Source organism: Zingiber officinale, chromosome 1B (assembly GCF_018446385.1).
Source record: "Zingiber officinale cultivar Zhangliang chromosome 1B, Zo_v1.1, whole genome shotgun sequence".
In the NCBI taxonomy this organism is placed as follows: Eukaryota; Viridiplantae; Streptophyta; class Magnoliopsida; order Zingiberales; family Zingiberaceae; genus Zingiber; species Zingiber officinale.
This window is the reverse complement of record NC_055986.1, coordinates 51,097,048-51,169,136: the sequence shown is the minus strand read 5'-3', so window position 1 is coordinate 51,169,136 and position 72,089 is coordinate 51,097,048. Positions and strand designations below refer to the sequence as shown.

Genomic DNA, 72,089 nt, shown 5'->3' with positions numbered 1-72,089 from the left:
ATGTAGGCCGCTCTTGATGGTCCCCCCATTAGCCAGGGAAGATTAGAAGCCCCTCCAGCTATGACCAATGCGAGGATCTACTCACTCACCAGAGAGGACGTAGCAAATGATTCGACAGTTGTTACAGGTCAGATTAGTATTTTACAGCAAAGTGCAACTGTCTTATTCGATACTGGGGCAACCCATTCTTATATATCCAGGGCATTCGCCAAAAAGTTAGCAATACCTCCAGAGGTACTCCGTGGTCAGTTTTTGATGACACTACCTTCAGGAGAAATTATGACATCCACACACTGGCTCAGAGCAGTGCCAGTCATTATAGCAGACAGAGAGCTCTTTTGTGATCTGATAGTGCTAGACATGACTGATTACAACGTCATATTTGGAATGGACTTCCTAATCAGATACGGTGCCTCTATCGAGTGCCGTAAACAGAAAGTCGTATTCCAACCTGAAGCAGAAGTGCAATTCGAGTACATCGGAGAACCAAAGAGAAAAGCGAAGAAATTTCTCTCAGCTTTGAAGGCACAGAAATTGTTAGATTCAGGATGTACGAGATTTTTAGCGCATGTAGTCAATGCCAGTCAGGACAAGGACCAACAGCTAGCAGAGGTCCGAGTCGTATGTGACTACCCAGCAGTCTTCCCTGAAGAGTTACCAGGCCTAGCACCAGACAGGGAGATTGAATTCGAGATAGAACTCGTTCCCGGCACAAATCCTATCTCCAAAGCACCTTACCGCATGGCTCTAGTAGAACTGAAGGAACTTCATGAGCAATTACAGGAGCTGCTTGACAAGGACTTCATACGTCCTAGTCACTCACCATGGGGAGCGCCTGTACTGTTCGTGAAGAAGAAGGATGGGAGCATGCGCCTGTGCATAGACTACCGGGCACTGAACCAAGTCACCATCAAGAACAGGTATCCTCTTCCCAGAATAGATGACCTGTTCGATCAGCTAAAGGGAGTAGCAGTGTTCTCTAAGATAGACCTCAGATCAGGTTATCATCAGGTGAAAGTTAAGGAAGGGGATATACCCAAGACCGCATTCAGGACTAGATACGGACACTACGAGTTCGTAGTCATGCCCTTTGGCGTGACAAATGCTCCAGCTACTTTCATGGACCTCATGAACAGAGTATTCAGGGACTACCTAGATAGATTTGTTATTGTGTTTATCGATGACATTCTTATCTATTCAGGAACTCAGGAAGAACACGCAGAGCACCTGAGAATAATATTGCAGACCCTTCAGCAGAACCAGCTGTATGCCAAGTTCACGAAATGTGAATTTTGGTTAGATCAGGTAGCCTTCCTGGGTCACATCATCTCAAAGGATGGTATCATGGTAGACCCCAGCAAAATAGAAGCCGTGAGTAACTGGAAAAGACCCAAGAACGCCAACGAGATCAGGAGTTTTCTGGGATTAGCAGGTTATTACAGAAAGTTTGTAGAGGGTTTCTCCAGAATAGCCTCCTCACTGACAGCTCTCACCAGGAAGAACAGAAAATTTCAGTGGACAGAGGACTGTGAGAACAGATTAACCAGTGCTCCCATTTTGACTCTACCAGAAAACACAGACAGCTTCGATATTTATAGTGATGCCTCTAAGTTGGGACTAGGAGCAGTACTGATGCAAAATGGCAAGGTGATCGCTTATGCCTCCAGACAACTCAAGGATTATGAGAGGAACTACCCTACTCATGACCTCGAGCTTGCAGCAGTGGTGTTCGCTCTCAAAATTTGGAGACATTACTTGTATGGAGCTCAGTGCAGAGTGTATACAGACCATCAGAGTCTGAAGTACTTCTTCACTCAGAAAGATCTGAATATGCGACAGCGTAGATGGCTAGAACTGGTCAAAGACTACGACATAGACATCCTCTACCACCCAGGAAAAGCTAATAAGGTAGCAGACGCACTTAGCAGAAACTCTGATGCTACCTTACTATCCCTAGCAACCATGTCACCGCCCCTATAGAAAGAGATCACAGATTTTGGTCTCGAACTTATAGTGGGACAGCTCTCTACTATGACATTAGCATCTAACCTGCTTGGTGACATTCAGACAGCTCAGGAACAGGATCCTGAAATTCAGAAAACCAAGCAAGGGTTAGCAGAATCAGAAAGTAGAGAATTCAGAGTGTCCGATAGTGGGGTATTATACTTCGGTGATAGACTCTGTGTTCCAAATCAGGAGGAACTAAAGAGGAAGATTTTAGATGAGGTTCACAGGACTCCTTATGCGATGCATCCAGGTTTCACTAAGATGTACCAGGACTTGAAGAAACGTTTTTGGTGGCCTGGGATGAAAAGAGACATCGCTAGATATGTTAGCACCTGTCTGACCTGTCAGAGGGTCAAGGAAGAACATCAGAGACCAGGAGGAGTTCTGCAGCCTATTCAGATTCCAGAATGGAAATGGGAAGTTATCTCCATGGATTTCATAGTGGGCTTACCCAGAACCACGAATGGTTTCGATGCCATCTGGGTAATAGTTGACAGGTTAACTAAATCAGCCCACTTCTTAGCTATCAGGATATCCTACTCCATGGAACAGTTAGCTCAGTTATATCTCAAGGAGATCGTCAGACTACATGGAGTCCCACGGACCATTATTTCAGACAGAGACAGTCGATTCACGTCACACTTCTGGGAGTATGTACAGTCAGCATTAGGCACTAAGTTGAAATTTAGCACAGCCTTCCATCCTCAGACAGATGGTCAGACGGAGCGAGTAAATCAGGTACTCGAAGATATGCTCCGTGCATGTGCCCTAGACTTCAAGGGAAGTTGGTGTAAATATCTGAGTTTAGCAGAATTTACATACAACAATAGCTATCAGGCCACTATCGACATGGCACCTTACGAGGCTCTCTATGGGCGGAGGTGTAGATCTCCAATCTGCTGGTATGAGAGTGGTGAATAGAAAGAACTAGAACTTTAGACAGATCTAGTAGCAGATACCACAGCAGCTATACAGCAGATCCGCCAGAGGATAGAGATAGCTCAGAGCCGCCAGAAAAGCTATGCTGATACACGGCGCAGGCCATTAGAGTTTTCAGTTGGGGATTCAGTGTTCCTCAGAGTGGCTCCCATAAAGGGAGTAATGTGTTTTGGGAAGAAGGGCAAACGAAGTCCCAGATATGTGGGACCATACCTTATCACTAGAAGGTTTGGCAAGGTAGCATATGAGCTAGAGCTACCACAGGAGATGTCAGCCATCCATAATGTATTTCACGTCTCTATACTGAAGAAGCATATCCCAGATGCCACCAAGGTGATTGAGCCCTAGTCGGTACCAGTCTGCGAAGACCTCAGCTATGATAGTCGGCCTATTCAGATAATAGACCGAGCAGTTAAGAAATTGCGGAACAAGGAGGTACCATTAGTAAAAGTCATTTGGCAAAATCACACAGCAGAAGAGGCAACCTGGGAGACAGAAGCTAGTATGAGACAGAAGTACCCAGAGTTATTCTAAGTTTGAGGACGAACTTTTTATAAGGTATGGGGGATTGTAACGCCCGAAAATTCCTGAAATACTTTTATAAATATCCTAGTAATTTTCTGGAATTTTAGAATATTTTTACAGAATTTTTAGGGTACCAGAAGTAGCAAAAATAAATAGAATCGTAAAACAGCCTACGCGGGAATTGAACCCGAGACCTATTGGGTCCTACGACTTATGGTGGACTCTAGTAACCAAGTGAACCCATCAGGGCCGTGCTGAAAGGAAAGGGGAACAATTATATTTATATGTGAGTTGGGCCGAATTACCCACTTAATATAAATAGGGATTTTAAGTAAGGAGTTATTATTTTGATCGGGATTCTTTCTCCTCAAACCCTCACACATCCGCCGACCCTCTCCCTCACCCTCTCGGCGCCCAAGTCCAAGGAACCTAGGGTTCCGTCCAAAAGGCCATAGGAGTACCTTCCGGCGATAACTCCGACACGAGGACGCTCCACTCCGCAAGAGGAACGCATAGACGCGAGAAGATCGTCGAAAGGATCATCTTCTCCGGAAATCTAACGATTAGAATCGTAAGAAAATTAGAGCAGAAGGTAAGAAACCCCTCACCTGCAGTATAAGTAGCTAGTCGTATGTTTGTATGCATTGTTTTAGACGTATGCAGATTTTTAGTGATAAGGTGCGAATTAGTGCACACCAAGCGTTTGATTAAACGCTCAGCTCAGTGAAATGCCACCATATGCATTTTAATAGCTTAGATAAATGCAATAGAAGCATCTTTACAGCTTAATTAGTCTTGCTATAGCTTTTATGGACTAGACGTCCAATGGGTGGGCTCCCACAGTTGCCCCAGGTTCAGATAACCTAGTTTTGGGTTTAGACAACCTAGTAAAAGCAAGACAAGAGTTATTAGCTTATGTTCAGTATTTTACTTTTCAGTGGCACTGTACTGGATTAGATATCCATTGGGTTAGGCTCCCATAGTCGTCCCTAGGTTTAGATAACCTAGTAACCCTACTAAATTCGGGACTTGCAAACCCGGGTCTAGTTAGGGATGCGCGCATAGCAAGTACAGTTGTCGGGCCCAAATAGCAGCATGATTATTATTTTAATCTATTATTAAAATAGTTTTCAAAACCTCATAATTAGTAATGTGAATTCAGTACAGCTCTAGTATTAGTTAGAATTTGCTCAGTTCAGTTTGTTTGTGTCAGTTTAGTCTTCTAATGATACAATGTGATAGCTTATAGTAACACTTGTTACCTGGACTAGTTTGCTTGTATGCCATGCCATGCTCTTACATGTTCCATGTTCATATGTTTCAAATAGCATGTTTTAAAAACATAAATTGCATCGTATGCATGTTTTGTGAGGTAGATGGTTTCTTACTAAGCGAAAGCTTACAGATTTTCTTTTCCTTATACTGCAGATAAAGGTAAAGGAAATATGGACTAGAGGAGGCTGGAGGTCAATGCAAGGAAGATGTGTGTGGATGGAACCTGGAATAAAAGACCTTGGATGAACTAGAACATTTAAGAACTTAGTTTTCTTATCATGTTATTCTTTGTTATTTAGTTATCTAAATACATGAAATTATAGAAAATCCGCTTAGCTTGTTAGTAACCATGTTTAGAATGTTAGTTGTTTGCTATTAGAATGTTTTCCAGTTATTTTAGATCTCGTGTATGTGAGTTTGGCACGAAACAGTGCTGAAATCAGAGTTTGCTGCGAAATCAGAAACCCCAATCGATCAGTGGATCGATTAGGGGGCCCTCAATCGATCAGTGGATCGATTGGGAGCCTGGTTCCGTGAACAGTAAGCTTCTGGATCGATCAGCTGATCGATCCAGTCGCATTCTGTCGTGAACAGTAAGATCCTGGATCGATCGTTTGATTGATCGAGCAAAACGCTCCCGCGAACAGAGAGCTCTGGAATCGATCAATGGATCGATTGGCCAGTCTGGATCGATCCAGAATATTAACCCGAGCACAGTAGCCATCGGAATCGATCCACGGATCGATTCAACAGCTTGCAATCGATTGAGTTTAACCTGGATCGATTGGGAAGCTAGGTTTCGACCAAGAGACCTTGTAGTTCAGCTCCTTGACCACAGGGGATGCAGGATATGCCATGTATACCTTAGATTGCATCTCTTAGTACATGTAGAGCCAAGAACTTGTATTAGCTTAGCAAGGTTCCAAATTGGTACAGTTTTCCGCATCTAGACTTAGTAATGTTCATGGAGATAGCTTAGCACAGCATAATGTGACGGTCCGACCTTACAGCCTAGCCAGTAGAAGGCGGGTCGTTACAACAGTCAACTCAATTCTTTGATAGAACATGATCAATGGGGATGTTTTTCCTTGAAGATGTTCTAGGGAAGAGATAGAACTGATTTTAAAGTTGTAAACAATAAGGAAAGTATGTAAACTTATATGTAAAGATGAAGATAGTAGCGATTTAAGTGTAATTATGAGATTTGCTCTTTTCTTTTTAGTTCGGCAGTAGCATGCTTGAGGTAGCTGTGAGTTTGTGTTCCCTTTTTCCATTGTTTAGCAGTGATCGTTGGTGTTTAAGGCTTAAAACAATGAAGCTTTGGCGTTCTTATGATATCTGGAATTTTGTTTTCCTTGCCATGAATCACAAAGGAAGGAAGTAAATGGTATAGAATAAGCATGTGATTTGGATTTCTTCAAGCCTGGTAGATAGAATTTGAATTTTTGATTGATTAGCATTTTAGATTTTGATTTATTCTAGCATTGCAGTTTTTTTTTGAGTTGTCTAGCATTTCAGATCTTGAATTGTTTAGCATTCAGCTTTGACCCATTGGTCGAGTAGTATAGTTCAGTTTCAGAATTTCTTTTTGTTGAATCTGAGCATGAGGTCTAGATATGCTTCTTTACTACATTCATTCAAGTATACAGATTTGAGGTTTAGATATGCTACTTTCATTCAAGTAAACAGATCTGAGGTTTAGATATGCTACTTTCATTCAAGTATACAGATTTGAGGTTCTTTATTCTAGCATGAGGTTTAGATATGTTTTCTTGTCACACTCATTCTAGAATATAGATTTGAGTTCTAATGTGAGGTTTAGATTTGTTTCCTTGCTACCCTTTATTCCAGCAAGCTTCACATATGTTTAGAGTCAACTAGTTGAGTTCTTTTAATTCGAAGCATGCAGTATAGGTTTTAAATCCAACAAGTTTTAGATTTAGTTTAAGCTTGTATGATATGCAGACTTTCGTAAGTATTGCTTGCAGATTTTGATAAGTGTTGCATGTAGAACTCCAATCTTAGAACAGATTTTTGTTAAGCTTAATATGCAGAATTTTATTAGCATAGTAGGCAGATTTTTTGTTTAAGCATTTCAAAGTTAGAATTTGCTTAAACATTTCAGTTTCTTTTTAAAGAAGCATTCTTTTAGAAGTATTAACAAGTATAAGAAAGATAAAGAAAATAAAGAAAAAGGTCAAGGCCTTAAGTAGATCCCAAAGTCAAGACTTTAGGGATTTTGGCACACAAAGTGCTTATTAAAATGCCAATGCATTTAAAGAAGAAGTAATTTAGATAATAAGATATTTTACTTTGAAGAGGCTAGTACCCGACTTCCAAGGTTGTCGTTAAACAAATCCAGGTGTCCAATTCCAAGGTCTTGGCCCTGGTAGACAAAGGTCTGCTCTTTTAGGATTGGTGGCTCGCTACCCCAACCTATTAGGGAACGCGCATAAGATGGTACTACGCCTGAGCCCAAGAGAAGTTGATTACTATTTTGAAGTATTATAAGTATAAGCTTTTGAATAAGTAAAATAAGTTTCACATAAGTATAAAAGTATTAAAGTATAAGTTTTAAACAAGTGGAATAAAAGAATAAGTTTAGAACAAATGAAATAAGTTTCATTTTGTTTTAAATCAGCAAGTTTAGTTTTCTTTTATTCTAGCATGTTATTTAGATTAGCTTACTGTTCTTTGCTATTAGAAGAGCATGAGTAGCTTTACATGTTTAGTCTGTCAGCCTGTTTGATTCCTTTACTATTGGATGAACATGAGTAGTCTTCAGTAAGCATTCAGTTAGTTCATGTTATAGATATATGTACATGCATATCGAGATTTTTGTGAGTTAGATAGCGATTACTAAGCATTTTGCTTATAGATTGCATTTCCTCTTACTGCAGATAAAGGAAAGGAAAAGATTTAGCAAAGGAAGGCGACAAGGTGGCGCGAATGGTGTGTGATGCCAGGACTATGGAAGATACTTGGGACGTTATTAAGTTTTCCGTGTTTTAGTGGACTGCAAACATTTGAGATTGTACTTTATAGTTCATGTCATTTGAGATTATATTTTATACTCCATGTCATTTGAGTTCATCCTTGTTTTAGATTGCATGTTGAGATGAGTTTTGTTTAATAAGTAGTTATTTTGGTGGTTGACACTTATTTAACTGCGTGAGAGTTTGTTATATGTTCCAGCCACCTGTGGCTGATGTATACTATGTTTGTATCTCAGTTTATGGTCACCGGTACATGGGAGACTCTGCCGAAATTTTTTGATAAGGACTCCTCGTGGTTTCGATCATACCAGTTAAGTAGAGTCAGTAGTTAAGTAGCGTCCACCTCTAGAGAGTAGTAGGGAGGTTGGGTCGTTACACAGCATGAGATTCTAAACCCTTTTCATTTTTTAATGGAACTTAATTTAAGTATGTTTAGCAGTTATTGCATCTGTTTGAAATGCATGAGGGTATAATTGTTCCTTTTTATGAAAGTTAATTAAAGTGTTATGCATGAATGCCTATGAAGTATGTTATGAATGCCGAAATGTTATGGGGATGAATATGTGTACGTGTGGCGGCAATATAGGATTGGTGCCCCGGGATAAGCTCCGAGGAGGGTCTTTCCAAACATGAATGATGATGAAATGTGTGGGTAACCTTGTTAACATGATCTAGGACCTCACGAATGGGCTCTAATGATAGTTACCATATCTACGACATATTAATCTCCCAAGTAGGTTATGTATACTACTTTGTACAATCAAGTCCATGTCCTAGGTTTTACAGCTTCATCTCATGCACATTAGTATATGAATATGCTTGTTGGGTCTTAGGACTCACTATGTGGATTTTTTAGGTGAAGGAGACACAACTCAGGATATGATAAAAGGCATGAAAGCGGAGTAGTCGAGGAGGCGAGATGGATGCGTGACACACTATTCGGGGACCCTTATTAGCATGTCATGAAACCTGTCCTCTGTTATGTCATGCAGTTCATGAGTTATGGTTTATGCATTACTAAACTTGGTATAAGTTTCTAAATTTCATTTGAAGTAGTTATGTTAAGTTTTGAGGTTCATATGTAATGCAATGTTCCTGTTGTTTTTTTTCCTTTCAAGAGTTTTATGGTATACTATCTGATAGGTCATCCACATGAGATCAACATGTATTGTATATCCTATTATGAGTAGGGTGTTAGGGTTGTTTCAATATGTATTCGTCATTCTTGACTAGTTAACTATCTCTCCATGTATGGTCCACTTGGTCAACCAAGATAGTTAAAATTTGCGAATGAGTTCAAATTTGGATCAATAGGACCCTCATCATTTCTTTCCGCTCATCGCCTTTTGCTCTGAATATGAGACTGAATATAATATGATACAAAAGTTATTACTTCCTCCATAATGTATGCATTAACAATAGAAGCTTCAACTCATGGCTTATTTTTTACTTTTTTCTTCAAATAATATAGGAATATGATGGAAATAAAATAAATTGTATTAGATATCAATATATAATAAATTGTATGAATTTTTATGCATTAAGATTGTCGAAGTATAGAAGATGAAAATTTTACCTTTTAAATGGATACATCTTTTGAAAATAGATAGGTCTTCCAACTTTGACCTCGTATGGTTAATGAACCAAAAGATATTCCACGGAATTAAAAAATGAGGGTGGAAATATCCTTTCTAAATTTCCCAACATGATTGAAATGTCTCTCACTAACTTCTACATGTGTGAATGTCTCAAAACTATTGAGAAAATATCATATAAAAGAAATGCTTAACTTTGTAATGACACCCCATACAAAATTTGATAAGAGTTTCTTAAAAGCAATAGAAATGAGCCTTTGCATGATTATATAATAGTCATAACTTTTCAAACAAATTAATTTATATTCCTTCATATCGACACATCTCCAAAGATTAGAGACATATTCATCTAGAAATTTCAATGATTTCAACCATTCAAAAATAAAAAGTCTCTAATCCTTATTTAATGTATAAACTATCTTTGACTTTTGTCTCCTATTACTTTCATTGATACCAATAGTTGACTTTCTATAAAGGAGTCGCATATCTTTTCTTGCATTCAGATTATCTTTGATTTTTCCATTAATATCCAACACTGTGTTTATTAGATTATCTCAATATACATTACATCAAGATTATGATGAATCAAATGACTAAACTAATATGGTAAATTCTAAAATATATTATGTTTATTCAATTTATGTGTACTTCTATATTCATATGTTACACGATGTGACTCTTTAATAATAGATGGAAAATTAAACACTCTGAACCAAATCTATTCACCTATTATTCTCAATGGAGGAGTTATTCTTTCAATTATGTTTTTAGTGAATTCATCGTTATTTTTTTAAATTATGATTTAGCGGTAAAAATTATATATGACAATTTAAAATAACTCAACTTCTTTCCATGTTTCAACCTGATTGACTTTGATCCCTCTATAAATATTCGGCATCCTAAGATCCCAGTGGTACACTAACTTGATAGCATACCATAAGTTGAAAAGTCATTTATGGTCCAAAGAAGAGTGACCTTCATTACAAACATCAGATTAGTATGAACATCGTATGTAGAAAAACCTTCATCGCATAGTTGTTTCAGCTCGGCAATTAGTGGTTGTATATAAACATCTATTAACTTTCTTCGGATTTTACGAGTCAACCTCAACCAATGTTAGAAACCTATATGGTGTTTTCATGCACATCTCAAGTAGAAGTAGAAGATTATATGAAGTTAAGATAACTGGCCAATATGAGTAATTTCTTCCTGATTTACCAAATGGAGTAAATCCATCAGTACAGAGACCTAATCTAATGTCTTGAGTCACCTTTGTAAATTTTGGATATGTTCTATTAATATTTTTCCACGCCTCTACGTCTAATGGTTGGCATATTAGCTCGTCTTCTATTTGATGATTTGCATGAAAGATCATGTGTTCAACAATTTCCTTAGATGCATAAAGCCTTTATAACTTAGGAGGTAAAGGTAAATAAAATAACTAATTATATGATTTACATCTCTATTGACTCATTCTAGTAGTTTTGTACCTATCTTGATTATAGAATTTACAAACATCTGCATTTGCATCATCTCCCCAATATAGCATACAACCATCTCTACAAACATAAATTCTTTCTACCGAAAGACCAAATTCTTTCATAAGTTTTTTCATACCGTAAAAATCATTGGATAGTATGTGATCACGCGGAAATTCCTCTCCAATAAATTGAAAAAAATCATTAAAATAATCTTGTTACACACTATGTTCTGTCTTGACATTCAACAGTCTTGCAATTAGAGATAATTTAGTGTGACTGTCACAACTAACCCATAATGGTTCATCTACAACACTCAATACTTCCCGAAATTGGCAATATGTTTCATCAAGATGTTACTTCTATCTCCTCCAACGGTGATGTATAAGAATTATACATTTGTTCAACTATTGGAGGAAAACTAGAACATGCACCATGCATTTTAGGAATGAAATTCTAACACGTTGCATCAATGTAACGCCTGAAAATTCTCAAACTTGCATTAGAATTATTCTAAGATTTTTCTAGAATTTTTAGATATTTTTCCGGAATTTTCCGAGTAGCGGAAGTAGCAAAAATAATTAGAAGAATAAAAAGGCTTAAGCGGGAATCGAACCCGGGACCTCTCGGGTCCACTAAACCTTTAATTAGCCTTAGTAACCGGTGAACCCAGCAGGGCCGTGCTGAGAGAAAGGAGAATCAAATATATTTATAATTGAGTTGGGTCAAGATACCCACTTAATATAAATAGGAAACTTAAAGAGGGTTTGGTTTATTTTATTTTGGTTCGGCACATCCTTCTCCACCGAAACCCTCTCACGCCACCTCTCCCGTTTCCTCCTCCTTCTTTCGGCGCCACACCAAGGAAGACCTAGGGTTCTTTCTCTAGGGCCCCAAGGACACTTTCCGGCGACGATTTCGACACGAGGGCGCACTCCTTCGCGAGAGGAACGCATAGACGCGAGAAGTCTCTCGAAAGGGGCACCACCACCGGAATTTCAAGCGATTAGATTTGTAAGAAATTTAGCGCACAAGGTAAGAAACCCCTCACCTGCAGTATAATAGCTACCGTTTGATTTTCTGTGCATTAGTTTAGTTATATGCGTATGTTTTCGACACATAGGGTGTATTTAACCCTCCTCGCAGGTTTAGGGATTTAGTGAGTACCTTTAGATGGGTCGGACACGTCTTTTCTCCTTCAGTTGGAGATTTAGATGCTGTTGCGTGCCTAAAGGTAGTCTCCCTAATAGAGAAGGGAGTTAAAGCACACTAGGTGTTCGATTAAATAACCAGCTTAGAAAAAGAATGCAACTTAGGCATTTTTATTAGCACAGTTGAATGCATTAGAAGCAACTAAATTAGTAAATCGGTTTATTCTAGCTTATATGGGACTATGGTCCAATGGGTGGGCTCCCACAGTCGCCTCTAGGTTCAGATAACCTAGAAACAGCAATTTAGAACAGTTTAGCTATACTCAGTATTTTACTTTTCAGTTGGCACTGTACTGGATTAGATATCCATTGGGCTGGGCTCCCATAGTCGGTCCCTAGGTTTAGATAACCTAGTAGCTCTACTAAATTCGGGACTTGCAACCCCGGGTCTAGTTAGAGATGCGCGCATAGCACGTACAGTTGCCGGGCCCATCAGCAGCATGTTTAGTATTTTCACTTATTATATGTATATGGTTTTCAACCTTTTATAAAGTAGTTCATGAATTCAGTACAGTTCTAGCAGTAGCTCAGTATTAGCGTAGCTTAGTTCTTAGTATCAGCTTAGTTTTTCCTTGTGAATATGCCTGATGACCTTATGCTCAGCTTTAGATATGCCATGATTGTATGCTTCTATGTCATGCCATGCTTAGTTTATTCAGTATATCCAGCATATGTTTTAAACAGCATGATTTGAAATCATATTTGCATCGTTGCATATTTTTGTGAGGTAGATGGTTTCTTACTAAGCTTTTTAGCTTATAGATACTACTTTTCTTATACTGCAGATAAAGGTAAAGGAAAAGTGGACCAGTAGCGGAGGCTGGAGGTCAATGCAGATCAAGATGTGTGTGGCAGGAACTGGAATAAAAGATTCTAAGGGATTTTAGCAAGTTTTACTTAAGCATCAGAACTTTACAGTTTTTTGTTATTTGCACTCTAGTTGTTAATCACTATTAATTAGTTAGCTATGCACTCTATTATGCTTAGAACCCTTCTCTTATGATGTGAGAATGTTAGTTTCCATTGTTAGATTGTTTCCTAGCCTTGTTAGAATTGTTGTGTATGGTTTTGGCACGCCAAAGTGCTGAAATCAGAGTCCCCGGACGAAATCAGAACTCTGATCGGTCTCCAGACCGATCAGAGCCTGGGCAGTGCCACTGGATCGGTCAGCCGACCGATCCAGACAGATACAATATGCTACTATATCCTCCTGGATCAGTCAGCCGACCGATCCAGCACGATACAGTAGTGTTCTAGGAGAGCTTCAGGTGCCTGGATCGGTCAGCCGACCGATCCAGTTGGGAACAGAATGACCGCAGCTCCGATCGATCTGTGGATCGATCGGCAGGTCTGTGGGTAGTTGGGAAGTTTAGTTCTAGTCCCTAGTTCAGTTGGGATGTCCAGTTTCCCCTCCTTAGCATGTGTACACCAGCAAGGAAGGTCTTTAGACCTTTCTTACCAGTTGTATCCGTCCTTAGTAGAGTAAAATTTTAATTAGCCCAGTTTTCCGCACAGTATAGCTTAGCATAACTGTAGCGATCGGCCTTACAGCCAGTACCCAGAAGGCGGGTCGTTACAGAGTGGTATCAGAGCCGTGTTCCATACTTCCTACACACACATCAGCATTGACCTACTGCTTCCAAGTAAGAATACCTCTACTTTATTTATGCTCCTTGTTTTGTTATTACAGTTCATGTTTATATGCCTACTGCTTGTTAGTATGTGGTAGTTTTAAACATGATATCAGTAGTTATATAACTGTGATTACAATAGCTATGTTATGTTCTCTATGTCTTTAGAAATGGCACGAGAACGCCCAGCTAGAAGGGCGCTAGCTACTGAGCCCCAGCAAGAGGCAGGCAGTTCAGTGCCTCCTCCAGACCTTACAGCATTAGTGGCTCAGTTACAGCAGCAACTAGCTGAACAACAATAGGAAATAGCCACCTTAAAGGCTAATCAGCAGAGTACCCCCACAGTCACCCCGGAACCGAATTGGACGACTCTGGTAGTCTTAGAGGTTCCACCAGCTCAGCCTACAGCACCAGCACCAGCACCAGCAGCTGAGCCAAGAAAGGAAGCCTATCTGATCCAGTGGCAGCGAGTCAAGCCAGAGAACTTCTCAGGCACAAGTGAACCATGGGATGCACAAGCCTGGTTCAAAACACTGGAGAGCACGATGGAGCTTCTGGACTGGCCAGAACACGAGAAGGTGAAGTGTGCCTCCTTCTGTCTGACAGGAGACGCACGCATGTGGTGGGAAAGAATCTGAACGAAGCGGCCAGTGAACCAGATGTCATGGGCTGACTTCGAGAAAGAATTCTTCGAGGAGTTCTTTCACGTGCGGGTTACAAACCGCCACTACGACGAGTTCATAGAGTTTTGCCAGGGCAACCTTTCAGTTGAGGAAGCCGTGAAGAAATTCAACAGGTTGGCTCGTCTATGCCCAGAGCTAGTCAGCACAGAGAAGGAACGAATCCGGTTGATGCTCAAGATGCTGAGGCCAGAAATAGCAGTGAACGTGGCTGGTGGCATACATAGGCCACAAACCACAGAGGAGTTGGTGAGCAGTGCCTTGACCACAGAGCATTACCAGAACAGCATAAAGCAGCAGAAGCAGGTCTCCTCAGAGTTCAAAGGCCAAGGAAATCCTCACACTCAAAAACAGCAAGGCCACAGCTCCAACTGGAAAGGGAACTCCAATAGCAAGCGCAAATCAGGGAGTAACCCAAAAGGAGGACCATCTAGCAAGCGACCCAGTTATCCAAAGTGTGCTACTTGTGGGAAATTCCACCCAGGGGTTTGTCGCAAGGGCACACGAGGATGCTTTGAATGTGGACAAGAAGGGCACATGGCCAAGCAGTGCCCGAACAAGACCGGTCTTCCTCAGCCACAGCAGATTCAGAATGCAGGCCAGCCAGCTCAGTTATATCAGATGCAGGCCGCTCTAGAAGGTCCACTTATCAGCCAGGGCAGATTAGAAGCCCCTCCAGCTATGGCGAATGCGAGGATCTACTCACTCACCAGAGAGGACGTAGCCAATGCCTCGACAGTTGTCACAGGTCAGATTAGCATTTTTCAGTATAGTGCAACTGTTCTATTTGATACTGGGGCAACCCATTCATATATAGCCAGGATGTTCTCCGAAAAATTAGAAATACCCCCAGAGGTACTCAGTAGTCAGTTTTTGACGGAACTACCTTCAGGAGAGATCATGGCATCCACGCACTGGCTCAGAGCAGTGCCGGTCATCATAGCAGGCAGAGAGCTCTTTTGTGATCTGATAGTGCTAGAAATGACCGACTATGACGTTATCTTTGGAATGGACTTTTTGATCAGATACGGTGCTACCATAGAGTGTCGTAAACAGAAAGTCATCTTCCAACCTGAGGCGGCAGTGCAATTTGAATACAGCGGAGAACCAAAGAGAAAGGCCAAGAAGTTCCTCTCAGCTATGAAAGCACAGAAGCTACTGGATTCAGGATGTACAGGATTCCTAGCACATATAGTCAACGCCAGCCAGGACAAGAACCAACAGCTAGCAGAGGTTCGAGTCGTATGTGACTACCCAACAATCTTCCCTGAAGAGTTACCAGGCTTAGCACCAGACAGGGAGATTGACTTTGAGATAGAGCTCATTCCCGGTACAAATCCTATCTCCAAAGCGCCTTATCGCATGGCTCCAGCAGAACTGAAGGAACTTCAGGAGCAACTACAGGAGCTGCTTGACAAGGGCTTCATACGCCCTAGTCACTCACCATGGGGAGTGCCTGTACTGTTCGTGAAGAAGAAGGATGGAAGCATGCGGCTATGCATAGACTACAGAGCATTGAATCAGGTCACGATCAAGAACAGGTATCCTCTTCCCAGAATAGATGACCTGTTCGACCAGTTAAAGGGAGCAGCAGTGTTCTCTAAGATTGACCTCAGATCAGGATATCACCAAGTCAGAGTCAAGGAAGGTGATATACCGAAGACAGCATTTAGGACCAGATACGGACATTACGAGTTCGTAGTCATGCCCTTTGGCGTGACCAATGCTCCAGCTACATTCATGGATCTCATGAACAGAGTATTCAGGGAGTATTTAGATAAGTTTGTTATTGTGTTTATCGATGACATCCTTATCTACTCAGGAACTCAGGAAGAACATGCAGAGCACCTGAAGACAGTACTACAGACACTTCAGCAGAACCAGCTATACGCCAAGTTCACGAAATGTGAATTTTTTGTTAGATCAGGTGTCCTTCCTGGGTCACATCATCTCAAAGGATGCTATTAGTGTAGATCCCAGCAAGATAGAAGCAGTAAGTAACTGGAAGAGGTCCCCAGGGCGTAGCACAGATGGGGAGTGCATGGTTCTGTGGCTGAAAGGTCCAGGGGTCGATCCCCGGGGTTTCACTGCCTGGGGTTAACTTCTCCGCTATGCACTTTCCACCTGTGTACCTGCATTTACCTCACTCCATATCCGTGGGACCGGCTCTAGGGGGGCCGCTGATGTGGCGGTTCCACATTTTTTTTTTTTTTTTTAGTAAGTAACTGGAAGAGACCTAAGAACGCCAGCGAAATCAGGAGCTTTCTGGGATTAGCAGGATATTACAGAAAGTTTGTAGAGGACTTCTCCAGGATAGCCTCCCCACTAACAGCTCTTACCAGAAAGAACAGGAAATTTCAGTGGACAGAGGACTGTGAGAACAGCTTCAGCGAGCTAAAAAGGAGATTGACCAGTGCTCTTATTTTGGCTCTACCAGACAACACCAGCAGCTTTGACATCTATAGTGATGCCTCTAAGTTGGGACTAGGAGCAGTATTGATGCAAAATGGCAAGGTGATCACCTATGCCTCCAGACAACTCAAGGATTATGAGAAGAATTACCCTACTCATGACCTTGAGCTTGCAGCAGTAGTGTTTGCTCTCAAAATTTGGAGACATTACTTATATGGAGCTCAGTGCAGAGTGTATACAGATCATCAGAGTCTGAAGTACTTCTTCACTCAGAAGGATCTGAACATGCGACAGTGCAGATGGCTTGAGCTGGTCAAAGACTACGATATAGACATCCTCTACCATCCAGGGAAAGCCAATAAGGTAGCCGACGCACTTAGCAGAAAATCCAGTGCTACCTTATTATCTCTTACAGCCATGTCACCGCCCCTCCAGAAGGAGATCGTAGATTTCGGTCTAGAACTCATCGTTGGACAGCTCTCTACTATGACCTTAGAGTCTACCTTGCTTGGTGATGTTCAGTCAGCTCAGGAGCAGGACCCTGAAATTCAGAAAATCAAGCAAGGGCTAGCAGAATCAGAAAGTAGAGAATTCAGAGTGTCCGATAGCGGGGTGTTGTACTTTGGTGACAGACTCTGTGTTCCAGATCAAGAGGAGCTACGGAGACAGATTTTAGATGAGGCTCACAAAACTCCCTACGCGATGCATCCAGGTTCCTCCAAAATGTATCAAGACCTGAAGAACCATTTTTGGTGGCCCGGGATGAAGCGAGACATCGCCAGATATGTTAGCATCTGCCTCACCTATCAGAGGGTCAAGGCAGAACATCAGCGACTAGGAGGAGTTCTGCAGCCTATACAGATTCCAGAATGGAAGTGGGAGGATATCTCTATGGATTTCATAGTGGGACTGCCCAGGACCACGAATGGTTTTGACGCCATCTGGGTAATAGTCGACAGGTTAACTAAATCAGCCCACTTCTTAGCTATCAAGATATCCTACTCCATGGAGAAGCTAGCTCAGTTGTATCTCCAGGAGATCGTCAGACAACATGGAGTCCCACGAACCATCATTTCAGACAGGGAAAGCAAATTCACATCACACTTCTGGGAGTGTGTACAGTCAGCGTTGGGCACTAAGTTAAAGTTCAGCACAGCATTCCATCCTCAGACAGATGGTAAGACAGAGCGAGTAAATCAGGTACTCGAAGATATGCTCCGAGCATGTGCCCTAGATTTCAAAGGAAGTTGGTGCAAATATCTGAGTCTAGCAGAATTTGCATACAACAACAGCTATCATGCCACTATCGGCATGGCACCTTACGAGGCTCTCTATGGGCGGAGGCGTAGATCTCCAATCTGCTGGTATGAGAGTGGTGAACAGAAGGAACTAGAGCTTCAGACAGATCTAGTAGCACATACCACAGCAGCTATACAGCAGATCCGCCAGAGGATAGAGACAGCTCAGAGCCGCCAGAAAAGCTATGCTGATACACGGCGCAGACCTTTAGAGTTTTCAGTTGGGGATTCAGTGTTCATCAGAGTGGCTCCCATGAGGGGAGTAATGCATTTTGGGAAGAAGGGCAAGCTAAGTCCCAGATATGTGGGACCATATCTTATTAGCAGAAGAGTGGGCAAGGTAGCATATGAGCTAGAGCTACCCCAGGAAATGTCAACTGTCCACAACGTATTTCATGTCTCTTTGCTGAAGAAGCATACCCCAGATGCCACCCATGTGATTGAGCCCCAGTCGGTACAGATCCGCGAAGACCTCAGCTATGATAGTCGGCCTATTCAGATAATAGACCAAGTAGTTAAGAAATTACGGAACGAGGAAGTACCATTAGTCAAAGTCAATTGGCACAGTCACACAGCAGAAGAGGCAACTTGGGAGACAGAAGCCAGCATGAGACAGAAGTACCCAGAATTGTTCTAAGTTCGAGGACGAACTTTTTATAAGGTATGGGGGATTGTAACGCCCGAAAATTCTCAAACTTGCATTAGAATTATTCTAAGATTTTTCTGGAATTTTTAGATATTTTTCCGGAATTTTCCGAGTAGCGGAAGTAGCAAAAATAATTAGAAGAATAAAAAGGCTTAAGCGGGAATCGAACCCGGGACCTCTCGGGTCCGCTAAACCTTTAGTTAGCCTTAGTAACCGGTGAACCCAGTAGGGCCGTGCTGAGAGAAAGGAGAATCAAATATATTTATAATTGAGTTGGGCCAAGATACCCACTTAATATAAATAGGAAACTTAAAGAGGGTTTGGTTTATTTTATTTTGGTTCGGCACATCCTTCTCCACCGAAACCCTCTCACGCCACCTCTCCCATTTCCTCCTCCTTCTTTCGGCGCCACACCAAGGAAGACCTAGGGTTCTTTCTCTAGGGCCCCAAGGACACTTTCCGGCGATGATTTCGACACGAGGTCGCACTCCTTCGCGAGAGGAACGCATAGACGCGAGAAGTCTCTCGAAAGGTGCACCTCCACCGGAATTTCTAGCGATTAGATTTGTCAGAAATTTAGCGCACAAGGTAAGAAACCCCTCACCTGCAGTATAATAGCTACCGTTTGATTTTCTTTGCATTAGTTTAGTTATATGCGTATGTTTTCGACACATAGGGTGTATTTAACCCTCCTCGCAGGTTTAGGGATTTAGTTAGTACCTTTAGATGGGCCGGACACGTCTTTTCTCCTTCAGTTGGAGGTTAAGATACTGTTGGGTGCCTAAAGGTAGTCTCCCTAATAGAGAAGGGAGTTAAAACACACTAGGTGTTCGATTAAATAACCAGCTTAGAAAAAAGAATGCAACTTAGGCATTTTTATTAGCACAGTTGAATGCATTAGAAGCATCTAAATTAGTAAATCGGTTTATTCTAGCTTATATGGGACTACGGTCCAATGGGTGGGCTCCCACAGTCGCCTCTAGGTTCAGACAACCTAGCTCTAGGTTCAGACAACCTAGCTCTAGGTTCAGACAACCTAGCTCTAGGTTCAGATAACCTAGAAACAGCAATTTAGAACAGTTTAGCTATACTCAGTATTTTACTTTTCAGTTGGCACTGTACTGGATTAGATATCCATTGGGCTGGGCTCCCATAGTCGGTCCCTAGGTTTAGATAACCTAGTAGCTCTACTAAATTTGGGACTTGCAACCCCGGGTCTAGTTAGAGATGCGCGCATAGCACGTACAGTTGCCGGGCCCATCAGCAGCATGTTTAGTATTTTCACTTATTATATGTATATGGTTTTCAACCTTTTATAAAGTAGTTCGTGAATTCAGTATAGTTCTAGCAGTAGCTCAGTATTAGCGTAGCTTAGTTCTTAGTATCAGCTTAGTTTTTCCCTGTGAATATGCCTGATGACCTTATGCTCAGCTTTAGATATGTCATGATTGTATGCTTCTATGTCATGCCATGCTTAGTTTATTCAGTATATCCAGCATATGTTTTAAACAGCATGATTTGAAATCATATTTGCATCGTTGCATATTTTTGTGAGGTAGATGATTTCTTACTAAGCTTTTTAGCTTATAGATACTACTTTTCTTATACTGCAGATAAAGGTAAAGGAAAAGTGGACCAGTAGCGGAGGCTGGAGGTCAATGCAGATCAAGATGTGTGTGGCAGGAACTGGAATAAAAGATTCTAAGGGATTTTAGCAAGTTTTACTTAAGCATCAGAACTTTACAATTTTTTGTTATTTGCACTCTAGTTGTTAATCACTATGAATTAGTTAGCTATGCACTCTATTATGCTTAGAACCCTTCTCTTATAATGTGAGAATGTTAGTTTCCATTGTTAGAGTGTTTCCTAGCCTTGTTAGAATTGTTGTGTAAGGTTTTGGCACGCCAAAGTGCTGAAATCAGAGTCCCCGGATGAAATCAGAACTCTGATCGTTCTCCAGACCGATCAGAGCCTGGACAGTGCCACTGGATCGGTCAGCCGACCGATCCAGACAGATACAGTATGCTATTGTATCCTCCTGGATCGGTCAGCCGACCGATCCAGCACGATACAGTAGTGTTCCAGGAGAGCTTCAGGTGCATGGATCGGTCAGTCGACCGATCCAGACATACCTGGATCGGTCTGCCGACCGATCCAGCCACACCTTGATCGGTCAGCCGACCGATCCAGTTGGGAACAGAACTACCGCAGCTCCGATCGATCTGTGGATCGATCGGCAGGTCTGTGGGTAGTTGGGAAGTTTAGTTCTAGTCCCTAGTTCAGTTGGGATGTCCAGTTTCCCCTCCTTAGCATGTGTACACCAGCAAGGAAGGTCTTTAGACCTTTCTTACCAGTTGTATCCGTCCTTAGTAGAGTAAAATTTTAATTAGCCCAGTTTTCCGCAAAGTATAGCTCAGCATAACTGTAGCGATCGGCCTTACAGCCAGTACCCAGAAGGCGGGTCGTTACAATCAATTATCATCATCTAATATGGATTTAATTGTTCATAATAACTCTGATCCCCACTAACTAATACTTGTATATTTCATCTATAATTAATCCTCATCAAATATGAATGGTTCACTATAACATGTCCAATTATAATAATTCGTGGTAAAACCAAATTTACAAAAAATGTTCTGAAACTTTTTCACACTTTCTAAATGAACACCTTACCTTATTGCCATCAATATACTCAACATTACAATATGCAAAATTCAAAAATTGATTCAATCTAGTGATAAATTCATTATTTAAACCTCGACGGCTCTATTTTCAATTTATTACAACATTAATAAAAACTACATTACATAAAAAATTAGACATTACACTAATAGTCAATATGTACTTAGTTCACATACAAATGGAGAAAAAATATAACAAATAAAATCAGTAACATGAGATTTTTCGCTAATGCTATCATTATTAAAGTAACGGGTGTAGGTATACTTAACAAAGGTCAAGAAAGTCAAGTGTCTCTCCAAACACATCAAATATAGACATGCACAAATAATATTACAATAACAAAATAAAATAACTACTAATAGTCATGGGAAGAAGATGACATAAATAGTCGTGTTCAAATGAGACTATATAGACTCTGGGTAAAGATAAATCTCTTTATCTACATGTGCATTTAATCCAAGATCTTGAGCATAGAAACCAAAAAGGAACTGGAATAAAATCCATTTGTTTTGAAGAAACTTGAATGGTGTTTGACTAGAAAAGATCAACCTTCTGTTAGTTATAGTGGCAAGTGAAGTAGGAAAAGATAGTAAACTCAAATTTTACCCGTTTGAATGTTTGTCTCAACCAGACTCAAATTGCATGGGCTATTTAATGTTATAATTGATGTGGTTGCGGCAAGATGGTTTTGTTGAGCCTTTAAAAAATTTATGGCGACTGGATTGAGGAGGAATAGGCTGATCTGTAATAGAATTTATCAAATTAATTTCCTTTTTCCGAGTGCTATCCTATCAAATGTAAAGATCTGATCTCAATGAAATAATATATGTGATTTGTAATGTTTAACTATCAAATTGATTAATTTAATTTTATGCTGATCATTTTCATTCTTTATTGTTAGCAAAAAAGGAGGAAAAAATGGGAAAAGGTAGAGGTCAAGGAGATACTAGTCAAACTAGTCAACAATAGAAATACTATTTGTATAATTTGTTCAATGCACATTTAAATTTTATGTATGGAATGTCTCTAAGAACACTATGAGAACACTAAATTGGAAACTGATACAAGATTGTTGGCTTTTGTTTATCTGGGAACTATGTTTTGTATGATATCATCTTGCTCATTTTAGTTACATATTTGAGTGAAATGAAACAAGGTTTTGTTTGAATGATATGCCTAAAATCTCAAGAGTTTGTCTTTGTTAGACTACTAGCAGATTGTCATATACAATATAAGCTCTGGCCTTCTTAATCTTATAATTTGCTTCATTGTACTGATTTTCTTCTAAATTAGAAAACTTTAGACACTTATGGTAGTAGTATTGAATGGAAGGATGCTATTGTCTACAGCAAAGGTCGGCTGCGGTCGGCGGTTGCCAACAAAGGGCGGTTGCATCTTTCCCTGGCCAACGAAGGTCAGCTACCGGCCATGGCCAGCCAAGGCAATCCGCCGATGGCCAACCAAGGCAACCAATGGGCGGTTGCGGCCAACCAAGGCAACCTGCAGCTAGCAAGCCCTAGCAGGTAGCAGCCATGGCTAGCAGACCCCAATAGGCACTGATAGCGGCTAGTAGGTGCCGGTCTAGGCAACAACCCCAATAAGCGCCAATCGCAGTTGGCCCCCAGCAGGTGGCCAGCAGGCACCGACCATAGTTAGCCCTAGAAAAGGGCCAACCGCGGCCACGGTAGCTAGCAAGGAACAGCCAAGCCCAGTCGCGACTGGCCACCGTTGAGGAGAATAAAAGAAATATGATAAGGAGCTTACATTCTTCGTCGCCGTCTACTATGCCACCATCATCGTCATTAGGGATGGGTGATCGAAGAGAAGAGATGATGAAAAGAATTAGGGAACGAGATGGGATAAGGCCTTTTAGGCGATGAATATAAATTCGTCGTTAACCCCAAATTTGGGACGAAATTTAGATTTGTCGTAAAATTCAAAAAAGTAAAACAAATTTAAAAAAAAACAAATATTTAAATATTTTATTGAGTTTGTGTTGATGGTAGCACTTATTTTTTCTAATATGCAATGAATCCTAGATTCATCCCAGATTTAGTGACGAAACAATAGATTTGTCTCAGATTAGGCGACAAATGGATTCGTTGTCAAATCTAGGACGAATCTAGGATTCATCACAGATTGAAAAAAAAATAATAATAAAAATAAATGATTCTTAAACCCTAAATATTGATCTAGATATCTTTGAATGATATGAAACAGGTTCCTATGTATTCATCTTATTCTCTTAATTATATAAATGTTCTTATACATCATTTTGACTTAATATATTGAGTATAGTGATTTTTTAATTGGGTACATTTATGTTAAAAAAATTCACTGCTCAATATCTTGGATCCAATTGGTATTTAAGGGCAATTACATAATTAAGAAAACAAGCCAAATAACATCAAACTAGTTTCATGTAATTCAAGCTCTCTAGGTGCATCTGCTGGTTTACACACACACACATAACTCTTTTTAGTATTAAACTACATCTAATTCACTTAGCTATGAAAAAAATATATTAGGTCAAAATGATGTATGAAGGCATTTATATAGTCAGGAGAACAAGATGAATATATAGGACTTGTTTCATGTCATTCTGAGATCTCTATATGCATATTTAGAGATTCAGACTCATTTATCTTTATTTTTATTTTTTCCAATGTGGGATGAATCCTGGATTCATTTTAGATTTGACAATGAAAATGAATACATGGATTTGTCCCAAATTTTGGGATGAATTCATGGATTCGTTGCCAAATCTAGGATGAATCCATGGATATCCTAGATTGGGAAAAAAATAAAAATATATGAGTCTAAAATTCTAACTATGGATCTAGAGATCTAAGAATAATATGAAACAAATTTCTATATGTTCATCTTATTCTCTTGATCATATAAATACCCTCATATATCATTTTGGCTTAATATATTGAGTGTAATGATTTTTTTAATTCTTATTTGGAAAAATTAGATCACATTCCTGTTAAAAAAATTACTGTTCTTAATATATTAAGTCAAATTAATATTTGAGAGCAATTATATAATCAAGAGAATAAGATAAATACATAGGAACTAGCTAGTTCATGTAATTTTGAACTCTCTAGGTATATATGTTGGTTTCAAATATATATATATATATATATATATATATATATATAGAGAGAGAGAGAGAGAGAGAGAGAGAGAGAGAGAGAGAGTGAGTGAATTGATATGCTAAGTGATGCTTCGTGCGCGTCCGTGAGTGACATCTAACATGGGTGATTTGACGTGGTCAAAATCTAAATTTTTAATCTTTCTCTCTCATCTGCATGCAATAACTTTTCTCTCTTTCCTTCTTAAATTAAAATAAAATTTTATCTTCTCTCTCGTATTATTACATGCAACAATCATTGTGGTACTGAAGTTACAACGTTGTAGCAGCTACTATGCAGTAGCTGCTACAACTGTAACAATTACTATGTAGTAGCTGGTACAACTTAAAGTAGTTGCTATACAGTTGCTGCTACAACTTATTACAGTTACTATGCAGTAACTGCTACAACTGTGCAGTAGCTGCTATAACTTGTAATAATTACTATGCAGTAGCTGCTACAACTGTGCAGTAGCTGCTACAACTTGTAGCAGTTATTATGCAGTAGCTACTACAACTTATTATAGTTACTATGCAGTAGCTGTTACAACTGTGCAAAAGTTGCTCTAACTTGTAGCAGTTAGTATGCAGTAGCTACTATAATTATGCAATAGCTGCTACAACTTGTAGCAGTTAATATGCAGTAGCTGTTATAACTGTGCAGTAGCTGCTACATCTTGTAGCAGTTACTATCTAGTAACTGCTACAATTGTGTAGTTGCTACTACAACTTGTAGCAGTTACTATACAGTAGCTGCTACAACTGTGCAGTAGCTAATACAACGGTACTATAGCTACTACAATGGTATAATAGTTGTTATAACATAGTATCTACATAATAATTGCTACATGTTGTTGCAGCTACAACACAATAGCTGCTACAACGCAGTAGCTATACAATAACTACTACACATTGTAGCAGCTACTACATAGTACTTGCTACAACGTGTAGCAGTTATTGTATATTAGCTACTATAACATTGTAGGAACTATACCACTTTTAAATATCAGCACTACAGTGATTATTACATGCAATTATATGAGAGAGAAATATTGTTAATTTAAATTTAAGAGAAAAGAGAGAAATGTTGTTGCATGCAGATGAGAGAGATTAAAAAAATTGAGTTTTGGCTGCGTTAGATAGCCCACGTCAAATTTCCCTCACGGTCACACTATATATATATATATATATATATATATATATTTATATATATATAGTATTAAACTGCATCTAATTCACTTAGCTATGAAAAAAAATATATTAGGTCAAAATGATATATGAGGATAATTTTATAATCAGGTGAACAAGACAAACACAGAAATACGTGTTTCATGTCATTTCGAGATCTTTATGTCTATATTTAGAGTTTTGGATTCATTTATCTTTATGTTTATTTTTTTTCCAATTTTGGATGAATCTTGGATTCATCCTAATTTAGTAATGAATCCATAGGCAATGAATCAATGGATTCATATCCAAATCTAGGATCAATTCAGAATATGTCTCATATTGAAAAAAATAAAAATAAAAATAAATGAGTCTAAAATCCTAAATATGGACTTAGAGATCTCGAAATAATATGAAACCAATTCTAACGCATTTGTCTTATTCTCCTAATTATATATATGCTCTGATATATCATTTTGACTTAATATATTGAGTGCAGTAATTTTCTAATTTTATTTGAATTAAGTTAAAAATCACTACTCTTAATATATCATATTAAGTTAAATTGATATTTGAGAGAAATTATATAATCAGGAAAATAAGATGAACACATAGGAAATGATTTTATGTAATTCCAGACTGTGTGTGTGTGCGTGTTTAATCATTAACTCTATTTAGTATTAAACCTCATCTAATACACTTAGATATGAAAAAAAATATATATTAGGTCAAAATGATGTATGAGGATATTTATATAATCAGGAGAACAAGATGAAAAAATAAAAACTAATTTCATATCATTCTGGGATCTCTAAGTTCATATTTATGATTTTGAACTCATTTATTTTTATTTTTAATTTTTTCAATCTGGGAATATTGCTGGATTTGTCCCAAATTTGGCAACGAATCCATAGATTTATCCTATATTTGGCTATCTCAATTCCATAAATAGTGCAAGCTTCTGCAATGAATTTTTAATTCATCGTAGAGTTTGCAACGAATTTTTATTTCATCAGAGAGTTTGCAACAAATCACATTTTCATTGCAAAATTTGCAAGAATCTCAATATAGCACAAATTGGGTCACATTTGTGTTAAAAAATCATTTCTCTCAATATATTAGGTCAAATTGATGTTTGAGGGTAATAATAAAATCAGGAGAATAAGACGAATATATAATAACTAGTTTCGTATAATTTCAAGCTCTCTAGGTCTATATTCAAACTCTTTTTTTTTTAATTTTTTTTTCAATCTAGGACGAATCCTGAATTCATCCCAAATTTGGCAATGAATCCATGGATTTATCCTAGATTTGGCTACCTCAATTCTATAAATATAACAAGCTTCTGCGATGATTTTTTAGTTCATCTTGGAGTTTGCATCAAATCTCATTTTATTACGAAATTTGCAATGAATATTTTATTTGGCGTAAAGTTTGCAACGAATATCAAATTTCATTGCTATTTGGTAGTGAATTTGGCAACAAAATATTATTTGTTGTAAATTAGCGATGAAACTCTTTGGTTGTAAATTTTATTGTTAATTTACGGTGATTTCCTTTTTTTTTTTTTGCTAAATTTGTTACAAATCAGAGAAGAAAATTTTTCATTCCTAAATCATGTTTTTTTCTTGTAGTGTGAGTAATGGCATGATCGGTTAGGGCACGCCAACTTGAACACTAAGTAAATTGATAAATTTGAATCCTTTGTCAAGTGTTGAGTTCAAGTTGAGTCACAATTGTAAAATTTGTTCCGCTAATAAAATGGCCAAACTGGCCAAATTGCAATTTCCATTAGTAGAAAGAAGCACTACACCTAGAGAACATGTGATTTGAAGTTCATGCAAACTACAGATGGAAAGAAGTACTTTATTATCTCTATTAATGATTGTACAAATTACTGTTATATATACATGCTAAGAGGCAAAGATGAGGCTCTTGACGTGTTCAAACACAACATGAATGACGTTGAAAATCATCTTGGAAAAACCAACAAAGTCATTTATAGTGATCAAGGAGTAGAATATGGGGTGTCGTTTGAGGAATTTTGCTCTGAAATGAGCATCATTTATCAAACAAATGCACCCTACTCAACTCAATCCAAAGGTGTTGTAGAACCAAGGAAATACACGTTTAAGGAGATGATGAATACTATGTTGATACATAACTTATAAGAATTTAAAGCGCTAAACATACAAAAAATATAGTAGAAAAATTAGTAGAGAAATACACCTTTCAAAAGATCCATGCGAAGAAAAATCATATACTAGGTTTGTTAAAGGGATTTATTCCTTTGTTATGTTAATACGAACTCCCGTCAGTAAGGATCTCAGTACGATCATGTGCCCATGCCTCTTTCGGTATCCACATGAATAAGTCTTCGTATCCACATGAATAAGTCTTCTGTCCGTCTCATGAACACACAAAGTGGAGAAGAAAACTAACCATGGTTGTGCTAGCAACCATAAGAGAGGTTTAGACCAAAGGTGGAAGAAGAAGAAGAAGAGCAAGAATACAAAAAACTCATCATGAAATGAATCAAACCCCTTTTTTACTCAGTCAATCAAATGCCTTAATGTTAATTGTCTTAATTGACATTAATATTTGTCTTCATCCAATGCATATTCAACTCAAAATTGACTACTCTTCATCTAATGCATGATCAATTCTAAATTAAACACTCCTCTTCCTTCATGAATTTAAATTTATCAAATCACTAAATGAGTCTAACTTATTAATCCTCATCAATTTGAATTAACTCAATGAGTCTAATTCAAATTGGACTCAATCCAATAGTTGGATCCAATTGAGTTTAACTCAATGAGTCCAATTTGAATTAGACTTAATCCAATGATCCATCAGATGAATCCATCTCCAAATCAACTTATGTTGGAGCAATCTCAATGGTCCGTGCAACCATGTGTTTTGGTGTTTAAGCAAAGGGTTTAAGTTAGTTTCACCCTTGTATTTGATATGTGTATGTGAGTGTGCAGGTTTGTAGGATACACATATGACTCAGGTTGATAGCTTCGAGTCTGGTGAAGGATGGAGCATCAGAGGAACCGTGGACAAGACAGCAAGGACAAGGGCCAAGGGAAGCAACTTCGAGGCATACGCGAAGGATGACATTGGGACGAGCCGCAAGCTTGGGTGCATCCAAGGGATGAGAGCCAAAAGAAGTAGGCTTGAAGGCAAGAGGTCAAGACTGCAACGAAGAAGAGTCAAGTGAGTCGTAAGGCTGAGGGCCCGAATGCTGAGAGACTATACTCGGGGTACCAGTTGATTGATGGAAATGGCAATTGACTGGTACAGTCGGCTGGGTAGTGTTAGAGTGCATACTAAAAGCCTATCTTTTATAAACATTTATTTGTTGAAATAAAAGAATCACATTGGTCAATATTTGTATTTATTTGTTAAATATATTTGTTCAATTAATTTATATAGTAGATAACATGGAGTGTGGTGTCACACTCAGAAGATCATGTTGTCAGTTCTCTATAAATTATAAACAGTTGCTCGCGACTAAGATGGAAAGGAACAAACCATCAGAATAGTTGTAGTGTAATTAAGTATTAGTTTATTTTGACTAATAAATTACACTGATACACTTTAAGTGTATTGAGTAGGATCATTTAGGTATATTCTTTTTGTACTGACTTAGTAAAAGAACTAGACCTTAGTTATTATGGAAGTGTGTGCTCTTAATTCTAATATAATAACAAGCACATATATTTAATATTTATTTCTTTGACTTAACAAAGGGTGAGGTTTAGCTCGATAAATCAATATACCCGATAAGTTGGGAAATGATATTACTTATAGTGTGTATTGTTGATTATAGAAGGAATCTGTGTCCTAGTTATCTAGGTTGAGAATGTCCCCAAGAGGAGCTCATAAGGATTGTCATGTTAAACTCTGCAGGTGGACCTAGTCCGACATGACAATAAAGTTGAGTGATACTACTCTTGGAGCTAGATATTAATTAAGTGAGTTGTCAGTAACTTACTTAATTAGTGGACATTCGTAATCTTAAACACAGGGAGATTAACACACTCATGATAAGAAGGAGCCCATAATGTAATTTGGGATTGGTTCGGTAGTGCGGTAATAACTCTCTAGTGGAATGAGTTATTATCGATGAACTTGAGTTGTGTGTTCGGGGCGAACACGGGATACTCAAGCTCATCGGAAGGCCAAAACCAATTTCTCCTCTAGGTCCATGTCGTAGCCTCATTATAGCCTCAAGTCCATCCAAATGTAAGGCTCTTCTTGGTGTCCAAGAAGGGGGCCGGACCATTGCTTGGTGACTAAGCAATGGCCGGCCACATCCTCTTATAGGGGCCGGCCCTATAGCTTGGTGACCAAGCTTGTAGGGGCCGGCCAAGATTAATTCAAATAGGAGGGGTGTTTTGAATTTTTAAAATCTTATCTTTGTAGAAAACTATAAGTTTTAAAAGAGAGATTTTAATTTTTTAAAAAACTTTCCTTATTTGAATTAGGCCACATGTTTTAATAGAGAGTTTTAAAAGTTTTAAAACTTTCCTTTTTTAACCATCCTCATGGTTTAAGAAAAAAAAGGGAGATAAGTTTTAAAATTAAAATTTTCTATCATCATGTTAAAAAAAGGAAATTTTATAAGAGAGTTTTTAAATTTTAAAACATGTTTTTAATTTTTAGAAACTTTCCTTTTTTAACTCTAGGAAAGAAAGCTTGTAAAATTTTGTAAGAGTTTTTTCTCTTGTAAAATTTTATAAAAAACTATTATTCCTTTCCTAAAACATGGTGGCCAGCCACCTTACTTGGTGCCCAAGCAAGGGGCCAGCCAAGCTTAATCCTAAACCAAATAGGATTGATCTCAACCATTGATTGATAATTGATTCAATCAAGAGGAAAGAAAAGGAAAAAGGAAAAACTCTTGGATGATTTTATTTTTAAAAGGTTTTTTCTTATTTGCCTTGGGCAAGTAATATAAAAGAAGGGGTGAGGGGGCTTCATGAAAAACAACTCTTATTCTTTTGCTTGGGTGATCTCTTGGTGGCCGGTCCTCTCCTTTCTCCCTTTCCCTTTGCTCTCTTCTCTTTGGTGGTGGTGGTGGCCGAATCTTAGAGGAAGAGGAAGGATTCTTTTGGGTGGTGTTCATCTTGGTGGATCATCGCCCACACGACGTCCAAGGTGAGGCGAGGAATACGGCAGAAGATTTTGAAGTCGTTAGCTTACAAAGAGAAGGTATAACTAGTATTTTTATTCTTCATCATACTAGTTATTTTTCTTTGTATGAATTCTAAATACAAGAGGCAATTAGATCTAGTTTATCGAATTTATTTTTTGATTTTATGTTTTCTTCTTTTTCGAATTTGTGATTCGATTGTTCTTTTCGGTTAACCTAGAGTTATTTAAAGAAATAAATATTAGCTTTCCTTAAAAGGCTTTGCCTAGGCGGTGGTGGTTGCTCTCATATCCAAGAAGGCCATGTGCCTTGCCATGCAGTCCTGGAAGCCAATTTTGAAAATTAATATTTATGGAATTAATAATCTCGGTAGATTTGAATCAATAGTATTAAGTTCCACTTGCGATTCAAATCTAAACCATTATGAACAGATAAGTTAAATTTGGAATCAATGATGTTAAGTTCCGTATGCGATTCCTAATTTAACTTCTAAAGAACACAATAGGTTATTTAAGGAAAGGTTCGACACTTGTACAAAAAATTTTGTACAGTGGAACCAGTACGTTTTCTTAGGTTTAACCAACAATTGGTATCAGAGCTCGGGTTTGCTTCTGTGTATTTTTAGAATTCAAATAGGTTATGCACATGTCATACATAATTTTGGCAGGAAAATAGTAGGATGTGCTAACTCTTTGGTTGCAGGCTCCAACTATTATGGCTTATTGATATTGTGTGTGATTGGACCCTTGGTTGTGTCAAGGGCATTATTTGTGTGCATGATTGTATGTATAAAATACAACAAGAGCTGTATTATTTTTAGAATTTTATTTTTGTTCGATCTAGAATACATGTACATTTTCTCGTGGAATATAGGATTGATATATGTAAAATTCTATTTTTGTCGTGGATCGAATTCTTGCGAGGCGAGGTACTTTCAGAGCACCAGAGGCGCAGCGGAATAAGAAGCAAGAAGGATGCGACAACTCGACCCGATGGCGGTGGCTAAAGATGGCAGCAGCTAGGGTTGGAGCATACTGAAGACAGTGATGGAAAAGGTCATAATAGTTGGAAAATTAATTTCCAAATTTATTGCTTTTATTTACTGTGATGTTTATATGCATGTGATGTATGCTAGCATAGGTTAAAATCCTCATTTTTAAATAACTAAGTGGGAAAGGGATTTTAATAAATCCCATGGTCTCCATTACTGGTTTGTAAGTGATGCAACAAGCTTGCGTGTTGGCTCTGAGTGCCTCCCTGCACAACGGATGGGTTTGCTGCGGATCACTAGATCAAACTTCCTTTTATGGATGGTTAAAGGAAATTATTTAGGAGCGTGTGATCTTCTCCAACTGAAGGGGCACAATCCTATTTAATGGACTTAGTATCAAGTAATGGTATACACTTAGACGCATTCAATAGTATCCTCCCCAACGGAGTCACTGCTATTATATTGTGTGACCAAAGTGAAACCAACTATTAATTTTATTTGTCATAAAGTTAGGATGACAAGATAATAAAATTAATGGGTCACACCCTCCTCTTACAAATGTTGAACTTGTATACGTCCACATTAACATGGCATGCAATATTCACGGTGATTTGAGGTGTTGGTTAATTTATAATAGTATTGTTTGAGAAATCAATATTATTCTAAATTTAGAGTCTTGACCAAAGTTTATTTTTGTGATTCTTAGGATGACTTTCAACCCACTAGCCATTATACTAAAAGAGAACAAACTTACTGGTCCCAACTATATTGATTGGAAAAGAAACCTGGACATTGTTCTTACTGCTGAAAGCTATAAGTTTGTACTGACTAAGGCTTGCCCTGATGCACCTGACAGCGACTCTATCCCAGAGGAGATTGAGTATCATAAGAAATGGGTAAAAGCTTATGAGATGGCACGGTGTTACATTTTGGCATCTATGTCAAATGTATTACAACATCAGCATCAAGATTTACCAACAGCTTATGATATAATGAATAATCTCAAAGAACTCTTTGGGCACCAGAGTCGGACTGCTAGGCAAGAGGCAATGAGGAAGCTAATGACAGCCAAAATGTCTGAGGGGACACCTGTAAGGGATCATATCCTCAAAATGATGGCTTATCTGAATGAAATACAAGTCCTTGGAGGAGAAATCGATGGGGAAACCCAGGTCGATATAATTCTCCAAACGCTACGCAGGAGTTTTGAGCAGTTCCGCTTGAACTATAACATGAACAAATGAAAGTATACGTTGGCGGAACTTCTGACAGAACTACAAGCAGCAGAAGGAATATTTCGTCATAGTTCTCAGTTCACTATGCTGAAAATGGTTCTACTTCCAAGTCGAAAGGCAAGAAGAAGAAGAAACAGGTCTTTTCAGCAAAGAAGGTGAATAAACCTCAGAGTACAGGACAGAAAGCTGGGATGAAGAAGCCGAAGGGCAAGTGCTTCATCTGCAAGCAGTCTGGACATTGGAAAGCGGACTGTCCTTGTAGGAATCAGAACAATAAAGGTATATCTCATACTCTAGTAGTTGAAACATATTTAGCGGTGTTATCTACCAGCACCTGGTGTGTAGATACGGGAGCCACTGATCATGTCTGCAATTCTTTACAGGGGTTCTAGGAAACCCGACGACTATTTGATGGAGAGATAACTGTCTACATGAGCAATGCTACTAAGGTGGCGGCTGTTGCAGTGGGAGACGTCTACTTATCTTTTGATAGGAATAGAAATTTGATTTTAAGAAATTGTCTTTATGTACCCAGTTTTAGAAAGAATTTAATTTCAGTTTCTAAACTGTATTTGGATGGATATTCAGTATCTTTTAGTAACAATGTAGTTATAAAGAGAAATAAGGTGATTATCTGTTCTGGTGCATTAGTTGGCAATTTATACACTTTAAATCCAATTTCTCCCACAATGTAAAATATGGAAATTAATAACACATCTTCTAACTCTAATAAGAGAAAAGAACCTTCGGAAATGAACCAAACATATCTTTGGCATCTAAGGCTTGGACATATTAACCTAAGTAGGATTCAAAGGCTTGTAGCCGATGGACTCTTGGGTTCATTAGAGTTGGAAAACTTTCCAACATGCGAATCCTGCTTGAAAGGTAAAATGACCAAGAGACCTTTTAAGGACAAGGGGTTTAGAGCCAAAGATGCGTTAGAACTGGTTCATTCTGATTTGTGTGGTCCTATGTCTATCCAGGCAAGAGGTGGTTATGAATACTTCGTCTCCTTTATAGAAGATTATTCAACATACGGATACATTTACCTGATGCGCCGCAAGTCTGAATGCTTTGACAAGTTCAAAGAATATAGGGCTGATATGGAGAAATGTCTTGGTAAAAGTATCAAGACACTACGGTCTGACCGTGGTGGCGAATACCTCTTTGGAGAGTTTAGGAATTACTTATCAGAAGTCGGGATTCAATCCCAATTGACTGCACCTGGTACACCCCAGCAGAATGGTGTGGCAGAACGAAGGAATAGGACTCTTATGGAAATGGTTAGATCGATGATGAGTTATTCAGAATTACCAAATTCGTTTTGGGGATATGCTTTAGAAACAGCAGTGTACATTCTGAATATGGTACCTTCTAAAACAGTTCCTTCTACTCCCATGGAATTATGGAATGAGCGTAAGCCTAGTCTGAATCATATCCGGATATGGGGTAGTCCAGCACATGTGCTGAAGGGAGATACTGACAAGTTGGAATCACGTACAGAAGTTTGTCTGTTTGTGGGATATCAAAAGGGAACGAAAGGTGGTTTGTTTTATAATCCTAAAAATCAGAAGATCATTATTAGCACCAATGCTCGATTTTTAGAAGAAGATTATGTAATGAACCATAAGCCCATGAGTGAAATAGTTATAGAAAAAATTAGAGAGGACACGTCTACTTTAGTACCAACAGTACAAGATGAAGTACCACAAGAAACTGCAACACATGTCACACATGATACACAGCCAGAGACAGTGCCTCGTCGTAGTGGGAGGGTTGTAAGGCAACCTGAGAGATTCATGTTTTTGGGAGAATCTTCGGACTTGATCCCGGGTAAACATGAACCTGATCCCCGGACATATGATGAAGCACTCCAAGATATAGATGCAGAATATTAGCAAAAGGCAATGAATTCTGAAATAGAATCTATGTATTCTAATAAGGTCTGAGAGCTTGTAGAATCACTTGATGGTGTAAAAGCCATTGGATGCAAGTGGATCTACAAAAGGAAAAGAGGGATAGATGGGAAGGTAGAAACCTTCAAAGCACGGCTTGTTGCGAAAGGGTATACTCAGAAAGAGGGAATCGATTATGAGGAGACTTTTTCATCGGTAGCCATGCTTAAGTCTATCCGGATACTCTTATCCATTGCCGCTCATATGGATTATGAGATTTGGCAAATGGATGTCAAGACAGCTTTCCTTAACGGAAGTCTTGAAGAAAACATCCATATGAAGCAACCAGAAGGGTTCATTGAAAAGGGCAAAGAGCATCTAGTGTGTAAGCTCAATCGGTCCATTTATGGACTGAAGCAAGCTTCAAGATCTTGGAACATCCGGTTTAATGAAGTAATCCAGTCATATGGATTTATTCAGTGTCCAGATGAGTCTTTTATATACAAGAAATGTAACGGAAACGTGGTGGTATTTCTTGTACTATACGTAAATGATATTTTGTTAATTGGCAACAATGTCAAGGTATTATCGGACGTAAGGGTATGGTTGTCCAAACAATTTGATATGAAGGACTTAGGAGAATGTGCACACATTCTTGGGATCAAAGTTATAAGGGATCGCAAGAAAAGAATGTTGTGCCTATCCCAAGCTTTATATATAGATACGATCCTTGCTCGTTTTAGCATGCAAAACTCCAAGAAAGGTTTCTTACCTTTTAGGCATGGAGTAGCTTTATCTAAAGAGATGTCTCCAAAGAAATCAAAGGAGATAGAGGACATGAAGGCAGTTCCTTATGCCTCGGCTGTAGGAAGCCTTATGTATGCAATGCTGTGTACGAGACCTGATATTTGTTTTGTCGTGGGCATGGTTAGCATATATCAGAGTAACCCTGGACAAGGACATTGGACTGCGGTAAAGCATATACTAAAGTACCTGAGAAGGACTAGAGATTATATGCTAGTCTACCAAGCAGAAGATTTGCTCCCTGTGGGGTACACGGATTCGGATTTCCAATCAGATAGGGATAATAGTAAGTCTACGTCAGGCTATGTGTTTACTCTAGGAGGTGGAGCCATTGCATGGAGGAGTGTTAAGCAGAAATACGTCTCAGACTTAACCATGGAAGCAGAGTATGTGGCAGCCTCTGAGGCAGCCAAAGAAGCTGTATGGCTCAGGAACTTTCTAATGGATTTAGATGTGATTCCTGGTTTGCCCAAGATCATCACAATTTATTGTGATAATAGCGGTGCAGTTGCAAACTCGAAGGAACCACGAGCCCATAAAGCAAGTAAACATATAGAGCGCAAGTACCACTTGATACGAGACATCGTAAAGCGAAGAGAAGTTGTCATCGTCAAGATTGCATAAGAAGATAACCTAGCAGATCCTTTCACAAAGGCCCTTCCGGCGAAAGCTTTTGATCGGCATGTGGAGGGGATGGGAATAAGATGTAGGGCAACAGATATGACAGCTTAGACTTTTAGCATAAGTGGGAGATTGTTAGAGTGTATACTAAAAGCCTAGCTTTTGTAAACATTTATTTGTTGAAATAAAAGAATCACATTGGTCAATATTTGCATTTATTTGTTAAATGTATTTGTTCAATTAATTTATATAGTAGATAACATGGAGTGTGGTGTCACACTCAGAAGATCATGTTGTCAGTTCTCTATAAATTATAAACAGTTGCTTGCGACTAAGATGGAAAGGAACAAACCATCAGAATAGTCGTAGTGTAATTAAGTATTAGTTTATCTTGACTAATAAATTACACTGATACACTTTAAGTGTATTGAGTAGGATCATTTAGGTATGTTCTTTTTGTACTGACTTAGTAAAAGAACTAGACCTTAGTTATTATGGAAGTGTGTGCTCTTAATCCTAATATAATAACAAGCACATATATTTAATATTTATTTCTTTGACTTAACAAAGGGTGAGGTTTAGCTCGATAAATCAATATGCCCGATAAGTTGGGAAATGATATTACTTATAGTGTGTATTGTTGATTATAGAAGGAATCTGTGTCCTAGTTATCTATGTTGAGAATGTCCCCAAGAGGAGCTCATAAGGATTGTCATGTTAAACCCTGCAGGTGGACTTAGTCCGACATGACAATAAAGTTGAGTGATACTACTCTTGGAGCTAGATATTAATTAAGTGAGTTGTCAGTAACTTACTTAATTAGTGGATATTCGTAATCTTAAACACAGGGAGACTAACACACTCATGATAAGAAGGAGCCCATAATGTAATTTGGGATTAGTGCGGTAGTGCGGTAATAACTCTCTAGTGGAATGAGTTATTATCAATGAACTCGAGTTGTGTGCTCGGGACGAACACGGGATACTCAAGCTCATCGGAAGGCCAAAACCAATTTCTCCTCTAGGTCCCTGTCGTAGCCTCATTATAGCCTCAAGTCCATCCAAATGTAAGGCTCTTCTTGGTGTCCAAGAAGGGGGTCGGACCATTGCTTGGTGACCAAGCAATGGCCGACCACATCCTCTTATAGGGGTCGGCCCTATTGCTTGGTGACCAAGCTTGTAGGGGCCGGCCAAGATTAATTCAAATAGGAGGGGTGTTTTGAATTTTTAAAATCTTCTCTTTGTAGAAAACTATAAGTTTTAAAAGAGAGATTTTAATTTTTTAAAAAACTTTCCTTATTTGAATTAGGCCACATGTTTTAATAGAGAGTTTTAAAAGTTTTAAAACTTTCCTTTTTTAACCATCCTCATGGTTTAAGAAAAAAAAGGGAGATAAGTTTTAAAATTAAAATTTTCTATCATTATGTTAAAAAAAGGAAATTTTATAAGAGAGTTTTTAAATTTTAAAACATGGTTTTAATTTTTAGAAACTTTCCTTTTTTAACTCTAGGAAAGAAAGCTTGTAAAATTTTGTAAGAGTTTTTTCTCTTGTAAAATTTTATAAAAAATTATTATTCCTTTCCTAAAACATGGTGGGCGGCCACCTTGCTTGGTGCCCAAGCAAGGGGACGACCAAGCTTAATCCTAAACCAAATAGGATTGATCTCAACCATTGATTGATGATTGATTCAATCAAAAGGAAAGAAAAGGAAAAATAAAAAGGGAGAAGGAAAAACTCTTGGATGATTTTATTTTTGTAAAAGGTTTTTTCTTATTTGCCTTGGGCAAGTAATATAAAAGAAGGGGTGAGGGGGCTTCATGAAAAACAACTCTTATTCTTTTGCTTGGGTGATCTCTTGGTGGCCGGTCCTCTCCTTTCTCCCTTTCCCTTTGCTCTCTTCTCCTTGGTGGTGGTGGTGGCCGAATCTTAGAGGAAGAGGAAGGATTCTTTTGGGTGGTGTTCATCTTGGAGGATCGTCGCCCACACGACGTCCAAGGCGAGGCGAGGAATACGGCAGAAGATTTTGAGGTCGTTAGCTTACAAAGAGAAGGTATAACTAGTATTTTTCTTCCGCATCATACTAGTTATTTTTCTTTGTATGAATTCTAAATACAAGAGGCAATTAGATCTAGTTTATCGAATTTATTTTTCGATTTTGTGTTTTCTTCTTTTTCAAATTTGTGATTCGATTGTTCTTTTCGGTTAACCTAGAGTTATTTAAGGAAATAAATATTAGCTTTCCTTAAAAGGCTTTGCCTAGGCGGTGGTGGTTGCTCCCATATCCAAGAAGGCCATGTGCCTTGTCATGGAGTCCTGGAAGCCAATTTTGGAAATTAATATTTATGGAATTAATAATCTAGGTAGATTTGAATCAATAGTGTTAAGTTTCGCTTGCGATTCAAATCTAAACCATTAAGAACAGATAAGTTATATTTGGAATCAATGATATTAAGTTCCGTCTGCGATTCCTAATTTAACTTCTAAAGAACACAATAGGTTATTTAAGGAAAGGTTCGACACTTGTACAAAAATTTTTGTACAGTGGAACCAGTACGTTTTCCTAGGTTTAACCAACTGGTAGTCGACTAGGAGGGAACAGAATGCTTCTGTTCGCTCGACCAATGTGAAGCAGTTGACTAGTACTTTCACCAGTCGACTGGTATCGAGTCGTTGGGTTGTAACGGTCGAATCTTCACAGAGGGTGGTCGACTGTCATTTTCACTAGTAAACTGGTAGGTGGGGTTTTCCAACCCGTGACCTATATAACCAAGGCTTGGAAGCTTGGTTAAGGTTGACAAAATTAGTAGTGGTTAACCCTAAATAGTAGTCAACAAGTGCTCAAGAGTTCTTTGTGTTCCAAGAGGTCTTGGTTGGAGTTGTGGTGAGGTTTCTCCATCCACAAGGAGATTTAAGATAGTCGGAGTTTTCTGAGAGCTAATACACCGACGGAAAAGGATCGTCCACCTTACGGACAGTCGTAGAGTAGGAGCAATTTATCTTTGAACCACGTTAAACGGATGTGTTAGCGATTTGCTTGTCTTTAACTTTCTTATTTATATTTCTTTGTATTTCCACTACACAAGATGACCATTGTAGGAAGCTATCGATTTGTAGGCACCGACTATTCAACCCCTCTTCTAGTTGGCCATAAGACCCCCAACAACTTGTTCTTTGTGTGTGACTCAATAGGTTCTTGTAACGTTGGCAATGTCTCCAAAATTATTTTAGATATATAAACAAGGAGTGACATCTAGTAAGGCATCATTGCTATTCAAGCTATGAGAATGTCGAGATCCGACTTAATCTTTCTGTGTCTATTATATGCATGACTTAATCATTCTATCTTTGATATCTTGATTGATAAATAAGGTATAGATTGTGTCATCCTCTTATCAATCTTTGTGTTTCTTGATCTCTATGTAGACACACTCAATCAAATAAGCTCAATATCGTATATTGACTCATTTGAGCATGACCATATATTCTTGTGTCCTACTAATCAAGGGACCCACAGATATCACTTCTATTATATGGAACGGATAGATCTAATCTACATCACTCACATCCCTACACATAACTTATTGTATACCCAGTGATCGATTTATAGTCCACCTTATTACAAGTGACATTTACCGATACAATAATACACAACTCCTTATGCAGGGAACTATAGTAACTTTTATTGGTGCAATCAACCTCCAAGGTTTTAATGTCAGATAAATATGTTTAAGTATGTTTAAGTATGAAGCTTGATCTAGGGAAGTCCTAGTTGTAGGCTAGGTAAGGGAAGTCCTAGTTGGAGGCTAGGCAAGGAGAGAAATCTCAGTATATCGTGGAAGCCAGGTGGATAGGTCTGGAGGACTTGATCCCTGTGTAGCCGAATACTGAGTCCTAGTTGTAGGCTAGGTAAGGGAAATCTCAGTATATCGTGGAAGCTAGGTGGATAGGTCTGGAGGACTTGATCCCTGGGTAGCCGAATACTTTTTCTTGGTGAGTGAAGCCAAGTGGAGAAAATCCTAGGGGGTGGTAACCTTAGGTAACGAGAAGTCTTGGAGAAGTGAACTCCAAGCAAGGTTGATCGGATGGTTTCCGGTCGACCGCGCGCGGTCGACCGGACCAGCGGATCTCGGTAAATATAGGTTTAGGTTTACCATTGTATTCTGTATTACTATTATTGCTGTTGGCTAATGTAGTATTGCAGGAAAAGTCTTAGTGGATCGGGCGATCAGACACTAAGCATGCAAAAGTCCAAACAAGTCTGGAGGACCAATGTTTGGCAGGTAAGTTGAGGTATGCAACTGGAGGAGCGATAGTGAGGTCGGGTTCCTAAAGGAAACAACCTTAGGTCGGGTTCCTAAAGGGAACAACCTTAGGTCGCTGATCTAATTGAAGAAACCGGGAAGGTTTCCAAATTGAGATCAAAACAATTCTCCTGTCTATATTACTCATGCATTATATTACTATGCTAACCTTTGTTTTTCAAGAATATTGTTTAACTCTGTTTTGCAGATTTGGCCTGATCGGTCGACCGAACAGGAGGATCGGTCGACCGAACCAGCTTGACTCATACCAGAGATCAGTTCAGACCAAAGAGAAGCACAGTCCGATCGAACCTTGATCGGTCGACCGAACCATCGGTCGACCGATCTAATCAGCATTAAACAGCATTAAAAGAAGATCTCTTGCAGATTTCGACGAATAAGGAAAAGGCTTGTTCAGTCGACCAAACCATTAAAGACCAGTAAATGCAAAAGATCGAGCTAGCTTCGGACTTCATCCAGGAAGGAAGGGAGCGGGTTCGGTCGATCGAACAGTGGGATTGGTCGACCGAACCTCTAGTACACCTATAAAAAGTTCTCGAAGTCAGAAGCTCACGATAAGAACAATTCTGATTGACTCAAGTTCGTTTCTGCCTTGCTACTCGTGCTACAAGTCTTCATCAGCTCAGCAAGCTACTTCGTCCAAAAGCACGGACTGAGCCTCAACCTTCATTTACTACTGTCGGTATATTTGTATTGCACTTAAATTCATATAAGATAATAGGGTTGTTACTATCCTATATCTTTGTATCTGTACGATCTGCTTCTTTCCGAAGGATTTCGGAAAGAAGGGTTCAGTACTTTGCCCATCGGTGCGGTCAAGGACCGCGGGCCTTCGAGTAGGAGTCGAGCTAGGCTTCGAACGAAGTAAACAATCTGTCTCCCTTTTACTTTCCGCTAGCTGTGCACGACTTTGATTTAAAAGATAAAGAAAAGTTTTAAAAAGACGCCATATTCACCCCCCCCCCCCTCTTCTATCGCTCTAAATCGATCTATCAACTTCATTTCTAAGGATTATTCAAACTAATAGTCATTATGAGAATACTTATGATACTCATATAATGATCTATGAAACATCTCATGGCGGGTCATTCAGTACATATTCTCTATTATATACCCATATGTCAACCTGATGTCTCATATCTATGACTTATGAGATTAAGTCATCGTTGCCCTACATACTAGTGTCAACACATTAATATTGTTCTTGTATATTAATGCTTGACTAGGAATAATTCAGTGTAGTGTTCTATATATCTATAATATCTCACTATCAATTCAAATAATTGATATGTTATAGACTAGAACCTCCTACTCTAGGACATTATTATACTTATTCATTCGACATTAAACTGAAGTAAATATAATAACCAATTTTACTTTTATTAAAATGAAATATGATATAAAAAATGTCTTTGTCAATTATCTCATAATTGATACTAGGGCTAATACTAACATAACTATTCTAAAACTTGTAGGGTAAAACTATCCTCTTGACAGCCCACTATCTGAACGAAGTTTCTCACCAAGATAGGGATGAGATTCTATGAATTATGGAATGGTCAGAAACTTTTCTATAAGTCTTTAAACGTGTGGTAGTGTTTGACTAAGATAGAAATATCTAAACGCCAAAAAGATATGCCCAGAGACACAATTACGGAGTCAAGAAATACTTCAAAGAGCTCTTTATGTATAAAGACGAGAAAGAGGTATGTTCAACTAAAAGAACTTACGAGGCTGCAAATGGTAATCATCACAAAGTGGCCAAAATATTTGGATTTGATTTTCTAACCTATACGGGAGAAAATGAACCTAAGATAGTCAGAGGCACTGTCAAGTCTTGAAGCTCCATTCTAGAAAGAGAATATAATTATAGAAATAGAATCTATAATGCACAATTATATATAGGAACTGGTAAATCTAATGATACACCAACTGGACGTGAAAATGACCTTACTGAATGGAGAGTTCAAAGAGAAAATTAAACGGAACGAAAAGGTTTATGGCTGACTTCTGAGTCAAGAGATGATTGTGTGCAAACTCGTTAAATCACTATACAAGTTTAAGCAAGCACATAAAGAGTGACACAAGAAATTTAAAAATTAATATTGTCAATGAATATCAGATATAATGCGTCTGACAAGTGTGTTTATATTAATTATCAGCAGAGGTCGTAATATAATAAAAACGACCAAGGAAATGTCTACATGACACTTTGACGTGAAGAATATGAGTTTTGTTAGCGTTTAAGAAGATGAAAGGATGTTGACAATAAGGAGAGGAAATGGTGTCCTTTTCCTTCCTCTTCTAACTTTCATCTTCCTCTCATATATATATATATATATATATATATAACCTTGGAGAATTTTTCGATTCGTTCATGATCATTCATTTGACGGTAAATTATTCTTCAATTTTTTCTCAGTTTTTTTTCTTCAAAAACACTGTAAGTTTTTACAGTTTATAGATTTAGTTTTCTATATTTTTCATACATTAGAATCAATAATGGTATTAGAGCAACTTGCCTCCTCAGGACAGTGTAGTACTTGAGGCATAGGGTGTTACCATATGAGATATTGGGATCAAAATTCAGAGCGTCTGAGTATGTCTTCTCTCATACCTTAGTCACCTGTATTAATGGCTAGTAGTACCTATGATTTATCTCCTCTATGTCGACCTAGGGACGTGTTGGCAGGAGCGCAAGGATGAACAAATTGCCTTTTGCCATGAATTCCTTTGCATTGAATTTTTTTTTTCTCTATACACAATTTTTCTATCGAAATCGTGATCTGTTGCCCCCCTCACTGGGTGAAGTCATGATCTGCGATATGTCACCGAGCCAGTATCCAATTCTGTTATCGAAATAGTGATCTGTCATAGGACGAAATCGTGATTGAATTGGGATCTACCACCTTTGTCAGGAGCAGTTTGATCTGCAGCCATCGTCGAGCCTCGAGCGCAGCAATCAACCCCATAGAGATTTCCTCCTATTTTGGCTGGCGAGCAAATTAGGTTAACACACGGGCGGCGATGCAGTGAAGGCAGAGAAGACGAGGAAGTGGCATGGTTGAAATGATGAAATAATAGTTTATTTCCTTTGATGTTCTTTCCTGCAACTTATTATTATTATTATTCTATGCTTAATGTTATTATTTTTCAATGCTTAATACTCAATTGGGCTGAAACTTGATTGGGTTTGGACAAAGTCAAGATTTGAATAGTTGCCCTTTCAATTGGACTTCATGATTTCATGGGTTCAATTAATTGGAATTAAAAAATGGTAATCTCAATTTATTTTATTGATTATCCGTAAGATGATCGATCCGGTTTTATAGAAATTTTTCATCGGCTATCAGGATAAATTGGAAAGTATATACGACGACCAATGCAAAAACCCAACATCCTTTGGTTGCCCCCCACCCCCATTTGGAGAAAAAATTCTTATAAATATGTCATGATTGAGGATCGAACCATGGGTGTTTGGGTGACAATCTGGATGTTCTACCACGACACCATAGCCCCGAGGCTAGTTAATTGGAATTGAGCTTTATGCTTTCACGATTAAATTAATTGAGAATTGAATTTTGTGTTTTAATATTTCAATTAATTAGGCATAGACTTGAATAATTGGGTCATTGAGACCCCAGTCTGACTTAAATCATTAGTTAGTTTAACCAAATCAGTTTGGTCCAATCCAACCCAAGCCTGGTTAAATCATTAGTTGGTTTAACCAGACCAGTTTGATTTAATAAGACCTAATTCTAGTTCAAACCATTAGTTGGTTTAGCAATATTAGTTTGATTCAATAAGGACGGACTGAATCTAATTGGGTTGAATTTGATTTAAATGAGCTTAGGTTAAATAATAATAACTAAACATCCCAATTAGATTAGTTCTCATGAGGACAAGGTGCTTAGGATCCAATTTCTCAATCAACCGATCCAGTCAATTGGAGCTCCTCAATTAAAGAAATTTTATTTTTATTATTTGCTTAATTATTATGTGTATTGGTTCTATGGATGTGTAAATTGAAATAAACTAGTTTTGTTACTGGTTTATTGATTTTGTATTAACATTATTATTTTCAATTTCATATGCTAAGGATGATATATACAATGGCCCATTGCGACATGGGGTGCAACGAGCTATGGGAGGAAATCGCGGAGATTGTGTATGACCGAGCTTATGGACTCAGAGGACATATTGGTGACTTGATCAACTATTCTAGAAGCTCGAACATGAAGAGTTTCCAATCCTGAATAATTACAAGATCTAGGTTTTTGGTCTGATCACTACCGATACATCTTAATGAAGTAGCACACCATTTATAGGGACTCTTCGAAGGGCGAATCTCATATGCACAATTGTGTGTAGAGCTACTTCACCATATGGACCAAGAGGATTCCGAAGAGTTTGAGGAGGATCCCTAAGAGGACCCGAATGCAGATCTAATAGAGAATCGTGAAGCTGGTCTACCTGAGATTGCCCTAATTAAGTCCAGGATGAAAGAGATAGCGTTGATCGTTACACTAGTGTTTGTCCTAGTGAGAGTGGTATTAGCTTATCTAGCTTATTAGAGTATTGTTGTTGTTACTATCATAATGTACGAACAGTATTAACCCATGAAGTTTAATAAAATTATATAGTAAAAAACTGTTATGTAAGAATAGTACTACTTTATCAAATGTTATATTATGTGTTAATAAACTAGAAAAGGAATGTTATGTATTAACAATCTTAAAAGATGATTAGTTCATTTAAATGATGAGTTCATTTTATGATTTGTTTACTTAATGATTAGTTCATTTAATGGGATGTGTATAATAGAATTCATCAATATTGGTTAGCTTGGATTATACAAATGATGAGTGAAAATATAGTTGATACTTGATATTTAATGTGCGTAAATTATATATATTATTTGGTATTGTTTAACGCACATCTTTCTGTATTCATTGCTTATGATCTATGCTTTTGAACCCTTTTTTTTTTATCATATTTAAGCATAATTACTATTTTTCATCCAAAGATCTGCTCGGTGCTTGTTTTCACTTTTAGGAGTAGTTTAGAGCGGAAAAGGATGTTAAAGACGCAAAAGAAGATCAATTGAGAAGACCATGATCGAACCTTGTCTACACCAAGGAGAGAAAAGCAAGGATTGGAGTGCCCAAGTTATTTTAGAGGCAAATTAGGCCTTGCCATGCCTTGAAGCATGGCTAAAAGAAGAAATAAAGGAAGAGGTCATGCCTTGAAGCATGGCCAAGGAGAGGACCAATGAAGAAATGGTCCTGGTCGTGCCTCAGAGCACGAGCAGGAGCTGCCCATGCCACTCTCCAGAGCCGATTTAGTTTTGGTCGTGCCATGAGGCACGACCATGCACCCAAAGACCAATTTTAAAGATCAGGTCATGTCAAAAGGCACAGGCTAGATACAGAAAAGTAGAGTAGCCCTGCTTTGGTCGTGCCAAATGGCATGGCCTAGCTTTGTGGATAGAGCCAAGTTGGTATTACGAACCGTAAATGCACCATTACGTCGTCAGTAATATAAAAATATCAAATCCATAGAGACTGGTTACAAGCACTAGTGATCTCTCACGTAGAACTAGTTAAGCAATCGATGGTTGAGAGTTGACTACTAAGGAAAAGGAGCAAAACCAAAAAGAGGGAAGAGAAAATAAAATGAAGTGTTGGACGTCTTGGTTTGGGAAGTGTTATAGGAGTTCAGTTTCATTGTGATGTTTATTGATGATATCATTGTTTACCAATTGCCTACCTTTAATTAACAAGCACTCGTAGGAAGTTTGTTTTATTACTAGCTTTCCCTTAAAATGTCAAATCGACAATGGAAATTGGGTCAATATCCCTAAGAATCGAATAGGGATGATTCCTATGAAATTCGAAAATGGTTAACCCTTGTCAGTAGGGTACCTCAATCATAGATCACAAGAGTACACTCCTATTAAATAACTATATAGATAGAGATAGTAAATATATACTATTCCTTCCTTGTGAGGGATTGTTTCTCTTTTCAAGGGAACATCCTAGACGTCCATAAACGGATTACCCCTATCACTAGGACCCCTCTGTCATACGATCTAGGGCATCCCTTCTACTAGATCAACAATTCCTACACAAATGCTCAATCTAATATGACAATAAAGTGCAAACAAATCTCATACACATTAGATCAAATAGATACAAGACAAGATAATATAATATAGATAAGAAAAAGGCATATCCATGAGTTATTATATCAATACTCAATCACAACTACTCTTTTAATCCAAGAACAAGGTATCGAGAAGTTTCCTGGATCATGGAGCTTTGGGGGAGTGGTGGCCATGAACAGTGTGCTGCACTTTTCTGTCAATGTTACTATCTCGAATTCACCCTTCTTTCTTCTGTTTGACATTATTCCCTTAAAAAATTTGACAAACATTGGGATTTGGTGAAGGACGTCAATAAGAGGGATCTAAATATAGATCTCTTTGATCATTTTTAGAAATCTATAGAATTCTTCATCTTTTTGGCACATCACTAGTCTTTGAGGAAAAGAAATTATTTGATTTTGTGGTTGAAGCGGAAGAGTCCGTTGAACCTTCTTGGTAGTCTTCTCATTGTTATGGTTCTTAACCCGATTTGGTATGGGAGGAGAGCGCTCGTCTTGAACATTAATCACTTTTTAAGCAGTCACATGGGGTTCTCCCAAGGTCCATCCGCTCCTCAACTCAATCTGATTGTAATGCTCCACTAAATTTACAAAGGCTTTCCTGGGAATGCTCCTGGTGCTCTTGATAAGGAGGAATCTATCTGGGTAATTTGGCTATCTTACATCTTTTGGTGCTTTTCAATGTTATCCATTCCTTGATTGAGTTGCTTGATTTCATTCTTCGTTTCTCTTTGCTCAAATAGAACTTCCTCAAACATCTTTTCTATTCTAGATAGTTGATAGCCTTGTGATGATTATTGTTGATATGTTTATTGCCCAGGTTGGTAGCTTGGCCTTGCCTCTGTAGATGATCCTTGGTCTTGATTATTTTGGTAGGAAAAATTTGGAAGATTCTTCTTCTACCTAGAGTTGTATATATTTGAGTATGGATTGTTCTATCTTTGATTCTAACTAAAAATTGTTAGAATGTATACTAAAAGCCTAGTTTTTTATATAAACATTTATTTTGAAATGAGAATCACATTGGTCAAATGTCTTCATTTATGTTAAATATAATTGTTCATTTAATTTATATTGTAGATAACATGGTGTGTGGTGTCACACAAAAGATCATGTTATCAGTTCCTTATAAATTATAAATAGTAGCTTACAACCAAGATGGATTACGACAAACCATTAGAATGGTTGTAGTGTAATTTGGTATTAGTTTATCTTGACTATAAAATTACACTAGTACACTATGTGTGTATTGAGCAAGACCATTTGAGGTTGTTCCTTTTATACTGACTGCATAAAAGAACAAAACCTCTGTTATTATGAATGTGTTTACTCTTAATCCCGATATAATAACAAGCACATGTACTTAATATTTATTTCTTTAATTTATCAAAGGGTGAGATTTATTCGTTAAATCAATAGGCTCGATAAGTTGGGAAATAGTATTATTTATATGGTGTATTGTTGATTATAGAAGGAAACTGTGTCCTACTTATCTAGGTTGATGATACCCCCTTTAGGAGCTCATAAGGATTGTCATGTAAACCCTGCAGGTGGACTTAGTTCTGACATGACAATAAAATTTTGTGGTACTACTCTCGAAGCTAGATGTTAATTAAGTGAGTAGTCAATAACTCATTTAATTAATGGACATTCGATATCTTAAACACAAGGAGATTAATGCACTCATGATAAGGAGCCCATAATGTAATATCGGATTGGTGCGATAGTTCAATAATAACTCTTTAGTGGTATGAGTTATTATTGATGAACTTGAGTTGGATGTTCGGGTCGTACACATGAAGCTCAAGCTCATCGGGAGACCATAACCAATTCCTCCTCTAGGTCCCTATTGTAGCCTCTATGTATAAAGCCTCGTATCCACCCAAGTCTACTTCTTACCCAAGTAATGGGCCAACCACATCCTTGTTTGGTGCCCAAGCAAGGGGCCAGCCAAGCTTTGCTTAGAGTCCAAGGGGTGGCTGGCCAAGCCTTGCTTGGTGCCCAAGCAAGGGGCCGGCCACAAGGGAATTAAAAGAGGTTTTTAATATTTTAAAATCTTTCCTTTTATAGCCATCCTCCAAGGGATTTAAAAGAAAGATTTTAATTTTAAAATCTTTCCTTTTATAGCTATCCTCCAAGGGATTTAAAAGAGAGATTTTAAATTTTAAAAACTTTCCTTTTATAGCCATCCTCAAAGGGATTCAAAAGAGAAGTTTTAATTTTAAAAATCTTTTATTTTTTGTAGCCATCTACAATGTTTAAAAGAGGGATTTTTAATTTTTAAATTTTCCTTTTGTAGTCATCTTCAATAGGAAATTTAAAAGAGAGATTTTAATTGTTGTTAAAATCTTTCCGTTTTAGCCATTACCAAGGATTATAAAAAAGGATAGATAGTGCCTTAGAGGGAGAATAATGATCTACATAATTCCTCTCTTGTTCTATCCTTGGTGGCCGGCTCCTCTCTTTTCCTCTTCAAGCTTAGGGTCGGTGTCTCTTTGATTCATTGGCGGTCGGTTGCTTGAAGGAGAAGAAGAAGAGAAGGAGGGATTCTACCTTATATATATCCTTGGTTGTCGGCGGCTCTTTGTTTCCTTGGTGGTCGAAACTTGTAGGCAAAGAAGGAGCTTGGGTGATGTTGTCTTGGTAGATCGTTGCCCACATGATGCCCAAGAGGAGGAGAGGAATACAACAGAAGATCAAGAGGTCTTTGTCTATGAAGGAAGGTACAACTAGTTCTTTATTCCACAGCGCAACTAGTTTAGTTTCTCTTTGTATGGATCCTGAAATACCAACACAAGAGGCTAGCGATTTTGTGTTTCGATTTTGTGCTTCAATTGAGGTCTTTTTAGTTAAACCTAGGGTTTACTGTAAGGAGTTTAAATATTCAATTTCTTTGAAAGGCTTTGTCTAGGAAGTGATGGATGATCCCATAACCAAGAAGGTCGAGTGCCTCGCCAACGACCTGGAAGCCAATCCTTGAAATATATATTTAATCAACTTCTGTAATATGGTTTAACTTCTGAAGAACTCATTGATTGAGCTTGGATTAAAAATGTTAAGTTTCATTTCTAATCCAAGTTTAACCTTCTGAAGAACACATGAGTTGAACTTGGATTAATAATGTTAAGTTTCATTTGCAATCCATGTTTAACTTTTGAAGAACACATGGGTTGCTAGAAAAAGTTCTGTACTTGTACAAATTTTTGTACAGGAGAAATAGAATGGAATTCCAGGAGCACCCAACAACTATTGCATCACATTGCTCAAGCTGATCAATTTTTGCAGAGATGGGCCCCAAAGGGAAAATTTCTTGAGCATGGTCCGTACTTCCACAAGTCTCGCATACACATACAATCACATTGGTCGTGCTATTTTCCATGATTTCAAACTTCTTGGTTAGAGCATCTAGTTTTACAGACACAAGACTAACTACATCTATATCAAATTTTCCTAAAGCTTTGATTGGATTTCCAGAGAAGGAGCCTCCAGATCTTTCAGCTGCCCACTGATGATACTTTAGAACTACACTTTCGATAATGTCTTAGACCTCATCTAAGTTCTTGTTCATTAATGCCCCTCCCGCTACTGAATCGAGGGACACCTTCGTGTGATAATTGATGCTGTTATAAAATGTGTGTATAACTAACCACTTTTCAAGCCCATGATGGGGGCATTGTATGACATTATTTTTGAACCTATCTCATGCTTTAAATATTGATTCTGAGTCTGTCTGTCTGAAGCTTGTTATCAAGTTCCTCATGTGAGCTATTTTTCTTGGCAGATAGAACTTATCCAAAAATTGTTGCTCACATTGCTCCCAAGAAGCGATGCTATTTATTGTTAAGGAGTTAAGCCACTGCTTTGCTTTATCTCTTAAAGAAAATCCAAATAGAAGTAATCTCACTGTTTCTGCTGGAACTCCATTCATTTTCATTGTGCCACAGATCTCGTAAAATAACTCCAAGTGTTGGTTCGAATCTTCATGCAGTCCTCCTCCAAATTAATTTTGCTAGACCATGTTAATTATCGCAGGCTTAATATCAAAATTATTGGCTTCAATTGGTGGTCTGGTGATGCTAGACCGAAGCCCTCGTGCATAAGGTGTTGCGTAATCCTTCAAGGATTTGTCAGCCATTTTATATACTTCTTATTCTGCTTGAAGTCTTTGTAGGTTTCTTCTTCTTATGAATGTCTTATCTATCTCAGATTGAGTGGCAATAGATCTCCTGTAGGGTTAGATCTTCACATGCAAGAACAAGGTAACAAATATTTTAAGTGCAAAAAGAATCAAAGTTAAAAATAAAATGCTAGAAATTTAAATTGTAGAAATAAAGTTGTAGAATTTAAATTGTAGAAATAACATTGCAAAAAATAAAAGTGAGCAAATGCAAGATATAACTTCTAAATACTGAAAAAGAAAATAAGTCTAGTCTAACTCAATTGACTATCTACTAATGTTATAAGCACAGTCCCCGACAACAGCGCCAAAAATTTATTACAAGCCGTAAGTGCATGATTACATCATTAGTAATATAAAGATATCGAATACACAGAGACTGGTTACAAGTACTAGTGATCTCTCATGTAGAATTAGCTAAATAATTGATGATTGAGAGTTGACTACTAAGGAAAAGGAGCAAAACTTAAAAGAGGGAAGAGAAATTAAGAGGAAGTGTTAGAGATCTTGGTTTGGGAAGTGTTCTAGGAGTTTAGTTTCATTGTGATATTTATTGATGATATCATGGTTTACCAATTGCCTACCTTCAATTAATAAGTACTTGTAGGAAGTTAGTTTTATTACCGACTTCCCCTTGCAATGTCAAACCAACAATGAAAATTGGGTCAATATCCCTATGAATCAAACAGGGATGATTCCTATGAAATTTGGAAACGGTTAACCCCTGTCACTAGAGAACCTCGGTCATAGATCACAAGAGTACATTCCTATTAAATAACTATAGATATAGAGATAGTAAGTATGTATGATTCCTAACTGCCTTGTGAGGGATTGTTTCTCCTTTCAAGGGAATGTCCTAGACGTCCGTAAATGGATTACTCCTGTCACTAGGGCACCTCGGTCATATGATCTAGGGTATCCCTTCTATGAGATCAACAATCCCTACACAAACGCCAATCTGATATGACAATAAAGTGCAATCAAATCTCATACACATTAGATCAAATAGATACAAGGAAAGATAATATCATATAGATAAGAAAAAGGCATATCCATGAGTTATTACTTCAATACCCAATCACAACTACTCTCTTAATCCTAAAATAATAGATCCACTACATATCAAAAAGAAAGGAATCTGAAGACATGAAGAAAGAAAGCATTCAAACTCAATTAGATGAAAGAGGGAGAAGAAAGCTTATCCAACTATGTCGAGTAATCTTTGGATCAAATACTTTACTTCCGGAGTCGATGGTATGATGGAACTGGCCTTGGATCATCGAACGGAACACGAGAATGATGTGGAATGACACCAAGATGATCCTCTCTAGGGGAGAGGCTTCCTCCCTTGGAAAAGGAGCAAAGAGCCCTTTACAAAGTATAGGGCATGGGCTTGGTATATCCCGTGCCATGGCCGTGTGAGATCCACACAACCAAAGTCACCTTGGCTTCTGGTCAAGTGACACAGTCATGTGGGATCACACGATGGTGTTGTTCTTCGGCTCTGGATGAGTTACACGGTAGTGTGGGATCACACTGCCGTGTACTTCTTCACCTTTGGATGAGTTGCACAATCATGTGGGATCACACGGCTGTATGCTGCTCTGCTCCTGGACCGGCCACACGGTCGTGTGGGGTCACACAACCATGTGGGGGCACATGACCGGTGTCAATGGCCTTTGCTTGCTCTTCGATTCATCGGCGAATGTTATTTCTACTCTGAAAGTAGTTCCTACGAACAAAAATATGTACAAAGAGCATATCTCTGACAAAGAAGTGTAATTAAGCTGAAAATATAATAAGGGGTATGGAAATGTATAAATCAATTATAAGAAAAGTACGTGAATCTGCGTCAAAACATATGTAAAGTTATATACAATCTATGCACATCAGTTGGCTCTGGTCGTGCTTTATGGCACAGCCAAGAAGACAGACTCAAAAATGGTCATACCAAATGGCACGACCAGGCTACTTGTGCCCAAGACAAGTTGGCTTTGGCCATGCCAAATGGAACGACCAAATGCCCAAGCAGTGGTTAGGTCGTGTCTCTAGACATGGCCACCCCAAGCCTTACCTCTTTAAAAGGGGCATTTCATCTCCTAGCTCAAGTGGGGAGATCCAAGGCGAGAAGGGATCATCTAGGTCAAATCCTTACACTCGGAGGCATCATCTGGGCGATTTAAGGTCGTCATGATGCTCTATCCTCATTGTCACTCCAAGATCTTCGTCCGAGAGCTTCACTCAACATCAAGGATAAGTTTTTCTTCCCTTCCTTTAGAGTTCTTGAAATTCTTATGTATTTGATCTCTTGGATTGTAGATTTTCAACTTATGGAGTAGATTTTTGTTGTTCTAGGACGTAGGAAGTAATTGTAATATGTGGAATGTTGTAAACTCTATTGAATTGCCAATTTCCTTGTTTGATGATGCTTTTATGGAACATGTTCTGTTAGATGAAATGCTAGCAAGTAGGCTTACACTTTGGAGGATGAATTTATTTATCTAGATTGCATTTCTATATGCATAGATCTTATTTCTGAGTTACATACATTACTGTGTGTCTATAATTGGGACTGGGTTGTCACTCCAAGATCTTCGTCCGAGAGCTTCACTCAACATCAAGGATAAGTTTTTCTTCCCTTCCTTTAGAGTTCTTGAAATTCTTATGTATTTGATCTCTTGGATTGTAGATTTTCAACTTATGGAGTAGATTTTTGTTGTTCTAGGACGTAGGAAGTAATTGTAATATGTGGAATGTTGTAAACTCTATTGAATTGCCAATTTCCTTGTTTAATGATGCTTCTATGGAACATGTTCTGTTAGATGAAATGCTAGCAAGTAGGCTTACACTTTGGAGGATGAATTTATTTATCTAGATTGCATTTCTATATGCATAGATCTTATTTCTGAGTTACATACATTACTGTGTGTCTATAATTGGGACTGGGCATGAACCTAAATTTTCATTTATCAAATGCATAAATTGTTGTCTCTTTTGAGTGTGCATCCCGATATAGCTCAGCATGACCTTAGTATACTTATTTACATTGAGTATCTAAAATAACTATCATTCTATATGGAATGTAACCTCCTAAGGAAGAATGATTCTATGTATGGATAAGTCTATCACTTGACCTAATGGGCTTCCCCTAATCATATGCTATGCAACTGACCTACATAATCTATAAACGTACACCTGGGGGAGACCTTGTGATACTGCTAAAAATTCAGACTCTCTAATTTCTTTCTTCACTTGATGGCATACTTGGTTACTAACAGGGGGAGTACTCTGATACACCGTCATGTGATGGAATTTGGTAGTAGTATAGACTATCCTACAAACATACAAGTGGAGGACTAGAAAAGGGTGAATTCATAGCACAACATCCACCATTACAATAAAACCTTCAACCCAGAACATATTTTGAACTAAGGACTTCCTCTGTTATCTTTCTTTACTTTTATTTTCATATCTTAGTGGAAAATCCAAAAAAACATTTATCGATTGTTATCTAGCTAAATTTAAAGTCAAAACCAATTAGTGTTTAATCCTCAGTACTCGTGGGATCGACTTATAAATTTTATTACTTGACAACAACCGGGCACTTGTGGTCACATATCAAGTTTTTGGCGATGTTGTCAGGAATTGAGTGTTGAATCTAATTAGTTTTTATTAGAATTTGTCTAGACAATTCTTTATTTCTTTAATTATTTAATTCTTTATTCTTTACTCATTATCTTTTCAATTTTGCATTTTATTTCTATAATTTGTGCTCTTAAAATATTTTTTAAAAAACTACAAATTCTAGCTTGCCTCTTGCTTGTATATTCGAAGAAGTACTGCAGATCTATTGCCAATTGATCCTGAGATCGACTGGACATATCATCAAAGACTAAATTTGTAGAAGAACTAGCAAGAGCAAGAACAAAAAAGTCATGGTGAATAAACCATTAAAAGATTATACTGTGCTATATGCAAGAAGGCCAAGATTCAGTATTTCTAGACACATAGTAGAAGCCAATCACTTTGAATTGAAGCCAACCTTTATTCCATGGTTCAGCGACACTAGTATGGAGGAAGTCCGATGGAGGATCTAAATCATCATCTTTATAATTAAAAAATTATGTAGCACAATGCATATCAATGGAGTTCCTCCGATCGCCATCAGATTGTTATTATTTAGATTTTCTTTGAGGAACAAAGCTAAAACCTGGCTAAATTCCTTGCCTCCGAACAATATTACTTCTTGGGCCCAATGTGAGCAAGTCTTATTGGACAAATTCTTTCCACCTGAGTAAGATAGCACACCTTCACAATCTTATTGCAAGCTTCAAGAAAACAAACTTTGAATCTATCTATGAAACTTGGGATAGATTTAAGGGAATACTGAGAGACAGCCCACATCATGGATAGGAAAATGGCTCATGATTCACACTTTCTACAATGGTAGCATTTATAAGAAAAAGGTTTCCTTGGATTCTTCCACTGGTGGTGCATTAATGAACAAGGGTCTAGATGAAACAAAAGAAATTATTGAGAGTGTGGTATAGAACCATTATCAATGGGCTTTAGAGAGAAGTTCAGGAGCAATTAAAATACCAGGAAAATACAATGTAGATGCCCTTGACTTAATCACTACAATGCTTGATTCGTTATCAAAGTAATTTGAGAATATGAATACATATCCTGTAAATGCAATTTCAGTAGCCTGTAAAGTATGTGGAGCCTTAGAACACGCAAAAGATTCTTGTCCTTTTGGAGCTATCAATATACAAATATCTCAAGTGGAACAACCTAACTTCAATACTTATAACTTAGGGTGGAAAAATCATCCCAACTTCTCTTATAAGAGCAATCAAGACTTTGAGCAACAATCGGGACAACAATCAAATCCACAACCAGGTTAGTTTGAAAAACTACTATAGGAGATACTAGCTAACCAGAATGAAATGAAGTCTAACATCAAACAATTGAACATCCGATTGGAGAACTCAGAAAAGCAAATAAATGCAAGGATGGACTGTTGGTGCGGGAAGCATCCGACGATCGACCGTTGTTTTGATAATGGTAATGGAATTCAAAGTTAAGTTGTTTTGTGATCTAACGTACTTAATTGAGTGTTTCAGGAAAGTCCTAGCTGTGGTTAGGCAGGTAGAAAACCCTAGGGGGAGAAAACCCTAGGGGGAGATAACCCTAGGTCATAGGGGGTGGTAACCCTATGCGGAAAGTCTTGGCGGATCGAGAGCTTCAGGCAAAAGTCCTAGGGGGGTAACCCTAGGTGGAAAGTCCTGGTGTCGCGAACCAGGTGAGAGACTGGACCAGCCGGGAAGCGGAAGTCTAGCAGAAAGTCCGGAAGCTTCGAACGCTGAGCAAAAGTCCAGTCGATAAGGAGGATCGCACTGGCATCAGGTAAATCTCCTGAGTGGAGTAGGTGAGGACGCGTTCCCCGTAGAGGGAACAGTAGGCGTCGGGTCAACCTAGGGTTTTCGGTTGGAAATCCGAAGTCAGACCCTGATAGTTCGATGACTGTCATGTAAATCTATCATATTGTTTCTGTGCTAACTTTGTTTTGCAGGGTTTGTGTTTGGGACTAACACAAGTTGTAGGAACAAAGAAATAACTTAGACCTCGGATGAACAGTGTCCGAGGCGCCTCCATGGGGCTTGGAGGCGCCTCGGGTGCTAGCCGAAGCCAGCTATCCAGAGACGCTGGAGGCGCCTCGGAGGACACTGGAGGCACCTTGGACCAGGCGTTGAAGGCGCCTTGGAGCAGCTTGGAGGTGCCTTCAGTGGGATAAGGTGCGACCAGATCAGAGCTGATCCACGCGTACGACTTGGCGGCCTGGAGGCACCTCGGACAGGCTTGGAGGCGCCTCCAGCACTATTTAAAAGGGGGTTTGAGGTAGAGGCTCTAAACATCATCTTCCAAGCGATCAAGCTACAACGCGCTGCCTCAAAAACACCCTGAAGTGCTTCTACAAGCTTCTGACGACCCGGAGCTCCGCAATTCTAAGATTCTATCGTCGGTATAAGCTTACTTTAATTATTGCACTTATTGTAATTCTCAGTTGTACAAACTTTTCCGCGATATAGTTGTTGCCCACAGTAAGCGATCAACGATCGCGGGCCTTGGAGTAGGAATCGCCCTAGGCTCCGAACCAAGTAAATCTTGGAGTCTTCTGTGTGTTGGCTGTTTTTATTTATTTATTTCCGCTGCGTTACTCGTAAGATTTCCGAAACGAAAAGTGAAAGTCATGAGTGCTATTCACCCCCCTCTAGCGATTTCGATCCAACAATTGGTATCAGAGCGGGGTCACATTGATCTGGTGCAACCACCAATCACGCAATTTTTTCATGGTATTTTCAGTTTTTCGGAGTCAATTAGAATTAACTTAATAGCTATATTCTAATTATTTTTTTTCGAATCGGTTTTTGCTCGAGGCTGGTGCAACACCACTCGAGTTCGCTATTTCTTAACTTATTTTCCCGCACTGCTAATCCAAGACCTAGTCTTGGGACATTTCTATTTTGTCGTTGTTTTTGCATATCTCTAATGACCCAACAAGAAGGTTTCAGCACCGTTCGCGCCCCCCCCCCCCCCCCCCACTTTTCTCCAGAGAAGACTTCGGATATTGGAAAGGGCGAATGGAAACCTTTCTCATGACACAGTTCGACACGTGGATGATTATCAAGACTGGAATACAACTATGAACCGATGAAGACGGCAAGCCGACACCCTGCGAAAAATGGGAACCGACCCTAATCAAGAAGGTGGAAGCTGATGCCAGAGCGACCTGCACCCTCCAGTGCGGACTGACCAAGGAGAAACTCAATAGAGTTGGACCGTTCTCCAATGCAAAAGAGCTTTGGGAGAAGCTGATCGAACTCCACGAGGGCACCTTCGACACCAAGGTAAGCAAGAGAGATCTTTTGTTCAATAAATTATATAATCTGAAAATGCAGGAAGAAGAGACAGCAAGTCAACTCCATGCACGGATTCAAGACATCCTCAACTCCCTCCACGCTATCGGGCAAAAGGTCGAGAACAGGGACATTATAAGGTACGCACTTAATGCTTTTCTGAGGAGCACATTGTGGGCATCGATGGTAGATGCCTACAAAGTCTCCAAGGATTTAACTTCCATTAGACTAGACGAATTGTTCCCAGAATTCGAATTGCATGAACAAACTAATACACAGCCAATCGAGAAAGGTATTGCTTTGGTTGCAGGTACCAGTCGAACACGCGAACCAAGATCACGGTGAAGAACTAAACCTGAATCGGAAGTCAAACCCGACTTAGATGATGAAGACGATGAATTGACCTCCGAACTTGTGAATCTTGTGAAGAAGCTCTACAAGAAGAAGAAGAGATTCAATAAGAGAGACCTAAAGAAAGTCATACAATCAAAGGAGGTTCAACCCAGCTCAAAGGTCAAGTTTGAGGTGATCTGTTATGGGTGCAACCAGAAGGGGCAAATCAAGGCCAACTTCCCCAATCAGAAGGATGAAAATAAGCAGAGGAAGAAGAAGGTGCTAAAAGCAACCTTTGAAGAATCTTCAGAAGAGGATACCGACGACGAGCTCGAACAGACGAGCCTTCTTACCCTGATGACCCGAGACTAGATCGATGTGTCCGAGAGCGAGAGCGAGTCGGAAGCAGAATCAGAAAGAAGCCACGGATCCGTATCCGTTTTCAAAGGGCTCGATCCCTCTGTAAGTATCCCTCGACTAAACAATCTAGTCAATTACTTGTTACAAAAACTAGCTAAGTCTAATCAAAGAATTAAGTCACTTCTAAAGGAAGTAGTTGTCCTTAAAGAAGTGACTAACTCTGAATCTTTGACTGAACCAGTTCAGACTGGAAACTCGACTCAAGTCCAAAAACATGAGGAAGAGAATGCTAGCCTGAAAACTCAGGTAAAGGATCTGGAGAAAACATTAGAACGATTCTCTTTGGGTTCCAAGAACCTTGACTTAATTCTTGGAACACAAAGGGCAATCTACAATAGAACTGGACTAGGATTCAAATCGAAAAAGAAATATAAGTCATATTTATCACTTATACAAAGAACAAATAGAAAAATGGTCCAAGCATGGGTCCCCAAGTCCAACCTGATCAATCAAGTTGGACTTAGACAATATTGGGTCCCTAAGGATCGAATACATTACCTCGATAGACCATATCGAGGCTATGGTCTAGGAGGAGCTAGAAGAAAAATAATAAAAATAAAACTAGATTCAAATTAAATTAAAATAAAATCAAATTAAATTCAAATTAAATTAAATTAAAATCAAATTAAATTAAATTAAATTAAATTCAAACTAAATCAAATTAAAATCCAAAGGAAGGCTCCAGAATAGCTAGCACCTCCGAAATTAATTCACCCGATAAGGGTAAACAAGAGTAGACTACCTAGTCGGGTAATTAAGGTTAGATTAAAATGAGCTAGGTTTAACTTGACCCACGGTACTGGTGAAGTATTGGATGATAGTACGTTGGGGAAACTTAGTCATCACATGTCTAGGAAGATATGACTTCGACCTGGTGCATTTGGCTAAGTGGAACTGACCGAAGCTACCCTTTATGGATCTTAACCAGTTAGACCAAGGTTTTGTATTAAGTTCAATGGGTAGGACTATTTGGAAAACCTCGAAGGTATGGTTACTTTAATGATGTCCTTGTGACTCACCATAGCCCAGAAGTTTATTCAAAGAACGCCTACTTGTTGAACCCAAAGCTAAACCTGAATCTAACACAAAGTTAAACCAAACTCTAAAATTGAACTTAATTCATCTCACATATATTGTAGGATTACCTGATTGAAAATTTAGATTGGGTGAGATGACTAAGAAATAAAAATTTAAAAGAGAATCAAATTTGAAATTCAAATTCGTAATTATAATTAAATTCGAAATTAAAATTCATAATTAATTAAAATTCAAAATTAGATTCATAATAAAATTCAAAATTAAATTCGTAATTAAAATTAATTCAAATTCAAAATTAAATTCGTAATTAAAATTAATTTAAAATTAAATTAAAAATCAGAATTAAAATTCGAAATTTGATTTTAAAATTCATTAATTAACTTAAAATTATTTTTCAAAAATTCATTAATTAACTTAAATTATTTTAAATTATTTTTCAAAAATTAATTAACTTAAAATTATTTTTCAAAATTGAATTAACTTAAATTATTTTTCAAAATTAATTAACTTAAAATTATTTTTCAAAAATTAATTAACCTAAAATTATTTTTCAAAATTGAATTAACTAAAATTATTTTTCAAAATTAATTAACTTAAAATTATTTTTCAAAAAATAATTAACGTAAAACTATTTTCCAAAATTTAATTATCTTAAAATTATTTTTCAAAATTTAATTAACTTAAAATTATTTGTGAAAATTTAATTAACTTAAAATTATTTTTCAAAATTTAATTAAATTAAAATTATTTTTCAAAAATTAATTAACGTAAAACTATTTTTCAAAATTTCATTAACTTAAAATTATTTTTCAAAATTTATTTTACTTAAAATTATTTGTCAAACTTTAATTAACTTAAAATTATTTTTCAAAATTTAATTAACTTAAAATTATTGTTCAAAATTTAATTAACTTAAAATTATTTTTCAAAATTAATTAACTAAAAATTATTTTTCAAAATTTAATTAACTTAAAATTATTTTTCAAAATTAATTAACTTAAAATTATTTTTCAAAATTAATTTATTTTAATTAAACATAACGTTTAAAAATTTTGTAAAAAAAAAGGGACACGTAGGCACCCAGCGGAGGCGCCTCCCACACGAGGGATGAGCGCTTAATCACGGCGGGAAATTTCCCGCAGCCTTAACCAAAGGCGCCTCGGATGGTCTCCGAGGCGCCTCTAACGTCACAATGAAGGCACCTTAAAAACCATATAAGGCGCCTCCAACTCGAGATTTCAGAAACGAACAGAAGCATTTCTGTTCGTTCTTTCTGTCCACAATTCCCTCTCTACAGCGTGCAATTTCGTCGTCAAAGGCGCCTTCAACCCACCTTTTTCTCCTCTACTCCTAGCGATGCCTCCTAGGTATATCTCAAACCTCCCTATTGTCCTTACTTGTAGTTATTCTGCATCTTTTTATATATATTGTCAAAAATAGGAAACGTCGCATTGTTGATCCTACACCGGCTAGGGCCCCTTCTACGGACCCTAGATTCCCCTCGGAACAACATAGGATAGATTTTGCTAGGTTTACCTTTGAATCCATTAAACCTAGGTATATAGGTAGGGCATTTTTTGCCCAATTTTGTCTCCTCGCGGTTCAGATGATAGACTACTATCACCTAGATAAACTGGTTGACTACAATACCACAGTGAATCAAGACTTGTGTGCCCAGTTCTATCACAACCTTGAAAAGGTTGATGATAACACCTATTCCACCAGAGTTGGTGGAACTGACATTCAGTTTACTCCCTCCCTACTTCGCACTAGCTTAGAGCTTAGGGAGTCTCCATGTACATTCTTATGTTACCCGAGTAGGGATCTACCATTCGGTGATCCTTATTCCCATATTACCTTAGACGACATCTACATGCATTTTTTTGGGGAGGAGAGACCCTTTGGCCTGACTGAGTTCAGGTCTACTCTTCTTCGAGTTCAGGACTATGTTATGTATAGAGTCCTGACAGCATGCATCCTGCCCATCACATCTCGAGACGTCTCGAAGATGCGATCATCCCACTCATTCTTTTTGTACGCTCTTAGCCAGCGCCTAGATATAGATATTGCACTGCATATGTTTTATAACATCATTCAGGCATCTAGTACAGTCACGTCTGGCGTGATCCATATGCCCTACTGCCATATCCTGACCCAGATTTTCTCCACCTCTAGGATAGACACTACCAGAGGGGCACTCATCCCACTTACTATATATGATGAGCTAGGTCAACGTAGTCTTAGATTAGCGGGTGTAGAGGTCACTACCGAGGGGATTCTGGCCTGGAAGGGCCGACCACCACCACTCGCTGCTCCTGTTGCTCCAGAGGTCGAGGATGTACCAGGTGAGGGTGAGGAGTGGCCCAACTTCTTGGTAGAGGAATTTTTCGCAGATCCTTCCACCTCTGTCGGACCCTCCACATAAGCCGGGCCTTCAACTTCGGCACCTCCTTCCGTCGAGGACAGACTCGCTCGACTCGAGATCCAGTCTATTCAGACGCGACGGGCTGTGCTAGATAGCCATCGCTTCCTCCGATCTCTTCGTTCCGAGATAGCTGCAGGGTTCGCGTCTCTCCGAGGCGAGATACGGCGCCAGGGACAGCCTCAGCCTGCACCCGAGCAGCCTCTTGCACCACCTCCAGCTGATGATCCTGCTTTCGATGATCCTGCCTTTTGACACTATCACTTGATGTATCTTGGCCAGACAACTATTTGTCTTCTCTGATTGTACTAGGATTTGGTTGACCTCTACTTATTTATGGTTATGAGTTTTAGTTGTTTACAATATGCACAAATGGTAATATGTTGGGTAGAATAGTTTTTGATTTTCAAATCAGTTTCCTACATTTTTTTTTGTTGCATCTTAAGTTAAAAAAATTCTAGGAAAATATTGTTTTTAAATTCCAATTTTACTAGATTTTCAAAACATGGAATTAGCTTAGGCTCTACCCTAGAAATCATGCTCCCCTAGAATTCAGCCAGAGCATCTCACAAACACCTAGGTTTACCTTGCCTGTGTTTGAAAAACATAGAACGGCGTGAGATGCATAGGGTACAACCTAGACTCAAGAATGCTTATATCTGTGCATCAATATGAGTCTGGGCGTTAAACACCTAGTTAATAGTAATCAAGTCAAGTCTTCCAGCACTAGTCAAATCTAACTAGATCTATTGACTTAACTTGACTAACCAAGTGAAAGTTGTTTCCCTCTAGGTAATCAGCTAGTAGCTAAATGGTTAGACATGTGGCCGCAAACCTACGTGCTTGATTTTTAAACCTTTTGAGATCGCTCAGGCATGAACATTAAGGCTCTGATACCTTACTTAAAGAGAAATTAGCTAATTTACAATCAATCTAACTTAACTCATGCTTGGACATTAAGGATTGAAGCTCCTCCCTTGCCCTCAAAAGCTTTAAATTAATTATTTGTCTAAAAGAAAAATTCTTTCAAATTTAGCTAAGTTTTAAAAAATTTAAACTTTCAAAAGTCATTTGTGCTGTACTTTTTAGACTAAGCTTTCAAAATTCTGGCCATTTTAAAAGCTAAGTATTTTGAAAATTTAACTAAGTATTTTTCAAAGTCAACTTTTTTAGCTTTTTGAAAGAAAAATTGCTCTTTAGACCTTGGTTTCACTTAGCTAAGAATATTAATTATAAAAAGCTAAGTGTTACCAAAATATTTTTTCCTCTTTAAAAACCTAAGGTTTCAAAATTTTGACTAAGTTGTTTAAAACTAAAGTTGCTTTTGCTATGCTACAAAAGAAAAAATCTTTCTCTAGCAAAATTAATTGATAAAGTTTTAGAAAACTAACTTCGAGCTCAAACTATTTTACTTAGCGATTTGATTTACAAGAAATATCACTTTTTTAAAGTGTCTTAAAGATTCTTTACTTAGTCTTTTTCCTCTTACCTTTGTCCTAAAATCTTTATGAAAAGTTAAGATTTTTTCAAACGTGTTCATTCTTTTTGATAAATGGCAAAGGAGGAGAGTAGAGAAATTCAAAATTCAAAAGCAAAAATTCAAATACCTTTATTAAGGGGAGCCTGACAAAGTTTAAGTTTTAGCTTAACCATACGTGTATTCAAAATTTATTAAGCTTGCTTACTTAAACTTTATGCATCCGTTTTACTTAGCTTTGAATTTCAGTTGTCAAAATCAAAAAGGGGGAGATTGTTGGTGCGTGAAGCATCCGACGATCGACCGTTCTTTTGATAATGACAAAGGAATTCAAAGTTAAGTTGTTTTGTGATCTAACGTACTTAATTGAGTGTTTAAGGAAAGTTCTAGCTGCGGTTAGGCAGGTAGAAAACCCTAGGGGGTGGTAACCCTAGGTCATAGGGGGTGGTAACTCTATGCGGAAAGTCTTGGCGGGTCGAGAGCTTCAGGAAAAAGTCCTAGGGGGTAACCCTAGGTGGAAATCCTGGTGTCGCGAGCCAGGTGAGAGACTGGATCAGCTGGGAAGCGGAAGTCCAGCAGAAAGTTCGGAAGCATCGAACGCTGAGCAAAAATCCAGTCGATCTGGAGGATCACACTGGCATAAGGGAAATCTCCTGAGTGGAGTAGGTGAGGACGCATTCCCCATAGAGGGAACAGTAGGCGTCAGGTTGACCTAGGGTTTCCGGTTGGAAATCCGAAATCATACCCGGACAGTCCGACGACTGTCAAGTATATCTATCATATTGTTTCTGTGCTAACTTTATTTTTTAGGGTTTGTGTTTGGGACTAACACAATTTGCCGGAACAAAGGAGCAACTTAGACCTCGGATGAACAGTGTCCGAGGCGCCTCCATGCGGCTTGGTGGCGGCTCGGGTGCTAGTGTTAGTTAGAGTCCTAAAGCCAATCATTTGATGATTGTATTATGGACTTGTTGTATCATATTCTTATATAAATAAAGGCATTTGTTTTCGTTATTATACTTACTTGTATTGGTGCCAAATAAACTAAGTATAATAGCCTCCTTGAGTAGAAGGTTCTCACCTATATCAATCGGTTAGTTGAACCGATAGTGAGATGATATAGGGAACACTACTCTTAATCATTCCTAGTCGAGTATTAACATTCAGGGACAATGTTAATGCAAAAAGACTAGCATGTAGGTCTACTCGATGACTTGATCTCTGAAGTCATGGATATAGAGATATCAAGTTGACACATGAGTATACATTGGAGAATGTATACTGAATGACCCGCCATGAGAAAGTATCATGGATCGTTATATGAGTGTCATATACTTTCTCATGTGGCTATTAGTATGACTACTAGTCCTTAGACCTGAAGTCACCATGGATCCCTACATAAGGAGTTATGTACTTTGGTTTCGTCAAACGTCACCCGTAACTGGGTGGACTATAAAGGCGATTACTGGGTATGTAACGAATTATGCAGAGGGATGTGAGTGATGTAGATGGGATCTATCCCTCCTATATGACGGGAGCGACATCGATATTCTTGATAGAGTGAGACCACGAAGTGCATGACCATGCCCAAATGAGTCAATATGAGATATTGAGCTCATTTGATTTAGTGAGTCTACTTGGAGATCAAGATTTAGATTGGTCAGAGGATGACACGGTCTATGCCTCACATTGATCAATCTAGATGTCTAGGATAGAAGGACACTTGTCATATATTGTGAGGAGTCACAATTGGTAGTCACAAGGTGATGTTGGATCTCAACATTCTTGTAACTTGGGTAGTAATGATGTGTTGCTAGATACCGCTCATTACTTATGTTCCTAAACGGGTTTAGGGGCATTGCCAACGTTACAAGAACCTATAGGGTCACACACTAAGGACAATTAGATGGAGATTAGGTTCATATGATGAACCAAGAGGATTAGATTCATATGATGAATCAAATTGGATTAAGAGTAATTCAAATTGGGCTAATTGAGTTGGACTCAAGTTGATTCATGTGTTCAATGAGTCTAATTTAGATTATGACTCATTGAATCAATTTAATTAAATGAATTAGATTCATTATATTAAGTTGGCTTGAATCAAATGGTTAGATTAGATCAACCATTAAAGAGATTTGGTCAAGTTTGACTTGACTTGAGGAGAAAGAAGAAGAGTCAAGTTTGACTTGACTATTTGCCACATCATTAGTGATTTGGCATTAGGAGGACTAATCAAAGTATGCCACCTCATGGAGGTTACAAACCTCTTCCCATTTAATGTGGCCGGCCACATTAATTGTAGAGGAGTTACAATTGTGGCCAGCCACTCAAGAATTGAATGGGATTGAATTTTTCATTCAAGGATTCATTCTTCTTCTTCCTCCTAGTGCTCTCTCTTCTTGCTCTTCCTCTCCTCATCTTGCCGAACCCTACTAAGGTGCTAGCACACTTTAGTTTGGTGATCTCCTTCTTGTGTTCGTGTGGATACTTCTAGAGGGTTGTCTACTTTGACAATCTCGAGATCCGACAAACCGTTGGACTAGCGGGATAGCGAAGGGCATCGCATCGAGGGTAACACTCTTATCTAGTGTAAATTTAGAATTTGTAAACTCGTACTCGTATTTTGTTTTCATTTTTCTTCGCACGGATCTATGTGGCGGGGGTTTCGGGGTTTCCGCGACGCGAAAAAGCGGTTTTCGCGTCCCGAAAAATCCAACAGTGGTATCAGAGCCACGTGCGAAGACTTGTACGAGTTTAGTTTAATTTTTATAAAAAATATAGCTTCTGTGATTTTTTGTAAATTTAAGTTTTTATGGATTTTTATGAGTAATTTTCTCGTAGAAGCGAAGCACAAGTGTTTCGACACTTGTAGGCTTCGACTACCGAGAAGCTTTTTCCGAAACGGCAAGGTTTCGCCCCAAAACTTTTTGGGACAGCGGACTAAGGCACTGTAGGATCGCTTAGGGACACTCGTGATGGTTAGATCGAGGGTAGGGGCACTGCCCCTGGCCCCGCAAGGGGATTCGTTCCGCGATTGCGCCCGAAAACCGCTAAACGGGACCGCCGGGAATTTTTACTCGTAAAAATTATAAAAATTAGTATTAAAATTACAGAAAATTATGGAAATTACATAATTTAGAATTATATATAATTTGTGATGGTCATGTCTCAAAACGACCCAATTTGATTGGAAATGTGTTGTAATTCATATTACGGCCTGCACGCCGTCATTTGTATTGTGTGTGCTGTATATTTGATACGTGACCTGCGCGTCGTGCCTTTCTCCATTTATTATTATTGTAAATTAGTTTAGACTCGAATGTAACTCGAATTTCAAAATTGTAATGTACAAAAATTGGAGCGGTGGAAGGTCCACTCGAGACGGAGTTACGAGGAGGGCGCGAGCAACACAAGGTGGTCAAAGGGAGGAGCTTGAGAAGCTGTTGACCTTAGGTTGACCATCCGATCTTCTCATTGGCTTGAGAAGATCGTAGTAGTGCCATGACTAATCATAAATAAATTTAATTAATTGCTTGTGTGTATGTGATGCATGATTAGTAATTAATTAGTGCCTAACGATTAGATTAGATCTAAATCGTGTACAAGATGCACCCTTTCGATTAGATTAGATCTATCGCATATCTGATACACATCGACGATTATATTAGATCTAAATCACGTCAACTCTAATGCCTACCGTGCCGTGATACCTATCACTACCTCGATCACATGTGTTGTTGAATCTGCCAAAGCAGAGCAACACATATTATCTTGGTAGGGTACGGAGGGACAATCTTGGTCCCGCTTATCAACGCATGGGCGAGTACAAACCCAATTAGATTGAGTATTCCTAGATAACTCGGTTGGATCGAGTACAACTATAGGCATTCTTCCAATGGTTGGAAAGATAGGACATAAATCACATTTATATTAATTCTTGGGCGTATTAGCCAAAGCTAACTCAAGTTTTAATATAACTGCGGATAATGATCCTATAAACAAGAGTTGCATAGAGATGTAATTGGTAAATCGTTACCTACCGATTATACTAAATCTTGGGCGTATTAGCCAAAGCTAACTCAAGGGTTAGTATGATGTGGATCTTGTCCCACATGAATTATAGAATTCAGTGGGAGCATCATTTAGTTAAAGGCCTAATTAAATGATTTAAAAGAATATGATATTTATTTTCTGCATTTTTCTATTGTAGATAACCATGACGTCGAATACGAACTATTTCTCCCTGCGTTCTGTCCTTGAGAAGGACAAGCTCAACGGAGCAAATTTCCTGGACTGGTACAGGAACTTGAGAATAGTTCTCACCCAAGAACGTAAACTGTACGTTCTGGAGCTGCCCATTCCGGAGGCTCCTCCTCCCAATGCCACGCGAGCAGACAAAGATGCTTACAAGAAGCATCAAGATGACACATTAGATGTGTCCTGTCTAATGCTCGCGACCATGAACTCTGAGCTTCAGAAGCAACATGAGTTGATGGGCGCTTACGATATGGTTGAACATCTTCGTTAACTCTATCAATGACAAGCGAGGCATGAGAGATTTGAGATCGCAAGGGCACTATTTCAGTGCAAGATGTCAGATGGGGCTCCCGTAGGCCCATATGTACTCAAAATGATTGGGTACATAGAAAACCTACAGAGGTTGGGATTCCCGCTTGGCCAAGAGCTGGCCACTGACCTGATCTTGCAATCCTTGCCGGATAGCTATAGTCAGTTCGTTCTAAACTACAATATGAACGAAATTGACAAGCCACTGCCCGAGCTGCTTAGCATGTTAAGAACTGCTGAGCTGAACCTTAAGAAGGCAAAGCCCCACTCTGTTCTGAAGGTTCAGAAACACAAGGCCAAGGGCAAGCCCAAAGGCAAGGGAATGTCCTAAGCCAAGGGTAAAGGCAAGGCACTACAGCCTAAAGGAGGGGTCGCCAAGGATGCTACCTGCTTCCACTGCGGTCAGACCGGGCACTGGAAGAGGAATTGCAAGGTGTACCTGGAAGATCTTAAGAAGAAGCGAAGTGAGACTTCCACTTCAGGTATATATATGTTATAGAAGTCAATCTATCTATTTCTTCATCGTGGGTATTAGATACCGGATGTGCATCGCACATTTCTACTAATGTGCAGGCGCTGAGAAATAGCAGGACATTGGCGAAGGGCGAGGTGGACCTACGCGTAGGCAATGGAGCACGGATTGCTGCTGTTGCTGTAGGGACTTATTTTCTATCTCTGCCCTCTGGGCTTGTATTAGAGTTGGATGATTGTTGTTATGTGTGTTGGGTTTTTCGGGCCGTGAAAACCGCTTTTTCGTGTCGCGAAAACCCCGAAAGTCCCTAGCCAACGGATCCGTGCGAAGAGTATAAAACAAAATTTACATGTACGAATTTACTAACTAGATCTACACTTAGATCTACATGTTTAGAAGGTTACCCTTGTTGCGTGCCCTTTGCAAATCCCGCTCGTCCAAGGTACGCCGGATCTCGAGTGTGTTCAAATGTACACACCTCTAGTAGTATCCACACGAACAAGATGTGTTCTCTAACACACAAGGATGGAGAAGAGAACACCTCAAGTGTGCTAGCACTTATTGATGCTCTCGGATGGGATTGGAAGAAGAAGAAAATAAGAGAACAAACTCCTCTAAAATCTCTATGTGACTTTCACTAACCTTTCTTCTTGGATTAGACTCACTCTCCTTTCTTCTCCCTTGCTTGAAACCCACGGCAACAGTAGAGAAAGGAGCAAGAAGAGAGCTTGGGAGGAGGAAGATCACTTGAATGAGAGTTATTCACCAAAATGAAAAAAAAAACCCTTCTTTTTCATCAATTGGCCGGCCACTACAAGAGGTGTAACCCCCTTCACATTAATCACAATTAATGTGAAGGCCATTAAAGAGAATAGTTGTAACCTCCATGAGGTGGCACATGTGATGATGTGGCACATCATCATTAGTTCTCCTAATGCCAAGTCACAAATGATATGGCATAAAGTCAAGTCAAACTTGACTCTTCCTCTTCCTCTCAAGTCAAGTCAAACTTAACTTAATCTCTCTCATGGTTGATATAATCCAACCATTTAATTCAAGCCAATTTAATATAATGAATCTAATTCATTTAATTAAATTGATTCAATGAGTCATAATCTAAATTAGACTCATTGAACACATGAATCAACTTGAGTCCAACTCAATTAGCCCAATTAGGATTACTCTTAATCCAATTTGATTCATCATATGAATCTAATCCTCTTGGTTCATCATATGAACCTAATCTCCATCCACTTGTTCTTTTTGTGTGACCCAATAGGTTCTTGTAACGTTGGAAATGCCCCTAAACTCATTTAGAAGCATAAGTAATGAGCGGTATCTAGAAATACATCATTACTACCCAAGTTACAAGAATGTTGAGATCCAACATCACCTTGTGACTACTAATTGTGACTCCTCACAATATATGACAAGTGTCCTTCAATCCTAAACATCTAGATTGATCAATGTGAGGCATAGACCGTGTCATCCTCTGATCAATCTAAATCTTGAACTCCAAGTAGACTCACTAAAACAAATGAGCTCAATATCTCATATTGACTCATTTGGGAATGGCCATGCACTTCGTGGTCTCACTCTATCAAGAATATCGATGTCTCTCCCGTCATATAGGAGGGATAGATCCCATCTACATCACTCACATCCCTCCGCATAATTTGATACATACCCAGTAATCGCCTTTATAGTCCACCCAGTTACGGGTGACGTTTGACGAAACCAAAGTACATAACTCCTTATGTAGGGAACCATGGTGACTTCAGGTCTAAGGACTAGTAGTCATACTAATAGCCACATGAGAAAGTATATGACACTCATATAACGATCCATGATACTTTCTCATGGCGGGTCATTCAGTATACATTCTCCAATGCATACCCATGTGTCAACTTGATATCTTCATATCCATGACTTGTGAGATCGAGTCATCGAGTTGACCTACATGCTAGTCTTATTGCATTAACATTGTCCCTGAATGTTAATACTCGACTAGGAATGATTAAGAGTAGTGTTCCCTATATCATCTCACTATCGATTCAACCAATCGATTGATATAGGTAAGAATCTTCTACTCAAGGACGTTATTATACTTAGTTTATTTGGCACCAATACAAGTAAGTATAATAACCAAAAATCAAATGCCTTTATTTATATAGAATATGATACAACAAGTCGAAAATACAATCATCAAATGATTGGCTCTAGGGCTCTAGCTAACAATCTTCCACTAGCACTAGTGCCAATCAGTGTAGGCTCTAAGCCCCAATGACCTAGTGTGACCATCATGCTTCCTCTGTGCCAAAGCCTTGGTCAAGAGATCTGCGATGTTAGCCTCTGTAGGTACTCTGCAAATCTTCACATCTCCTCTCCCGATGATCTCTCGAATGAGATGGAAGCGCCGTAATATGTGTTTGGTCCGCTGGTGTGAGCGAGGTTTCTTTGCTTGTGCTATAGCTCCATTGTTGTCACAATAGAGCTCAATAGGGTCAGCAATGCTAGGAACCACCCCAAGTTCAGTGATAAACTTGCGAATCCAAACTGCCTCCTTTGCTGCCTCTGATGCAGCAATATACTCGGCCTCTGTCGTAGAATTAGCTACTGTGTCCTGCTTCGAACTCTTCCAGATCACAGCACCACCATTTATGCTAAACACGAACCCTGACTGCGATCGATAATCATCCTGGTCAGTCTGGAAGCTAGCATCACTATAACCCTTTACAGCTAGCTTATCATCGCCTCCATATATCAAGAAATATTCTTTAGTCCTTCTTAAGTACTTAAGAATATTCTTGGCTGCTATCTAGTGACTTTCACCTGGATCTGACTGGTATCTGCTCGTCATGCTCAAAGCATACGAGACATCAGGTCGAGTACATAGCATGGCGTACATAATCGATCCTATGGCTGAAGCATAAGGGATCTGATCCATGCGGTCTCTCTCCTCTCTAGAAGAGGGGCCCTGAGTCTTCGAAAGACTCACGCTATGTGACATCGGCAGAAATCCCTTCTTGGAGTTCTGCATGGCAAACCGAAGGAGTACCTTGTCAATGTATGTACTCTGACTTAGGCCAAGCAGTCTCTTAGATCTATCTCTATAGATCTGTATCCCAAAAATGCGGGATGCCTCACCTAAGTCCTTCATTGAGAAACAAGTCCCTAGCCAAGTCTTGACAGACTGTAGCAAAGGGATGTCTTTCCCAATGAGCAATATGTCATCCACATACAATATGAGGAAGACAACTGTGTTCTCTACAACCTTCTTGTAGACACAAGGCGCATCTTCGTTCTTGATGAAACCAAACTGTTTGATTGCATCATCGAATCAAAGATTCCAACTCCGAGAAGCTTGCTTTAGTCCATAAATG

At 38.6% G+C, this 72,089-nt stretch overlaps 1 non-coding gene and 1 pseudogene across 1 annotated transcript; one reads left to right on the top strand and one right to left on the bottom strand.

The window, feature by feature from the left end:
* Positions 1 to 50,534: 50,534 nt before the first annotated feature.
* LOC121994177 lies at positions 50,535 to 50,606 on the top strand (annotated as a pseudogene).
* Positions 50,607 to 55,360: 4,754 nt separating this feature from the next.
* Positions 55,361 to 55,467, bottom strand: LOC121994854. The gene has a single exon (XR_006115811.1). It is a non-coding gene; the product is annotated as a small nucleolar RNA R71 (small nucleolar RNA).
* Between the last annotated feature and the right edge of the window lie 16,622 nt (positions 55,468 to 72,089).